The following is a 60,948-nucleotide window of genomic DNA, read 5'->3' on the forward strand; positions in this document are numbered from 1 at the left end:
ATATCAGGTGTGAACAGAGAACACCAGTGTGCTCACCTCCATCTGTAACGGATGTCTTTCCTAAAACGCTGGCAGCACATTAAGAGGAATATAAAGTAAACACACCTACATGTTTACTTGCAGTATGTGTCTAAACTGGGACATTCTATAGACTATATATTGTTTCTATATACATTAGTAGTTATAACCCGAACCTACACTCTTACCCTAACTTTTAGCATTTTTACCATAGAAAACGTTATTTACTTTTACAGTGTTTTGACAAATGTGGGCGTCCCCAAAGGAGGTTTTGCTCACTTTCCTCACCTTTGGGTACAAATTGGTGCTTGAATATGGTTAAGTAGACCACGCCCCCCACACGCACATTAGGTTTCTATACATTGTAGTGACTTTCCAAAGACACAATGACTTTTATACTGTAAACACTGTAAACCCTCACTCTCAGATATTTTTAAATAAGCATCATTTAGCATATTTAATAATCAGGTTTAACCCTAGGCGCTAAAAGAAAACGTTTGAACCGGTTTTCACACTATTTATTCAATTTTATAGTGTTTTTATTTACAATAATGTATATTCCCCAATGGGAGGTTTTGCTTGGTTTTGTCTTGTTTTGCTCACTTTTGGGTACAAACTTGTCCCCAAAATATAGTTAAGTGGGTACACACACGAGCACACGCACCATTTTGTTTCCCAACATCAAGACAACAACACCATACAAGAAATGATAACCAAAATAAAACTAAATTAAAACCGTTACATAAAATATGTACATTTATACATTAAATAAAACAATTGATAATTCAGTAGTAATAAAAAAAACTGATGGGTTACAGGACATTTATTGAATCCGATGATTGATAGATGAGGGTCTTTGAGTCTCTTTGCATTTTACCATGTTCATATTTGTTGCATAATGCCCAAAACATGACTATGGCGGCTATGCTGACTGTTTTTAACCGACAGTGCCTGGGGCAAGAAATTGTTCTTATTACAGGATGTCAAGTCAAACATATCATTTAATATGACTGTTACAAACATAGCTACAGTACACCAGTAGTCACCAGATTTGACCTATTTTTAAGTTTAACGGTGAGCAAGAAACAAAAACACTTACCACAGAATGTTTCATATATTTGTAGTTTTTTAACAATTTTGGATTGCTCTAGCATTCTGTATAAATATTAGATTACAAAACCACCAGTGAATTGACGAGAACAAGCTTCATTAGATTCATACCGCTTTGGAGGAATGATGTTACTGAAAAATGTGCAATACGTTTCTCCATCTTATTTAAATAACAGTACATGTTAAAACACACATTGTACACGGGACTGTATGTACAGTACACAAACTCTTTGGTTATTTTATTACCGTTCCCCCGCCTGCAGCACTACAGTTTGCTTTAGCACGTATCACGCAGGCCGAAAAGCCTACGGTACTGACATAGCTTACAATTAGCTTCATTTAAGATCCCAGAATGGGTCTCATCTCAAAACAGGGGGTAGCGATTTCCCCAGCAGCAATAATAGTACGGTCTAAAGCAGCATGCAGCAGCGAAGTGCAGCTGTCCCGTCTAATGAGATTTTAAAGTGTTCCCATAATGCCTCATAAATGCCCCCTACATGGGGAATTATATGCTGGAAACGTGGAATCTGATTGGTGTTCAAGGGGGTGGGGGCGTCTGTCATCTCGGTTCTGTGTTATCGTGCAACAATGAGCCGTGCGATAGAGCGTCACAGTTATTTGGGACGGCGGCCCCGCCAGGCGCTCGTGTTCACAATACATACAATCATGAATTAGTCTAGCACATGTATCGCTTACTGCCGTCCTGTTCTATGAGCCGCTCTGAATTGAAAAGGTCTTGTTTGTGCTGGCTGTAGGGGGCCAACAAAGCTGAACTTATATAACAGTACGAGTTTATCTGTAACCTCATGTTATACTTTTTACTACGGGAATACTAAAGAGTACAGACCGCTTCACATTAAGCAGTTTTATATTATTATAAAAAACATTATGATGACATTTTTAGGTAATAAACTCAATTATCCATGCATGTCTTATACAAATATAAAGTAGTGTGGCGGTACCGTGGTATAGTGAGGTTATTACAGAGTAAAGCATGGTACTAAATGATTGTCATGTTTTTACACTGTACGATTGTATTTGTAATGTACGACACAATATTTTAGTACTGCCTATCCAAACATCATGGTATTAGCATAGTATCATTATTTTTTAATAACAGTGTGTACTTCTATGATATAGTAAGGTACTAAATTGCCATATTCATTAAATTGTCATAATGATGTTATCATTTTGTATTACCACAATTTTACTGCAAATAAGTATGGCTACTATAGCGAGCGCATAGTAAATTTGCGGTTACAACGTTTTAACTACAAATAATAAAAATCGAAGGTTACTGTAGTAAAATCATAGTAAATTTTACCGTAGGCTACTATAGTTTTACTACAAATAAAAAATAAAATCAAAGGTCACTGTAGTGAAAACATGGTTAAAAAAAATCTAAGGTTGTCGGAGCCGATAGCCTCGTGGGCAGTGCTCCGACACATGGCGCAACTCTGCCTCCGGCGACCCGAGTTCGAGACCCGGCTGGAGGTCCTGTGCCGATCCCACACCCCTCACTCCACCCTATAAATTTCCTGTCAAAAAAACCTCTACTGTCCTGTTACTGTAGTAAAACCAGGGTACATTTGTGGTTACTATTGTTTTACTACAAATAAAAAAAAATAAGAAATAGGGTTACCATAGTAAAACCATTGTTCATTTTCTGGTGTTTGCCATGTTAACATGGTACTCTAGAGGAACACCACGGTACAAGTTGGGTAACATTTTTTATAGCTATAGTACAGTACCGCGCATATACTGTAAAAATACCATAGTGTAGTGTGTATACCTATCCACTATGGTAAACTAAGTATTTTACCATAGTATGGTATACTTACTGAAGTATACTATAGTATTTTGTTATATTAACTATAGTAAATTGATAAACGGTAGTAGATAACATATCATTGCGGTCCTTCTAAAACCTCTAAATTTCAGGAAATGGAAAAAAACACTGTCAAAGTTGACAAGCACTTTTTAATACTTTTTATTGGTTAGATATTTACAAAACCCAGTGACAAACGACTAATAAAAAATGATTTATGAAAAAAAAAGCATGAAAAATGGAGATAGGACAGCAGCGATACGCAGTAATATACGTATGTTCATTTTTACTATAATGAGGAGCGTACATGTACAAAAACACCACAGTAATATCCTTGTTAGTGACTGAATATACCACGTCACACACAATGTGCTTCGATACGTACATAATAAAACTGTAATCGATTAACTGTTGTTTTTCCGCACACAAGTTGCGTTAGTGAATTCCTCATTGTCGGGCCTGAAGCACTTGAGGCTGAAGATAAGGAACGAGAGACAGAGGGAGACGCGCAGAACGACCAGCTGTGAAAAGCAGCCCAAACAAAACATGACTGTATCAGGCCATTGAACACTGTGTGGGTTGTGTCCTGACTCAAGACGTCTTTTGTATGAGATATGTAGCCTCTTTGTGCGCCGAGAGACCTTGTTTGCATTAAAATACTCAGTCTGGGGTCGGGCTGTCTCGAACCGTCGCGCGTGCACGTTACTCAGAAGCCTATGAACGTACTCACAGCGAGCTCATTCATGCTGCCTTTCAATAAAAACAAAGTTATAATGCCTGCTCGGGTCGTTTCATTCAGCTGAGTATTAGAATATCAAATGAATCTACAAGTGCACACCATGCTGGCAAAGCCGGCGTGAAGATCCAGCGTCGTATGAACCCAGACCTGCTCATCATCTCCGCAGTCAGATGTCGGTATTGATGTTATGGATCTCCAGCTGTGGATGGAGGCGTCACCTGATGCCCGGCTGTCTCTGACTCTGTGTTATTGTCTCCGTGTCTCTTTAGTTACTGAAGCAGGACATTTCTGTTGGAGATGGAGGTTTGCCACATGTGTTAAGACATTTATAGTCATAGATCTGTCTGAAGGACATCAGTGAAATAAATGAATCTTGAATGTCCAAAAACACAATGTCCAGGGTTGGAGGAATTTCGTTGAAATCTATTGGAGTACAAAGCAAAAATGTTTTAATAAAAGAAATGAAAGTGGTAAATAAAGAATCAGACCCCGGTCAGAGTATATTGGCAAATCAGAAAGCTCGGAGATGCCTCTCTACCAATGGTGTGAATGTGGGGCGCGCTACCTGTTTGTCCAAACAATGGCAGATGAAGTGTTTGTAAATATAGTTTAATATTATGTCTCAAACATTTTGCATTTAATAATCTATTAAAAGATCTATTTTGTGCATTAAGTATTCAGGGAAACTTGAGTGGGTTGTGTTTCTTCTGAATCGGTAAAACAAAATAAAACAAAATGTACCACAAACAAACAAGAAAGAAATTAATGGGTTTACTAACATACTATAGAAAACTGTAAACATAAACAATCAATGTCCTACTTTTATAATAAATAATACAAAATAATAAAATGTCTTTGCGCAACATGATGTGTAAAATAAACAATTCTGTATATTTGGTAGTTTTACCCATTTTTTTTGTAACTTTTTACATTAAAAATGTGTCTGTGTTGTTTATTTGGCTGTCATGAATTCAATAAAAATATGTTACTCGGAGGAAAACATACTCTGGGAAAAGCAAAAATCATCTGCTAAATGCTTTAAATATAAATGCAAATGTCCCGTTCCCAAACTTCACACATTTGCATCTACTGCCACACAGATACGCAACATGCCCAACAGTCTGTTAACATGCATGAAGAGTAACGGCAGAAAACATCTGATCTGCTCTCAGTCGCTATATTTAGTATTGAGCTTGAAGTGTGCAATTAAAGATGAATCCTCTCCCTAAACAACACACACTCATTACAGCTTCATACATATAGTATATATAATATAACCTATTGAATATATAGAAGGCTTCAATCAAGTACATTCAGATACGCACGTTATATATTGCATGAAATATGATATGATAATCGTATGCATGGGTGGAGTTTCATGTGACAGCTGAATGCAAATCATGCTTCACAGATTTACTTATGATTTATTTAAGGGGGAAGTGTCTCTATGTGGCTCACCGTGAGGCCTGCTTGTGTTCACCATATTAAGGTGTCCTATATAATATGTGTCCTATATAATATATTCCCTTGTGTAGCTTTAACACGTAGTTACATGGTGAAAGGGTCAAAGATATAATGGGACAATTTTAAGGTTCATAGTGGCAGTGAATTGGTTTAATTTAGATGCATTACAGTATTTACAACACATTTTCAGAAATATGAAGATGAAAATGTTTGGTACTATATTTTTATATTTACTTAACATTTATTTGTAATGTTTCTTATATAAACATATGTATCATATAATGTAATGTTTCTTTTATAAACATATGTAGTATAATGCAATGTAAGTCGCTTTGGATAAAAGCGTCTGCCAAATGCATAAATGTAAATATTTTTACACACTATGTGTGTGCCCCATATTTGTTTAGATGCATTTTAAATTATTTTAAAAACACTCAGAATTGATAAGATATACTGTACCTATTCATCAATATATCTGATCAGTTCTGAGTGATAAGATATTAAAAACAAACATTAACATATGAATGATAATATACAAAATAATAAATATAAATATGTAGGTGAAATTTTAGATGTATTTTTAGCTAGCTAACAGTCTGCCATCACAATAATAAAAAAATATATATTCTATTACTTATTATACTTGCTTATATATGCATTGCACGCACACGTCTTTGTATTCACTTCTTAGCTAACATGCGCCATCTTGTGTTGTTAGCATGTATTACACTTTTATGTCTTTTTAGTTTTTATTTGAAGTTTCCACATCTGGATTGCGCACCTGGTGGGGACACAAATGGGTTAAATATGCCATAAGGAGGGTCTGACGCATTCCGCACAACTGCATACAGTATATACCGCAATATACCGACCTAGTTGATGCACCAATGATATACACTTCAAAAACAGCACGCTTAATTCTGCAAAAGTGATCGTGTAGCCGCAACACACCCCAAAGTTGTTTGTTACATCAATTCTTTTCGCTTTGTGGCAAATAAAAATGTAACCAAACGATGTTCAAGCCTCCTTTATTCCTTTTTAAGTTACATTAAAAATCTGCTTAAAATGAAAAATGCATTAAGATTTCACAATTCAGAAGAAAAGTGAAGCAGTTTGTTGACAGCCGTGTAGAGCAAAGATTTCTTTGTCCCTATTTTTCGTTTACAAAAAACACTCAATCCCATCCAATATTCTCATCATTTCAGACGTCATCGTTTAGATCTAAAAACAGCACGGTGCTTTCCAAAAATATCGAAAATATCTGTTTTAAGGTCTTATTTTACAATACATTCAAAAATGCAATCTGAAATGTGCCTAATAATAAACAGTATTGACAGATTTCATAAAAACACCATTATACAGAAATGTAAATCCACCCTGAGATATAAACTCTTAAAAAGCGATGTAGCCTTATGGAACCGTAAATATACAATAAAATTCAAACATAAAAAACGAAATAAAATGTTCATCTATTTTGATAGCCTTTTCTATTTTTATAGACAAGCTGGTGTCTCATCCTTAGACGCTTGGTGTCAAACTAGCAACGTTTGATCTCAAGTCATGCCGAAGAATGTCCACAATACTGACCATCACAATATGTTGTCACGAGGTTGTTTAAACGTCTACAGTGACAGCAGGCCCGTTGGTGCTGCCCGCAGTGGAGGTTTTCTCACTGGCTCCCTCTGCTGGTGATGGAGCAGCGCTGGTATTCTCTGTAACAGCGGCAGGAGTGGCTTCCTTCCCAGTGCTCTCTTTGGCATTGCTTTCCTCCTCCTTCTGGTCTGTGCTGGTACTGCTGGCGGGTTCAGAGAGGAGTGCTGTGGTTTCGTTGACGATTTGCACACTGTCGGAAGCCGGGGACTTTACACCACCGTTCTGCACAGAAAAGGCGCCCTCTATTGCCTCATAGAGGAACTGATACTCCTCCTGTGGGAAGCGTTTACAATGATTTTAACGTTCACAATCTTTTAAAATCTTCTTTTGCATGCCGAAGAACAAACAAGAGCACTTTAAAGATAGTTTTGGGGCAAACAAAAAGATTTTTTAGTGATTTAGTGTTTTTAGACAAACTGAGAACTCACATATGTCTGGATCATTCCCTGTCTCTCCCTGCGCACATTTTTGACCGCCTGTAAAACATCCACCAGCTTCTCCGTAGACGCGCTGTCCATGATATTCCACAATGCGCAGAAGATTCCAGTACGGGACGATCCATTTCTGGTTTGAGGTTGTTCATAAATAGGGTTAGAAGTCAATAAACGAGCCAATGGATGTTTGTATAGGCCTATGTATGTATCTGGACTCACTGGCAGTGCACTACGATGGGAATGTCCCGGTTCGTTTTGCTGTTATCATAACCACCGTTCTCTCTGATGTGCCTCATCATCTCCATCAAGTCCTGAGCGCTCTCTGGAAGCTCACTGTTTTTCCACCTGACGAACTGATACTGGTCCACTTCAAGCGCCTCTTTCTTCTGGTAAAATAAAAGATCAATTTTATGAAGAAATGAAATTTATAAAAGTAGGATAAACACCAAAAATGCCCAATTATTTAATCAATATTATGCCGTGTTGAAGAGAAAACATCACGGTTACCTTTGTGGACTGGATTTCCAAACGCCGTTTAACGTACGCTGGGAAACTTTCCGTCTTTTTCACCTCGATTTCCATCTCTTCGAACACTTTCTTTTCATCTCCCCAGTACTGAGAGCAATAATCCTGGAGAAATATAGAGTGGCCGTGAAACGTAACCCATTTCTGTCAATTTTCAATTTTTCCAGTATATTTTGGGAAGTTGTACCTTGTCATTTTCTTTGCAATCGGTAAGCATGACTAATGTTTTAGTTTGTTGTTGATACAGTATCCGCAGGAACTCTGCTCTTGTGTCGGGCAAAGGCCCCTGTGCTGCGATCAGACTCTTCGTACACCAGTAGCCCTGTTTAGATGGCAATAAAGAAAGAAGAAATTGAGTGTGATTTTGATCATTGATCAACATCTATTACACAAAAAAAACCTGATTGAAACAATCCAGCATAAGTATGTTGGTTAGCAGTATGTTACACCTCAACAACAAAAAATGATAAATAATTGCTGTACATTAATAAATGAAGCATTGATGTATTCATTTGATTCCTCCTCTTCCTCTGATGAAGAATACTCTTCCTCATCCTCTGGATCACTGGTCTGGTTGGGCTCCAACTCCAGTCTAAACAGAACTCGGTTATAATCATCTGCAATAGAAACATTCACATAATGTTTTTTAGTTATTTGCATTCCTGGTGCTAACTTGGATACAGTATTTAGCATTAGCCACATTTTTATATATAAAGAGTTAAAGGTGCAGTTTGTAAAAACCTCCGCTAGAGGGCGCACGATCAAAACAACAACAATGCCGTAGCTTGATGACGCTGTGAAGGAGCGTGGAATGATGGGATCTGTTGTCTTCAACTCCATAAACGGAGTTATCTGTTTTTGCAAATGAACTGTTTATATGAAGCTGAATGTGGTCACTCACATGGGACGACAGACGAGTTGCGATTTTTCTTCTTGTTCTCCTCGCTGGTTGCTGTTTTAACTGTTCTCCAGTTTTTAAACTTTGGGAGTTTCTTTAGAAAAGAAAAGGGAAGAAATGAAAAATCACAAATAGTCTGAATGTTGTGTGATGTTGTGGATATCATATTTTCCTCATCATCATCCAAATAGATGACAAACCTGGAACTCCAATTCTAGCAAGCTGGGGTCATTTCCATCTGTCTGTCTGAGACCCTTGAGCTGCGAGTGGAATTCAGACAGCGGGATTTCTGTTTCTCCAAACTGGTTATGTTCTATCAGAGCTTGGTGTATCAATATGTACTGGGCCTATATAAAATATGAACACACAAACACATCCACATGTACATAAACAACATGAAATATTCTGTCCCGTTTATAGGCTGCTGGATTGTGAAATAAAGGGTGATACACGAAATGGACCATTTTGTTATTTAGTAACAAAACAATTGTCCATATTGTCAGATTTTCCAAAATGTGAAATTTAGAATGTAATAAATATATAAAAATTTTACAATAACATGTAAATATAAAACCCATGATTTTAATATAAACAACAATTATTTTGCCAAATTTTAGGCAGCCGTTACACACCAAAAGGGGTCAAATTATTTCAGATTTAGCCACGAAACAATTGTACATATTGCTAGATTTTCCTAAATTTGTTTTTGAATATTTATAATGTAATAAATACGTATATTTCAATTTTACAAAAAATGTAAATATAAAACACAGAATTTTAATATAAGCAACAAATATTTTGCGAAATTGTAGGCTGCTGTGACACTAAATGGGTCAAATTTTTTTCAGATTTAGCAACAAAACTATTGTCCATATTGCTACATTTTCTATTTTACAAATGAAGAGTTTATTTGCAAAAATATATATGGACAAACTCAGTTTTTAAACATTCATTAATCATGTTTTTTATTGTTTTATTGTGTTAGCTGTATTTTTTAGTTATTATTACTTAATCAAAACAACCCAACTGCAGTTGAATTGATATTAATTGGAATGCACAATAAATAAACTGTTTTCTAAAGTTATCTATTTTTGCAAATGAACTCTTCAAGTAATACAAATGTTTATTCTCTAAATATAGCTAATAAGTTTAATTGATCATTTATTCATTAAAATATTTTTCTATCCATTTACATTTAAATCTAATAAAAAATAATAAACATTCATTATCTAATAAATCTGGAAAAAATTGAACATCATTTTGTTATTCTATCTGACAAAATTAAAATGCTTTTTGTGTTCCTGACTGTGTTTTGTGTAACCCCATACTCAATATAACAATTAATCAATATTGAGTTGAAGATCTGCTTTTCTTCATTGGTCTCACCTCCACTTGAACCATGAGGCAGCGCTGGCGACGTAGTTTGGCTACATATGCATAAATGTCCATTCTGCCCTCCGCCTCAAGACTTTCAATCATGGCATCGATGCAAATGTACGTTCCTGTGCGTCCGACCCCCGCGCTACAGAGAAAAACACCACATTAATATCAAGCTACATCATCTTGTGCATCACCTCATATTATTTACCATCTTTATAAAGTTGTTGGATATTTGCTGTGCGTTTACCTGCAGTGGATCACGATAGGACCACTGAAGAAGTTCTTAAAGGAGTTGACTCTTCTTCTGAGCTTCAGAAGCAGACTGGGGTCTCCAGGTACACCGTGATCCGGCCAGCTGATGAACTGAATCTGAGTGACTTCTCTTTCAGAGGCTTTCTCTCGTTTCTGTAAACACACACGTACCGTCAAAAAGTGTTTTAATGAAGTATTCATATACCGTACATAGAATAACTAAAGATCCTCCTACATTGGATAAGAGCAGGTGGCGAATGATGTAATCGGGGCAGTGTTCCTCTGATCTGATTTTCACCACAAAATCTTCGTATATTTCAGTTTCTCTGTCTAAATACGGCCAGTACTGAGCACATTTGCTCTGAAAGGCGAAAAAAAGCAACAGCGAGTTATAATAATTCACATTGTGGCTAATGTTAATTAGTCAGAAAAAGCTGAGACTTTAGGCTTACCTTATTTCCTTCCTCACAACGAGTAACCATGACGATGATGGATGACTTCTGCTCCCAGACCATTCTCCAGAAATCATCAATGGTCTCATCCTTGGGTCCTGGAAAATGATATTATCCCACTTATAAAAGTATAGGAACTTTCTGTTTTATAAGTATGAGTAAGAGTATATACTGTATATATACCTTGGGCTGCAATGTATTTCTTTGACTCTTTGTATCCCTGAATGGAGGAAAGATGAAAATTTGACAACTCATAAAACTGAAGTTATTCATAAAAATCATGCTAATATAAAAATCCACACCTCGATAAAGCTGGCGTTGATTTAGTCGTTGTCGGCATCACTCGAGAGCTCAACACGATTGTAATCATCTGCCAAAATGAGAACCAATACAGATATTTATAAACTGTTGTATAAATAAAAAATCAATATTAAAGTGATTCGTACATGGCAAAATGTCCACATAGCGATTCCTGGACTGGTTTCCCTGCTTCTTCGCCTCTTTAATGGTGTAATTTGAGAAAATTCGGGGAATGCTCTAAAAAGATAAGACAATAAAACTAGTGAATATATTTTGAGGCAAACACATTTTGTAACCCGACAGGAGCCGATACCACATATTGCAGCATATAAAAAGTGATTGAAAATCACCTGAAACTCATCCATGAAAAGACGTCCCTCATCAGCAATTTTCTTTTTATAGGCTTCCACTAAATTCTCTGCTAGGATGGGCTCGATGTTACGCAGCGGTTCTGGAGGAAAAGTAGGGAAAATACATCTCTAGTGTCTTTCAACAAACACTAAATTGACAATGTGAGACGCTGTCCGATCACTTACGTGTAAGAGGAATTACATCATCATCTCTATCATTCCTGTGGTGAGAAATCCCAGCAGAAAAGTTTATTAGGGTTTTTGTGAACTCTCAGATTAGTTATTTGTGTTATATGAAAGTGACACAGACCGCTTTCGCTTGAGGACGAAGATTTTGTACAGCACAAAAAGAAGCGCAATTGATGTCAAAATAATGAGGAAAGTCAGAAATCCAATAACAGCCTTATCGTTATCTGAAAAAAACAACAAGCACCTTCAAATCGTCGACAATGGTAAATTGTCAGGTTACGCTGATTAGCTGTTAAATGTAAATAGGATAAAAGTTGTTCCTACACTTAGTAGATGCAGTTGTATGTAACGGGTCAGATATATTTCCTTGGTTATTTGTGACTGTGACCTAAATTGAATAAATACATAGTCAATGCACATACAGAATAAAAACACAGCAGCTTTACTCAGTTTTCCTAAAAATAAATCATTCTGACACACGTGACCCTTTTGGCTTGAATGATTATTATTGAAAAACATTGATAAATAAGATGACATATAAATACCTCAATCTTATATTCGGTTAGGTAGTAAAGGTTTTTAAATGTGAATGAACATTCGACTTCAGTTAGGGTTTTTTCAGGATATCCCTGGAGTGTGGCTGTATAATTTCCTGGGTCTCCATTCCATTTCAATATGCCATTGCAATTTACTGCAATTGAATTATGGGATTGCCCAACTACTGCTTTAATTGTTTTTATTAAACTGGGTTCTGTTGAAAGAGGAGACAAACAACATATGAACCCTGTGTGTTCAGTAACAGGTAACGCATAAGGAATGCAGTTTTTGAGGAATATTTTGAATAATCCCATATATAAATAAATGTGCTTTATTATTCCTCGTCAAAAGCAAGATTCTTTAAACATGTCAGTTTCCTAATGGATCATAATTTTATTCATCTATAGAATAAAAAGTCACTTACTGTCAGCAAGTGTTTTTTGTGTTCCAGTAAAGATTGTGTAGTGACCTGTGTCACTTTGGTTGATGATGTTACTGGTGTTGACTTTGGCTCTAATTACACATGTATAATTAGTATATGGTTCCAAACTGTTAAAACTGCACTCTGTGCCACTTATTTTTTTCTTGTTTTGTGTATGGTCCATCCCTTAAATAAAAAACATACCTGTATATGACATACATCTACAGTACCACTATTAACAGAATGAAAGTCAGCGTTTTTTTATTATACAGCAATATGCAACAGTTGAGGCAAAATTAAAAAGAGAACAAACTTACCGTCGTCTTGTTTATGAGTGCAGCTGGCTTCATAATTGTACATTTCAATCACTGGGCAGTTCTTATTTTTCAGTGATTTCCATGACATGACAAAGGAGTTGCTTGCTAAACTCTGAAATATGCTGGACGTATTCGTTTGCCAATCTATAAGAGAGAAATTGTCAGTCACAAACACAACATAGATTCTCATTTTAAAGATATTCACAGTCCATGGAACATATATGGTGGCAAATGTTAAAATGTTGTTTTTATGCCATTTTCTTCAAGGTCATTGCATTGGCTTTATAAATCAGTTTTCCTCAAGTTTCTTACTACAGAGTAACCACGGGTTCATCACATTTAACCAGCATTAATGTTTGAGTTACATCTTTCTGTGTTCAGTTAGATTATAGTTACAGTATATTAATCCTTTGTCAACCATTTTAAATGTACTTGCTAATGAACAATGTTTAGTAAAAAAATTTGAAAACCCCTAAAATTGATTGTGACATACAGTAATACTACTTTGTATTAAAGTGATAAAACGTTAAATAAACACATTTTACAGTTAAAATGTTTGTTATATAAATCATTAAAACATTTGTAAATACACGTTCACAGTATCTAAATGAAGCCTAATAAAACTGAGTTGCAGTTTTCTTAGCAACTTACCACATGTTATGTTAACTGGAATCTCTTTACTCTTGATGTTTTTATCCTCATAAGTGTATTCTCCTGTGCATTTATACGTTTTGTTGGGTAAAAATGACACATTCTGATCTAAAGCAAAAGTACGACTCCAAGCTGAGAAAAAAACATTCATTATTAGCTCAGTCATCAAGGTAAATATGTATGTAAAGTACAACAGAATAATTATGAACCATTTACAGTGTGGAAACAAAACCCTTCTGGTACTCACAATCTCCGGTGCATTTGACTTGCATTTGTGTGTCGTCACAGTGCTGTGGTTTATTACTCCACATAAACTGAGTGGGGATTGTTTCATTATAGGTTATGCTAGGTTTGTCTGAAACAAAGTTGATCAAGTTGATTACAATACAGGAAAAAATGCCTAAATCAGATCATACACTCAAAACTGAGACAACATCATGATTGACAAAGGCCCTGGAAAAACCAAATGGGTCAGTTAAACATGGACTGAAACATCAAGTTTTATAGTATTGACCAGGATAAAAACACTTTAAGTCCCAGAATGCAACTGCATTTAGAAAATTCCCCTTCCTGTTATTCCAATTTAACATCCTGTAGGATGTACCAGTTAAATTTAAACTTCAACTCATAAATTAAAAGACTACAGTATTCACAAATTCCACTATACTGTATAATGACAAATATATATCAGTTGTGGGGAACATCTGTACTGTCTTGTCCCACACTTACAAGGTTGCTGTAAATGTGCCTCAAACTTTGTTTTGTGTTCCTCTGAATGACAAGGATGTGCAGAATAGTGAGAAACCGGCATCAATGTAAAAGAAAGTGAAAACCTCACCTAGACTAAATACTATATACTCGACAATCCTTCTATGTTTGACTTTATGTATTATATGCATAGCTGTGTTTGATCAGCAGTAAAATTGAAGTTAAATCTGTTTATTTAATGAAATACCAACCTGGGGGCAATATGGCCATCATTGTGTAGTTACATTTGTCAAGGGTTACGTTTAACGTCAGAGTTGTACATGCTTTTTGTTTTTTATTAACACACTCTTTCAAATTCCACTTTCTATCTTCATAGCAGAACGCTGTTTCATTCAGTTTTTTCACAGAAGTAGAGACTCCTATCTCATCTATAGAAGAGAATGAGAGACAATACATACAGTACATAATACAACACATTATAATCTTTATAGTATAAAAACTTTATATTCACAAGTTGACAAATGTCTTGACTTATCCTCAATTAACCTAATTCTCAATAACGGTTCACAATAAGGTTCAGGGTTAATTTGTGAATATACAATTAGTTAACATAACAGTAATTCATGTTTCTTCATAAAACATTACTAATATTTATTTAAATGAGATTAAATGTCATTTAAAAACCATTAATTTCAAGATTAATAAATGCTATAAAAGTGTCAACAAATTGGACTTTATTGTAAAGTGCCACAATTCTTCCATCTGTCTCAGAGTATTTCTTCTGTATGTACCATTTGACCTGGCTGTTAAATCAAGTTTGATATCATTCAAAACTGACAAAGCTTAAGTTCTATATGCAACGCAAGAAATTCAATGAATGTCAGGCCGTGCAGAAGAAACTCTAGTTATATTCTGTTCTGGTTTAAGCAGGTGACAATGATAAAACTTTCATTCATCCACCTCTGGCAAAACAAGATAAATTAAATCACTTACCATTAGGAGTGTTGAAAGTGTCATCTCCAGAGACTGTACAGTTATTTACTTCAACGGTGTATTTGGTGCATGGTTTTAACTGATGAAACTGTATTGTGAGGTTCTCCTTTATGCCTTCTGTTGTGGTCACATTCCTCGTAGTTTCTCTTATCTTGACAGTGTATGTCGCTTCAGCAGAGCCATTGAGAATCTTCACCTCTGCACCACTCGGAGTCATCGCAGCAGTGAACTTGCCTATACGGGAGACAAACATTATCAACATTTCTAAACTGCAGCATGTGCTTTTTTTGCAAGAATAATGGTTGAGGTATATGAACACGCTTCTCCCAGAGTTTTCTTTACACTCATGTTGGGATCATCACTGTTAGCTGACTTGAACTAAACAGGTGAAATATAAGGATACTCACATTTGGGTTCTGCACCAGGAGCTGAGGAAAGCACAAGTTTACAAGTTAATCCCAAGTCATGTGATTTTGATACAACAGATCATTTGTAAAGAAGGGTGAATATGCAGAGCATTCAGACTCGAGGCTGAGATGTTCCCCATGCCGGTGTGTTTGTTGAATGTGGGTATACCTGTGCTGGGGGTGATGGTGGATGGGGGTAAGACTGTGGTGGAGGTGGTGTTTGCAAGTGAGGCGGAGGTGGCATTCTCTACTAGGTGACAACAGAAATGATTACTTTACTACTTTACTGTATGCATTGCATTTACTGCAAAGTGTGTTATTACATTACATTACGGTCTGATGCGATTATTATTATAAGACAAAAAGAACAACAAACAAACAAAAATGAAAAAGTGTGTTTGATCATATGGCCGTATCAGTAGAAAGCTGTTACCTGCAAACCTAATGTTAAAGTTGACATTATAGCTAACTAAAGATATTTCTCTTTCCGGCCATTATATAATTTTCCTGTTTCTGTATCATCTGATACATCATTCTTTTTCAATATCTTTTGTGTCTTAAAATGACACAGTACAACAACCCTATTCCACACCTTTCTCTGGTTGGGAGGTCAGAGGTGAAGTGCGTGCGGGTGAGGGGCTTGTTACTATGGTAAAAGATACCTGATGATCATCTGATATTGTGTAACATTTTATATAATACTCAAACACACACATGACGTTACCTTCAGTAGTTGTGTTGGTATGTTGATGCAAGGGGGTGAGTGAGGGTGAGGATGTTTGGATTGTCTGATTTGTTTCTGTACTTTTAGTATCGCTTCCTACTGGTAAACAATAATGGTGATGCAATGAAATAAACAGTTTCTCTTTTTAGTAGAGCACACTTTTTCTCAAAGGCTCAAATTGTTTTTCTGTTGACTAAAAACATGCTTATGCTGTCTGCAGTCTTGAGCATTTATTTGTGCTAATAATATGTAGATTAAATTTGCTTTATTACACAGGAATGACAGGAAAAGCACATTAATTGCACAAAGTAGGACAGGGACATGCGTTAAATAAAGCTGTAAATAGCAGAACAAGGACGAGGCAAACCTTAGTAAATAAAACTACTCTCCTACAATAAAGTTTGCGTCTGAAGAGGAAACTCCTACAAATGCAAATGCAATAAAGCCAGTCGCAAAAACAGCCTTTCTAGCGCTAATTTTCACTGCGTGTCTTTGTACATACAGACAGTCGTTTTTGTGCCCAAAAAGGAAAGTACAGAAGCTGTTAGTAAACCTGGCCCAATGGCTTTGATTCTTGCTTAACATCATTTCCCCATCCATTGTAAATTGCGGCGCTGCGATCGTAGCAAAAGATTATGAGAAGATGAAGGTCTGAGTGTGGAGAGATGATGAGTGAGAGAAGAGAAATGCAGGAGTGTGAGGTTTATGAGATGATGATGATGATGATGTCAGGTTTACCTCCTGAGGTGTCTGCAGGTGGATCTGTTTTTTTGTTAGGTGTGGTGTTATCAGGGTCTATAATTATAGGTTTTTAACTCAGTTTGTACCACTAGACGATACTAAAGCACATCACATACACAAATATGTCCACATTGTCTAACTACACTACAGGAGCTGTTTAGAAACATCATCAGAAATGAAATAACATCAAATCTGTAAAACAATTATTAGTCAAACACTGAACACTAAACACTTATGGGAAATGTTTATATTATAAACATTATAATGCATTATATATAAACATTAAATAACAAGTAGAAGCTATAAAGAGACGTACCAGCGTTCCCATTACCTGTGGAAGGAAAGAGATACATTATTAATTCATTTTGAATGAAACCTTTTACTGTTTTACAAATGATAGTAAAATGACAATAAGGCACCAAACGTTAAGTTATTTCTATGATTTAACAGAAAAACAAGCTAACAGTTGTCATAGTATTATAATTCAGGTGTAAAAGTTGATTTTAAACTCTGTTCATTGCTTAAACCTATTTGTCAAAGCTCTACATTAGATAAAACACGATTAGGTCCTTATTTTAGAGCTCTATTGTTCTTTTTTTCATATTCAGCCCATATCATTTTATTCATTTTTCTAATTCTTGCATTATGTTTTTAAAGTTTTAGTTTCATGACATCCTCCATGAGGCATGAATAACACAATCCTAATTTGGACANTCACAGTCCTGTGGTTTATTACTCCACATAAACTGAGTGGGGATTGTTTCATTATAGGTTATGCTAGGTTTGTCTGAAACAAAGTTGATCAAGTTGATTAAAATACAGGAAAAAATGCCTAAATCAGATCATACACTCAAAACTGAGACAACATCATGATTGACAAAGGCCCTGGAAAAACCGAATGGGTGAGTTAAACATGGACTGAAACATCAAGTTTTATAGTATTGACCAGGATAAAAACACTTTAAGTCCCAGAATGCAACTGCATTTAGAAAATTCCCCTTCCTGTTATTCCAATTTAACATCCTGTAGGATGTACCAGTAAAATTTAAACTTCAACTCATAAATTAAAAGACTACAGTATTCACAAATTCCACTATACTGTATAATGACAAATATATATCAGTTGTGGGGAACATCTGTACTGTCTTGTCCCACACTTACAAGGTTGCTGTAAATGTGCCTCAAACTTTGTTTTGTGTTCCTCTGAATGACAAGGATGTGCAGAATAGTGAGAAACCGGCATCAATGTAAAAGAAAGTGAAAACCTCACCTAGACTAAATACTATATACTCGACAATCCTTCTATGTTTGACTTTATGTATTATATGCATAGCTGTGTTTGATCAGCAGTAAAATTGAAGTTAAATCTGTTTATTTAATGAAATACCAACCTGGGGGCAATATGGCCATCATTGTGTAGTTACATTTGTCAAGGGTTACGTTTAACGTCAGAGTTGTACATGCTTTTTGTTTTTTATTAACACACTCTTTCAAATTCCACTTTCTATCTTCATAGCAGAACGCTGTTTCATTCAGTTTTTTCACAGAAGTAGAGACTCCTATCTCATCTATAGAAGAGAATGAGAGACAATACATACAGTACATAATACAACACATTATAATCTTTATAGTATAAAAACTTTATATTCACAAGTTGACAAATGTCTTGACTTATCCTCAATTAACCTAATTCTCAATAACGGTTCACAATAAGGTTCAGGGTTAATTTGTGAATATACAATTAGTTAACATAACAGTAATTCATGTTTCTTCATAAAACATTACTAATATTTATTTAAATGAGATTAAATGTCATTTAAAAACCATTAATTTCAAGATTAATAAATGCTATAAAAGTGTCAACAAATTGGACTTTATTGTAAAGTGCCACAATTCTTCCATCTGTCTCAGAGTATTTCTTCTGTATGTACCATTTGACCTGGCTGTTAAATCAAGTTTGATATCATTCAAAACTGACAAAGCTTAAGTTCTATATGCAACGCAAGAAATTCAATGAATGTCAGGCCGTGCAGAAGAAACTCAGTTATATTCTGTTCTGGTTTAAGCAGGTGACAATGATAAAACTTTCATTCATCCACCTCTGGTAAAACAAGATAAATTAAATCACTTACCCGTAGGAGTGTTAAAAGTGTCATCTCCAGAGACTGTACAGTTATTTACTTCAACGGTGTATTTGGTGCATGGTTTTAACTGATGAAACTGTATTGTGAGGTTCTCCTTTATGCCTTCTGTTGTGGTCACATTCCTCGTAGTTTCTCTTATCTTGACAGTGTATGTCACTTCAGCAGAGCCATTGAGAATCTTCACCTCTGCACCACTCGGAGTCATCGCAGCAGTGAACTTGCCTATACGGGAGACAAACATTATCAACATTTCTAAACTGCAGCATGTGCTTTTTTTGCAAGAATAATGGTTGAGGTATATGAACACGCTTCTCCCAGAGTTTTCTTTACACTCATGTTGGGATCATCACTGTTAGCTGACTTGAACTAAACAGGTGAAATATAAGGATACTCACATTTGGGTTCTGCACCAGGAGCTGAGGAAAGCACAAGTTTACAAGTTAATCCCAAGTCATGTGATTTTGATACAACAGATCATTTGTAAAGAAGGGTGAATATGCAGAGCATTCAGACTCGAGGCTGAGATGTTCCCCATGCCGGTGTGTTTGTTGAATGTGGGTATACCTGTGCTGGGGGTGATGGTGGATGGGGGTAAGACTGTGGTGGAGGTGGTGTTTGCAAGTGAGGCGGAGGTGGCATTCTCTACTAGGTGACAACAGAAATGATTACTTTACTACTTTACTGTATGCATTGCATTTACTGCAAAGTGTGTTATTACATTACATTACGGTCTGATGCGATTATTATTATAAGACAAAAAGAACAACAAACAAACAAAAATGAAAAAGTGTGTTTGATCATATGGCCGTATCAGTAGAAAGCTGTTACCTGCAAACCTAATGTTAAAGTTGACATTATAGCTAACTAAAGATATTTCTCTTTCCGGCCATTATATAATTTTCCTGTTTCTGTATCATCTGATACATCATTCTTTTTCAATATCTTTTGTGTCTTAAAATGACACAGTACAACAACCCTATTCCACACCTTTCTCTGGTTGGGAGGTCAGAGGTGAAGTGCGTGCGGGTGAGGGGCTTGTTGTTACTATGGTAAAAGATACCTGATGATCATCTGATACTGTAAATCATTTTATATACTGTAATACTCAAATACACAGACACTGTTACCTTCAGCGGATGTGTTGTCATGTTGAAGTGAGGGGGTGAGTGAGGGTGAGGATGTTTGGATGGTCTGATCTGTTTCTATACTTTCAGTATCGCTTCCTACTGGTAAACAATAATGGTGATGCAATGAAATAAACAGTTTCTCTTTTTAGTAGAGCACACTTTTTCTCAAAGGCTCAAATTGTTTTTCTGTTGACTAAAAACATCCTTATGCTGTCTGCAGTCTTGAGCATTCATTTGTGCTAATAATATGTAGATTAAATTTGCTTTATTACACAGGAATGACAGGAAAAGCACATAAATTGCACAAAGTAGGACAGGGACATGCGTTAAATAAAGCCGCAAATAGCAGAACAAGGACGAGGCAAACCTTAGTAAATAAAACTACTCTCCTACAATAAAGTTTGCGTCTGAAGAGGAAACTCCTACAAATGCAAATGCAATAAAGCCAGTCGCAAAAACAGCCTTTCTAGCGCTAATTTTCACTGCGTGTCTTTGTACATACAGACAGTCGATTTTGTGCCCAAAAAGGAAAGTACAGAAGCAGTTAGTAAACCTGGCCCAATGGCTTTGATTCTTGCTTAACATCATTTCCCCATCCATAGTAAATTGAGGCGCTGCGATCGTAGCAAAAGATTATGAGAAGATGAAGGTCAGAGTGTGGAGAGATGATGAGTGAGAGAAGAGAAATGCAGGAGTGTGAGGTTTATGAGATGATGATGATGATGATGTCAGGTTTACCTCCTGAGGTGTCTGCAGGTGGATCTGTTGTTTTGGTAAGTGTGGTGTTATCGGAGTCTATAATTATAGGTTTTAAACTCAGTTGGTACCACTAGACGATACTAAAGCACATCACATACACAAATATGTCCACAGTGTCTAACTACACTACAGGAGCTGTTTAGAAACAACATCAGAAATGAAATAACATCAAATCTGTAAAACAATTATTAGTCAAACACTGAACACTAAACACTTATGGGAAATGTTTATATTATAAACATTATAATGCATTATATATAAACATTAAATAACAAGTAGAAGCTATAAAGAGACGTACCAGCGTTCACATTACCTGTGGAAGGAAAGAGATACATTATTAATTCATTTTTAATGAAACCTTTTACTGTTTTACAAATGATAGTAAAATGACAATAAACGTTAAGTTATTTCTATGATTTAACAGAAAAACAAGCTAACAGTTGTCATAGTATTATAATTCAGGTGTAAAAGTTGATTTTAAACTCTGTTCATTGCTTAAACCCATTTGTCAAAGCTCTACATTAGATAAAACACGATTAGGTCCTTATTTTAGAGCTCTATTGTTCCTTTTTTCATATTCAGCCCATATCATTTTATTCATTTTGCAAATTCTTGCATTATGTTTTTAAAGTTTTAGTTTCATGACATCCTCCATGAGGCATGAATAACACAATCCTAATTTGGACATTTCCAACATTATGGGATGGGACATACAGTAAAACGCATTCTCTATATGATACTTGAACAGAAATGATTACTTTACTACTTTACTGTATGCATTGCATTTACTGCAAAGTGTGTTATTACATTACATTACGGTCTGATGCGATTATTATTATAAGACAAAAAGAACAACAAACAAACAAAAATGAAAAAGTGTGTTTGATCATATGGCCGTATCAGTAGAAAGCTGTTACCTGCAAACCTAATGTTAAAGTTGACATTATAGCTAACTAAAGATATTTCTCTTTCCGGCCATTATATAATTTTCCTGTTTCTGTATCATCTGATACATCATTCTTTTTCAATATCTTTTGTGTCTTAAAATGACACAGTACAACAACCCTATTCCACACCTTTCTCTGGTTGGGAGGTCAGAGGTGAAGTGCGTGCGGGTGAGGGGCTTGTTGTTACTATGGTAAAAGATACCTGATGATCATCTGATACTGTAAATCATTTTATATACTGTAATACTCAAATACACAGACACTGTTACCTTCAGCGGATGTGTTGTCATGTTGAAGTGAGGGGGTGAGTGAGGGTGAGGATGTTTGGATGGTCTGATCTGTTTCTATACTTTCAGTATCGCTTCCTACTGGTAAACAATAATGGTGATGCAATGAAATAAACAGTTTCTCTTTTTAGTAGAGCACACTTTTTCTCAAAGGCTCAAATTGTTTTTCTGTTGACTAAAAACATTCTTATGCTGTCTGCAGTCTTGAGCATTTATTTGTGCTAATAATATGTAGATTAAATTTGCTTTATTACACAGGAATGACAGGAAAAGCACATAAATTGCACAAAGTAGGACAGGGACATGCGTTAAATAAAGCCGCAAATAGCAGAACAAGGACGAGGCAAACCTTAGTAAATAAAACTACTCTCCTACAATAAAGTTTGCGTCTGAAGAGGAAACTCCTACAAATGCAAATGCAATAAAGCCAGTCGCAAAAACAGCCTTTCTAGCGCTAATTTTCACTGCGTGTCTTTGTACATACAGACAGTCGATTTTGTGCCCAAAAAGGAAAGTACAGAAGCAGTTAGTAAACCTGGCCCAATGGCTTTGATTCTTGCTTAACATCATTTCCCCATCCATAGTAAATTGAGGCGCTGCGATCGTAGCAAAAGATTATGAGAAGATGAAGGTCAGAGTGTGGAGAGATGATGAGTGAGAGAAGAGAAATGCAGGAGTGTGAGGTTTATGAGATGATGATGATGATGATGTCAGGTTTACCTCCTGAGGTGTCTGCAGGTGGATCTGTTGTTTTGGTATGTGTGGTGTTATCGGAGTCTATAATTATAGGTTTTAAACTCAGTTTGTACCACTAGACGATACTAAAGCACATCTCATACACAAATATGTCCACAGTGTCTAACTACACTACAGGAGCTGTTTAGAAACATCATCAGAAATGAAATAACATCAAATCTGTAAAACAATTATTAGTCAAACACTGAACACTAAACACTTATGGGAAATGTTTATATTATAAACATTATAATGCATTATATATAAACATTAAATAACAAGTAGAAGCTATAAAGAGACGTACCAGCGTTCACATTACCTGTGGAAGGAAAGAGATACATTATTAATTCATTTTTAATGAAACCTTTTACTGTTTTACAAATGATAGTAAAATGACAATAAACGTTAAGTTATTTCTATGATTTAACAGAAAAACAAGCTAACAGTTGTCATAGTATTATAATTCAGGTGTAAAAGTTGATTTTAAACTCTGTTCATTGCTTAAACCCATTTGTCAAAGCTCTACATTAGATAAAACACGATTAGGTCCTTATTTTAGAGCTCTATTGTTCATTTTTTCATATTCAGCCCATATCATTTTATTCATTTAGCAAATTCTTGCATTATGTTTTTAAAGTTTTAGTTTCATGACATCCTCCATGAGGCATGAATAACACAATCCTAATTTGGACAGTTCCAACATTATGGGATGGGACATACAAACGCTCAGAGAATGTATTTGTTACTAATATACTGAATCATCTCTCTGTTTTACTAAATCCTTGTTACTAAATAAAGTATAACCCACAAAAAGTCACAATAACAATGGAGAGATAACACGAGAGCATTCAGTGTCCCTCAACTAAGAATCCAACCAGAAACATTTAGCTTGTCATGACTCATAAACTGACTTTACATCATTCTTAAATTGACTTGAATCATTTTATTTATACATTTTTCAGTTTTTTATATTTTATATTTACAGTAAGGACCAAAACCATACACGTTTGTACTTTTAACCGTTGATAAAGCCAGCCAACCTCAAATTATTATTTAGCATTAAATAAAAAACTACAAAACATTCATACATACTAGGCTACAACATTCACAAACCTCCAGTTTCACTGTAAAATTACATTTTTCAATCGGCTCAGTTTAAGACATCCCTTTTGGCAGTGATCTTTTCAACAGGAATTTGTGAAATTGACAAAAGTTGAACTGAGATAACTGAAGGATAACTGCAACAAGGTAAAAGAAAATATTAAGTTTGCGAGGACAATTTTTTTTTTACAGTACAATGTAAAACGAAAAGGATGTGATCAGTAAGTCATGGCAATACATGTTTTTTTTTTTTACATTTTACATCACACTAATTTAAAGGGCTCCCCAACTAGGAAGCCGTGTATACCTCAATACATTGTAATAGCCTTACACTACTAGCATTTGTTGTTAAAATCACATCAACTATTTACATTTCTTTAAAGAAACATAAAAGTAATACTCATTTTAACCTAAGGAGGCCGCCAAAACACACTAATGGGTTCTATACATGCGTGACTTCCGCGTTTCACAGGAAGAACCCTAGGCAGTTTCCGGTTGGGGAGACTTAAAGTCCCAGTAAAATTAAAAATGACAATTCTTATTTTTTCATGAAATATTGCAGCGTTTATAGTAAATAGCTTATCAATGTGGGTCATTTTCTTTTTAAAATTCATGTACCCTCATAATCTTCAGTTAAAGTCTGCCTAACGTTCTTCCTGTGAAACGCGGAAGTCACGCATGCATAGAGCCCATTAGTTCTTCTGTAGATACTGTAAGGCAGGGGCGGACTGGCCATCTGGCATACCGGGCGTTTTCCCGATGGGCCGCTAACGTATGGGGCCTTAATGGACACGTTTGCCACTAACGTATGGAGCCGGAACGGAGGCGGTGGCCGTTAACGAATGGGGCGGTAACGGAGGCGTTGGCTGCTTAGACGGACGTATTATAAATGCGAATGCACGCAACACGAATACAAAAGACACGTATGCATGCTATATTAATTTATATAATTAATGAACTACCTGAGTTGCGTGGACAATTTTACGATGTCTTTATGCACTTTCAGCGCTTTGCAGATTGGTTGCGTTGCAATCCAAGGAAGTTCCTAAACTACCTTAATTTGCTTTTTGGGAAAAAATGGAGGTCCTACAGATGTTAAACTACTTGAGGGTGAGTAATTAATGGCAGAATTTTCATTTTTGGCCGGAGTTCCCCTTTAACACTTTCCGCTCCGTGAGCGCTGCTTCTCCTGCCAAAGACGCGTCGCATGTAAAGACCTGCAGACACTAAATGGAGGTAAATAAATGGACACTTTTTCTGTAACGCTTAAGTAAACGAAAATGCAGCAGTAATAAAGTATTTTTAGCTGTCAGTCAGTTTACTATTTGCTGTATAGGTTTGTGACAGATTATAAAACATAACGTCTTGTATCTACATTTCTACATATCTGCTCCTGCTCATGTTATATTCATTTCAGTTGTTACATTTTGTTGTCAGTAGTTTTTAATAGGGATGTAACGATTCACCGTGAGCCGGTTGAAAATCGTTTATAATGTGTGACGATTCAAATCGGTTGAGGTGCGAACTGAATCGCAATACATTTTTTGAACAGCAGGGGCCGCCATGTTCACTGCAAACCTTAACGTGGACATGCTAATATTTCTTAAATGCAAAAAAATCCAAGAAAAGCACAGACAGTATTAGTTTGTTTATATTAAAGATACTTTTTTTATTATTAATTTGTTATAAAATTTCAGTTTAGTTTTGTTATTTGAAATAAAACATTATTTGATTATACAAAGAAACGTGAAGCATTTAAGAAATAATGCAAGGGAAGTTGTTCATTTCTAATTTGTTTCAACTCATTTTGTAAAAATAAATCGTGACTCGCATCGCATCGTGAGCTGAGTGAATCGTTACATCCCTAGTTTTTAAAATATTAAACTAGCCCACTCAGGACTTCGCTTCAGCTCCAGAGCCTACAACACATTTTCTCAGTTACCAGACACATGTTTCAGTGGCTATCAGAATATAAAATTAATGGCCTGATAAAACATTAGATTGATTTATTAAATATTATATATTAAAAAAAGTATTGTCCGGACCTCCGCCACAAAAAAATATAGGGACCGCAGCCCCCCCCCCAAAGCCATAAACCTATGGGAAACACTTTAATTGATGCTAATGTACATTTTTTCATTTTTTACAGGTTTTAATTACTTTCGAATTAAATCTATTATGCCAACGAATTTACAATGCATTTTCCACATTTGGTAGACAACCTATAACATTTACGAAATATATTTAGTCAATTATCTGGAAAATAAACCTTGGTTTTGCTTGCACTGTGCTTCGCTGTCTGAGCTATAGGAAGATGAAAACGTAACCTTTAAAACTAGCATTGACAACAAAAGCAACCTTCCACTTTTTAGCCAGTGCGGATGATATTAACGTATTCATTCATTTAGCAAGAAGTTTGAAAAGTCTGTAACAACTAAACAAAAATGTATCTTAAAAACAACTCTACTATCACCCTCTAAGGCAGTGCAGTAGTTCTCAAACTGGGGGCCGTGGCCCCTGGGGGGGCCCTGAGATGGATCCAGGGGGGTGGCATCTTATGAAATATAGAAATTGATCATAGATTTTATGCAATCAAACATCAGAAAAATAAGACCACCAGACAAAATAATTGATGTTTCAGCATTGTATAACCGAATATGTTTTTGTTTAAATAAAAATGTTAAATTTAAGATTATAAGTCTTTATTTGGGGGGCCGCAAAGCAATGCACTCTACACAAAGGGGGCCTTGCAACGAAAAAGTTTGAGAACCACTGCTCTAAGGAACTAAAGACACAATATTTACTGAATGATCAGCTTCTTGTCAAACCATCATCTCATATCAGAAAAGGGAAGAGAGTCACTAGCAGTGGTGTGTATGTAGTGCGACCTGGCTGCCATGGAAACGGAGCACAAACTATTTCAGTTTCTCAACCACAGCTTCCTGTAGCTTGACAAAACTCCTTCACCCTCCCCCAGACGAAGATACTTTGGTTTCTGTTCTGCTTGATATAATGTACTGTATGTACACTTGGTTTTTGCTAATATATGCTCATTTAACTCGTACACCAGTGTGTGCGCAAAACCAACTGTATCTGTGCGGGTGAGGTTGAAATTGCAAGACATGTATGGAAATGCAAATAACATCTAGCTGTACTGTCTATGAGAGTAACAAATAGTGTGAATAACACATGTGGTCAACCAAAAGAATGCAAACACGCACATTAAACAATGAATAGAAATGATGACTGTAACGCTCGATTTTCACGAACAGTCAAGTTAGAGTCTGGTATTTCACAAAGCTAAGAAGTACATTTTAATAATTGGGGTTTTTTACTCTACGAAGCGTCAGTGTGGCAGGACTTATTTCCCCGGATGTGGTTTGGTTTGACTCGGTTCACAGCTCGAGATGCATGCATTGTGCTGTGGCAGTTTTAGCAGGTCCACCCATTACGTGGAAAGCAATGGCAAAATGAGAATAATGACTAACTTGCCTTTCACATGCATCAGGTGAATGTCATTTGGCAATTTTAGGGCGTAGCTTTGTATTGATATTACACTGAGATGACTTTAAACACACAGTGTGCTTGACAACATGCATCATGCTTATCTTTTGATGATGTTGGTGCTTTAAACTACATCAAGTTTGACTCGATCTTAATGTACAGTCAGACCAAAATGTATTCTCACATTATGCTATGGTTCTGATTGAAGTGATCAGTTATTATTGGTTTTGGTCATCCTTCTTTATTTTTTGATTTTGGTTAGACTGTCTCACAAATGAATTAGGTTAAATAGCTGTTAGCTATATAGACAAAACCAATTCAGGTTAACCAATTACCAAGTAATGCTTAACTTAGTTCAGTCTGTGGTGTTAAAAGGTCAGATTAGCAATTAAAGAAAAATTAATTGTGTCTGAATAATTTGGTCCCAGTTTGATCCATTTTACTGGTAGTCCACTGTATGAAGATTTTTTGGGTGTGTCACAGTTTACTTTATTTTACTGTCTTCACTTGCATAAATGAACTACAGAGTCCTTCGCCCACTAGTAAGAAAATATCAAAAAATCATTTTTGGTTTGACTGTATTTTGCGACTGTTAGGAATAGGGATGTAACGCTCACAATGCGATGCGATTCATGATACTGATCTCACGCTACTATTTATTCAGATTTATTTTTAGAAAATGAGTCGAGACAAATTAGAAACGTCCTTTTATTATTTCTTAAATGCTGCACATTTCTTTGTCAAATAAAAACATCTTTTATGTTAAATACCAGAACTAAACTACAATTTTAAAACGGATTTCAAATCAAATAAAAAATGAATAATACAAAAGTCTCTTTAATAGAAACAAACTAAGACTTTGTCTGCTTTTCTTGAATTTTTTTACATTTAAGAAATATCAGCATATCCACGTTTACCGAGTTTGCAGGAAACACAGCGGCCACTGCTGTTCAAAACATTTTGCGATTCATATCACATCTCGACCGTCTTGAATCGTCACGTTAATAATAGATTTTCAACCGGCTCACGTTGAATCGTTACATCCCTAGTTAGGAACAATATCCACACATGTTGCATACGTTAAAGCAATAAGCCCCGCGAAGCAGTGGGTTACAGTGCATTTTATAACAGGGTGTTGTGGCACGACGCGAAGCGGAGTCATTAAAACGCCCTTAGCTGTTATAAAATGCACTGTAACCCACTGCTTCTCGTGGCTTATTGCTTTTATAATACGGTTATTACATATGCGTAGCAAGGTTTCATAAAATAAAGTAAATAAAGTGATATTTAGGCTATGTAGTGCGGTCAGCCTTTGTAAATCGGGGTATTTTATAACGGCTTAGAACTCGGCTCAGCCAATCAGAATCAAGGACCAGAACTGACCGTTTTATAAAATCTATTTAGTCATGAATATGACTTTAATTATGGCAATTATGAAAAAGAATTAACAATATTATATATTTTAGTAGTTTATAGTTTTACAGTTTGTTGCCGGGTGCATTTCATAGAAAATTCCTAAAAAAAACGTATTGTCGTTGTTATAGCAGATTTTGAATATAAAGTATAAACTTTTAATATAAAGTCTGCACAAAAATGCGATAATGCCAGCTGACACCACTATTTTACTCTTATCCATCAGTAAAACTTAATTTTTTAAGCTATTTTCACCCCAACCCAAAGACAAAATTGAGCACCTCAGTTTGGCTGTTTTAAGGTTAAAAACATATAGTATTTACAAACAAAACAATTTGCTGGAGTGCTTTTTCGTCAGCAAACTGGACTATTTAACAATGTACTAATTTAACATTTGTGACAAACACAGTTATGTTTTAAACATATTTGACATTTACTACACTTAACAATGATCTTCGCACTTTTTGTGTAATTATGAGGTGGTTAAACTGTGCTTCTCTTCTCACGTCAAAGCAACCACACACAGCCGAAAATAAAGCAAGTGGCACATATGGTCAATGCAATGTAACACGGATCTAGTTTTGTATTATATGTGGGATCCTTAATACACTTCTTGTATTAGTATTTTCTCATTACAACAGTTATTATTTTATGGAAGAGGAAATTCTAAACAATTATTTTATTGTTACCTGGTTTCACATATTAAACATGCATTTTTATAGGGCTTTACATAATATATGTCTGTGTACTGTGCATATTAATTTTGTATTTATAAACACATACTCACACATGTATACATATTCAGGAGATATTTACATGTCATCGTATTTATTTAGCAACAATTTAAAATATACATAAATGTTTATTCATTTTTATATTTTTCTTAAATATATACATCTACATGTATGTTTTTATAAATACAAAATAAATATGCACAGTACACAGACATATATTATGTAAATAAACCTTTATTTGGATGCCCGATTGCAAGAACATATTACTTCCAATGAGTGACGTATTTTGAGGGTAACAGGGTATTCAATGGGTTAAAAAAGTAAATGGGGGCGGGGCATGTTTTCATCCACTGGGATTTGATTGGATGTTTTATACCTGAATGTTAAAACAGTGAATATGTATTTAGCTAATACTACCACTAAGCAGTATCCAAAAACCCACAAGGCCTGAGAACTAGTTATTACAATGTTTTATCTGTTTAATGTACATTATAAAAGTAAATGAAGCTGATTATTAATGTAATGTTGACGTGAAGAAGTTATTTTTTTTATTTTGACCCCTAAAATTACTTTCGCTGACATATAATAATAATAATAATAATAATTGCTATTATTATTTGTCAGTTATTTAGGTCAGCAATAATAATAACTGACCTAAATGAGACCAGCTAACTAAATCAGGACACCAAAACCCAATTGAATACAAATGAAACACAAATCGCAAATCTCAGTTTTCCAAATTATTCCTTTAAAGTCTCAACTGTAAATGATCTAAATACAGAAAGTATAGTAATTTTGTGTAAATGTAGACTTTATCCACATAAATACTCAGAATTAATGATAGTTGTCATGGCTTAAAAGCAATGCCTCGTAGACCTGAATCTATGATGTAGGCCAATACATCATGTACCTTCTCTTTTTTGTGATTTGCATTTACAGTAAAGTCACAAGAATCATCATCCGTTCTGAACCCACAGCACTTTCAAATACACAGACAAATCTCTTTTTTAAGCCCCTTATCCTCTCACAGCATTAGGTATTCGGCAACTCTCGCGAGCATTGTTTTAGCCGGGAAATTTGCAAGGCAGGAACCAGCTCGAAATGGAACAAGGAAGTGGTCAAAGGCCTGTTTAGCAAGGCGTTATGTTTGAGAGCATCAAGTAAGAAGTGCTGTATTACGCCCCAAAAGAAGACTGATTATAAGAACGGATTAAAGTATTAATATTTATAGGATTTAAAAAATATGACTAGAATATAGTTTTACTTGAATAATAAGGTACAAGTATAAGATGCCAATTGTAACCAAGAAAGGTTTGTATGGCATGAGAGAACCATTAAAGTTTCAAGAACCAGAAACCAAAACTCAGATTGACGCAACATCAAGAACATTTTCATCTCCAGAGACCCACACAGCCAAACTAAGACCCACACACAACCAAAAAAGGTTTGCTGAACCTAAAATGCTTCAAAGACCGTTTGCTTGTAGGACATTGCCCATTTTCAAAAACAACAAATATGCTGTGATACAGCATCCGTCAAAATTTGTCAAAAGAAAGTGTTCTGAGCTCAGAAAGATTGACAGCTCAAGCTCCGAGCATCAGTCAGTCAAGAACAACTTCAAGAAGGTCTTGAGGGGACACGCCCAAACATCAACCATCTCTCTGACAGCCTTCAGAAGGTAACATTCAAAACTGATGTCCTTCATACCTCACAAGAGGAAAATTACACCCTAAACCTTTTATATAGCATTCTTTGATGATCTTTAAAAAGCATTGTCAACACCACAATGCAATGCTTTACAAAACTACAACTTCACACTTTCACCAAAGATTCATCTTTCCTCATCCATCAAATTGTATTTTTTGTAAGATAATAATATGTTCACGTCTTTTGATTTGTTATCAAAATATGTCTGTTTTGTATTTGTACACTTAGATATGATTATCATTGACGTCTATGTCATTCCATGATGCAGTTCAGTTTATCCATTCATTTGGATTCGGACAGAAATATGTACATTTTTACGTTGTAAAGAATTACAGTAAAATTTGAGATGTGACATACCAAACAATATATGAAATGTCAATTGACAACAACAATTAAACTAAAAGTAGTAATGAGAAACATTAAACGCATTAGTAACGATGTCCGCAACATTTGAAAGATATCGCGATAAACGGTGTTTTTTTCCTACTGTATATTGACAACATATTTACCGTGAATCATAAAACGTCAACCGTAAACCAATTTACCAGACAAAAAACTTGCTAGTAAGTATTCAAACTGATGTACTTACACAGAGACACGCATAGGACCAAAATCAAAGGACCTAGTCCGAAAAATCTCGCCATATCCAAGGGTTGAACGGCTCTAAGACACCATATGTCCTGTTTGAAACACACACAGATCTGAATTAACCACCAGAACGTTTCAACGTTTGGTCTCCTTCTCATTTCTTTTTAATCTTACTTGTTCTTAGTCGTCTAATCAGTCGGTCCAGTTGTTGGTGTGTTTCCACCTAATAAAACCTTCAATCCGATGTCTGCAGGTCTAGAGAGAGAGCGGAGTCAGAGAGACACTCTCCTCCTCGACTCGGCGATAAGGCCCTTTCTTAACAGGAAGTTGCATTTTCATCTACGCCACACATCTCTTGCCTCGCGCACTGTCATGGCCTTCAAATGGGGAAAATGATCTCACTTTTGCATTCACTGACAGCAAGAGTAGCAGTTTGGGAAAATGCATATTTTGAACCAGGTTTCAAGGCAATGTAGATGAAGCCCAACGGCACGGTAGCAGCAGACATTCTCACATAATTCCACAGATCAAAGCATCACCAAAAGCAAAATAATGTTCTTTACTCACAAAAAAACCTCACATTTGACTTTGATGCTGTGAATGGAGGACTTTTTCTGTTTTTATGAAAACATGTCTGAAATCTAAAAGTAGGCCTGTATGTGAAAATTATGCGATGTACTAAGATGGGAAATGAATCTGTTCAAATCCTTAGAATTCAAAAAGAATGAGTGAGAAATACCCGGATGATTGACTTTTAAGTATGCATCGGATGGATTTTTATCCCATGAGGCCAAGTCGCTAAATTCACAAAAAAATTAAAAATTACGGTAAAACTGTGCCGATTAACTCTTTTCAGGTGTAAGTGATATGGATAACAAGATTTTTTGTATTTCTGTGTGGTTAAATTGTACTTGTTGAAGTACGCCTGACTAAATTGTCTTCGTGGTTATTGTATGAAATACACTGTAGAAAATCCAGTAGAAAACCGTAATATTCCGGCAGCTGGGCGCCAGAACAAAAAAACTTAAAATAACAATTACGTTACATTTTTCATTTTACTTTACTCCAAACCTAAATTAGCAGTTTATATCTGTAACTAAACCACATTTGAAAAATACATGAAAATTCTGTAAAACAAAACCGTAAAATNACTGACAGCAAGAGTAGCAGTTTGGGAAAATGCATATTTTGAACCAGGTTTCAAGGCAATGTAGATGAAGCCCAACGGCACGGTAGCAGCAGACATTCTCACATAATTCCACAGATCAAAGCATCACCAAAAGCAAAATAATGTTCTTTACTCACAAAAAAACCTCACATTTGACTTTGATGCTGTGAATGGAGGACTTTTTCTGTTTTTATGAAAACATGTCTGAAATCTAAAAGTAGGCCTGTATGTGAAAATTATGCGATGTACTAAGATGGGAAATGAATCTGTTCAAATCCTTAGAATTCAAAAAGAATGAGTGAGAAATACCCGGATGATTGACTTTTAAGTATGCATCGGATGGATTTTTATCCCATGAGGCCAAGTCGCTAAATTCACAAAAAAATTAAAAATTACGGTAAAACTGTGCCGATTAACTCTTTTCAGGTGTAAGTGATATGGATAACAAGATTTTTTGTATTTCTGTGTGGTTAAATTGTACTTGTTGAAGTACGCCTGACTAAATTGTCTTCGTGGTTATTGTATGAAATACACTGTAGAAAATCCAGTAGAAAACCGTAATATTCCGGCAGCTGGGCGCCAGAACAAAAAAACTTAAAATAACAATTACGTTACATTTTTCATTTTACTTTACTCCAAACCTAAATTAGCAGTTTATATCTGTAACTAAACCACATTTGAAAAATACATGAAAATTCTGTAAAACAAAACCGTAAAATTCCATACAATTACAGTTTTTGTTACAGTGTAGGTACAAACAGTATGCGCGAATGTATAATTTGATCGGTAATGATGCGTACAGTATGTTACCCTCCTGCACCAATAGTTTGCAAATTGCTGACTAGCAGGTGGATAGACTAGTTTTATCAATAATATTTAGAGGAACATTTTTATTTTTAGTATATGTTGAAGAGGTTGCAACGCTCTAGCAATGCCTGGTAGTAGCATATGTAGGCTTTATGCTAAACGTCACATGCAAATCCCGGAAAAAAGGTCTCATCACATCCAGTTTAGGTCTTGACTTAAAATGCATTTAAATGAGCTACCAAAAATGATCAACATGGATGTCTCATATACAGATTTATATAAAGATACGTTTTTTTACTTTCTTTTTCTCGCTGACATTTGAATAATGCTAAACCAACTACCTATAGCTCAAGATTACCTTATAAATCTCTCTGTTAGTTTCCTACTGCTGTTAACACTTTCTCCATCCAGCAGATGTAATTAGGCCGGTTTTCGAGGTTCAGTCATGTGACGTTTGAATACAGCATTTGTTCATTTGCATGTGAGCACATCATAACACACATTATAGTGTAGTCTTCAAACAATTCATGGTTTAATCGCTGTCAAGCTTTCAGAATGCATCCCGGTTCATTTGTTTTTTATAACTTGGTAATGTTATCAATTATTCTAAAATCTGAATCAAATTTTAAGAAAGGGTAAATAATGTGTTAAATGTAGCCTACAGACCTAACTTTAAACATGTAAAGAATTCATCCATATAAACTGAAATGAGTAATGGGCTTGATAGTGTCATATTTTCATGTGAAGTTACACGTTAGTTGGCTGCTTGACTACATCTCACTTTCCAAGGCCTCTGTGTGTAGGCAATGCTGCAAGATACCACTTCCTTGCTTGCTCTTGTTCTCTCCTTTCTTTTTTTGGTTTCCCGCCTGCTTGAGGAAGTAGGACAGAGCGAAAGAGAGAAATAAAGAGGCGTGAGATTGAAAACTCCCTTTGATCTGTATGAACATATAGATATTGTAATATAGTTAAAATCAACTTTTAATATCAAAAGCTCTTTTGGAATAAGAATGAAAAGTGTGTGGTGTTTACCATAAAATCTACATTCAAAAATATAGTCGGTGCATCCAAAAAATTGTGAGAATTAAACGTACATTACGACATTATGTGTAAATTCCTCTTACTTAGATCTGGTTTATTTGGGTTTTTTTGGTGGGACTTTTAACTATTTCTCTTACATAATCATATGTTATCCAAGTGCATGTTTAACAACACTGGCAAACTAAAGGAACTTAATGTTGTTTTAAAGCCATAAATGTAACCTTAGACATTATTTAAAATAAAACAGTAGGTGGTGAGTCGCTGGCATTAACAAAGCCATCAACCACTTCCGTAAGCATCTTCACACAAACGCACACACTAAAGAACACTCTTGCAGATGAATGCACCATCAGACGCATTGACTCCGCCCACTTTAACACATTGTGAGTCTGATGACTAATTTTATAACTGTGGTAAGGAGTCATTTATCATTTAGCCATTGTGAACATGCACGTGTGCCTACTGAAATACTTGTGTGATTGTGTTAAACAATGCAATTGTGACACATTAGAGCAGCATTATGTCAAAGGGATAGTTCACCCGACAATGACAATTCTGTCATTGTTTACTCACCCTCATGTTATGTCAAACCTAAATGACTTTCTTCCTTCCGAAGAACACAAAAGAACAACGATACAGCTGTTGTTCAGTTACCAACATTCTTCAAAATACCTTCTTTTGTGTTCTGCAGAAGAAAGAAAGTCTTCTGTTTGTTTGCCAAAAATTGGGTTACTTTCAGTTTGAACTCATGATAATTTGATTATACTTCACAAGGTGCTTGTTCCTTATGAATTTGTATGACGCGAAATCAAAACATACAAATGTTACACAAATAAACACTGAAGACACCCCCCAAACCTTACTATCACTGGGATGAAAGTAGATCACTTAAAAAACACACAAAATCGGGTTATTGCAACCCATCGTTGGGTCAAAAATGGACAAACCCAACTGTTGGGTTAAATTTACCCAGAGAATGTTTATATTTGACCCAACAATGGGTTAAAACAACCCAGCATTCGAGTTGAAACCACCCAGCATATAGGTTAGTTTATAACCCAACGGTTAGGTTTGTCTATTTTTGACCCAATGCTGGAATAACCCAACATTTTTTATATAAAGCATACAAATGAGATGAATATCATACGAATGAAGTTAAGAATTGCCATGAGATGTGGTTACTTTATTTTCTTATCATTTCGTGGGTTAAAGTCAAATGAGGTTAACGAGATTTACAATCTGATACAACGGCTCAATTTAGTGCATAAATCATTATTAAAATCTACCCACAGTTTTAAACAATGAACAATATTTTTGATGCATTTACTTAACAACTGAGTTTTATTCATTTGTAAGCAACAAAAAAAAGTTGGCTAACTAGTATACTTGGCATATTTGATTAATGCCATAAACGATCTATTGTCTTTAGTAGGACATAACTACACATTGTACTGAATACGTCTCATAATTTTGATTCTTGTTTATCTTTGACCTTTCATCCTACATCACCAGCTACAGTATCAAGGGACCATTTCAGATTGATATGAAACCAGCCCCTCTGACCTCAAAGAAATGTGTTCCATACACATCCATATTGTTGTGTTTCATGGCTGTCTGGCACAGCTCCACGAGGTGGTGTACTGCTCGATTACTGAAGCATCTCAAGGGTCACTACACCATGTGCTAACCAGGACTGAATCTCAATTCGTGCACTGGTCATGACATACTGTATGTAGTGCGCATGAGAAAACAAAGGTGCTTTCATGGTGTGCTAGTGTACTTCCTAAACATGTTTTATTTGTAAAATGGGAAATATTTTACAAACTTTTAGGAAAAGATTCAATAATAATAAACAGGTTGTTGAAGAGGGGGAGCTGAATGACACTGTGACATCATCATAAACAAACGTTGTTTCAAAGACGGGGCAAACCATTACATTTTGTAGAAAGAGAACACACTTTCTTTGGAAAATGCGCAGCAATAAATCATTTGCAGAAGGACTACATGTTTACTTTACATTGGGAGGTAAACACTTTTTGGTTTAAAAAAAAAACATTTTATATAACTTAAACGTTTAAGTAATAAATGTTACTGCGTATTAGTGCATAGCAAAAGCAGCCAGTGCCTTGAATTGTTTCATTGATAAGTTCTTCAGAAGTCTAATAAACAATTGTACACTTGCTAGGTTAGTCCTGTCAGTCTAAACACTCTGATGTGTTATGGAGCTGATAAAACCTCTATTTTTAAACTTCTGAGCATTTAAGTATCTGTCTGAGAAGAGGCGTGGCCTAAGTCTGCTGCATCTGCAGTATGAATGGGAGGTGCGGGCTTGAGAAGCGATGCACCACAAAGTTACGCAAAACCAAACCTGTATCTGCGATATGCATGTTTGATTTGAATTGAAACACTGTTCAAAACGTTGTATTTCTTAAACAGCTATTTCTGTACATAATCTGAAATACTTTCAGTGGAACCATGTATAGCGAAAGGATGACATTATCAAAGATATGTTTGCCCTCATAAAATCATTTAATTTAGAGTTTACCATACGAATCACATCTTACAGATTGCTTTTAAATTCTATTGGCTACATTCAAATAGATCTGCATTGCCAACTTTTTCTAGCTTTTATTTTATGTGAAACATAATGTGTAAGATGCAAAAGACAGCTGTATGCAACACAGGTGCCTTTAGTACAGTATGAGGTCAATGTGTATGTGAAGAATGGAGGTCACATCTGCGAGACGTAAAACGTTCAGAACACACAAACCCGAACACCACAAAACCAGAAGAGCATACATGACAATGTCAACTTTGTGGTACACAAACATACCAATGCCAAATCTCAAAAGCAAACGTACACTTTTTATCATAATAAATCTATACGCTTGCAGCAGCCATTAAAATGATCTGTGGATTTTACATTCGACATCAAAAACAAGAAGCAAGGGCCTTCCAGAGACATTTGCAGAAGCAGTCATCAGTGCAGAGGGTTGAGGAAATAGATGCAAGTGAGATAAGACGTGCAAAGTTTCTTTCGCTTTTTAGCCCAGTTTCTAGGTTATGAACGTTCTACACTAAGACGTTTTTTTTAAAGCTATGAGGTAGTGCTCAAGTCTGGCTCCTTTTTACTAGAACACGGGCAGTGATGTTGGACAGAACGTGTAGTTTCACTTCCTTTCAAGACTTGTTTAGTAAGAACAAAGGTTCCTGCATGTGGATAGTTGATTTTAATATTAGTCTATATATGTTACGGTGTTTTAAATCTGGCGATCCGACTGCAAGTGGACAACACGAAATACAGCTGTGTAAATCGATTCGAAATGTTTTGTGATTGGATAACTCAATGATACAACACGTATGGAAGTATTTTATACTTCTCACAAGGATTACATCTGTAACTACAACAACAAGCATTACACTGAAAATGTCACATGTGGTGAGATTAAAATATGGCCAGTGATGTGGATGTTCAAACAAGGCCTAACACTTCAGAAGTTTTAATCTCCACCACTGGGTGGCAGTGTTCATCCATTTACAGTTCTACAGACTAACTGAAGCTAAGAGTGACCTGTGATCTGAATGAACCTTTGACCCCCTATTAAAAGAGATTTTCCCCAGTCTTCTGATATATTACTACAGTATAGCTAATACTATGTAAAATACATGTTTTGGTGAACTAACTATTATATATTTATGGTGCACAGGATGTGTAAAACACTTTTTATATGAATATTTATTTTGTTTGAATAACTATGAGGTTTAATGTGTCAGTGTAGTGCAGTTAGATTGTACCGCCACCAGATAAACACCTGAATCTGTTTTCCAAAATCAAAATGTACGTACTGTAGACTTTATGTTAGGGACGAAGTGGAGCCAGTTGAATGAATACAAATAAACAATAACAAATAGGAGTGGATTTGGAGGTTGAAATTAAATTCCATAAAGAGCTGAAGATTATCACCTGTATGAGAGACCTGTGTCATTTTCTTCTTCAGCAAACAAAAAAATCCTGGCCACTATTTTCCATGTAACTAAAGTGGCGACGGGGGTCCTTATGGGCTCCTGAAGTCTAAACTGATTAAAAAAAGCACAATACAAGATTTGAAGTACAGTTCGCTTTTTGCCATTTTTTCTGAAGCTTTAGGTTAAAAACTATATAATATGGACAAAACAGAGAAAAGTTTGAATTATGAGAAGATTGTTGTAAACACAGCATTGTTTAAAGTTGGACTGAACATTATTGACTGCACAACTGGGTTACCATACAGCTTTGGACTATAGGGGTAAAAGATGACAAAACTCATATTTTAATGGTAAACTACTACTGTAAAAGGGAAATGGTAAATTTGATTGTGTACAATAGTGCAAAAATGTACATAGACAATTCACACTTTCAAACAAACATTAAATATTTAAAACACCAATTAGTATACACTGTAAAAAAATACTGTGAGTTTCTCCAGATTTTCCATATATTGTTGAAATTATTATTGCAAATTTACAATAAACATTAATGACTTTATTTTACGTAAAAACATTTTTTACAGTATTCGTCTAGCTGCCAGATATTTTTTGTTTTTTTACTGGGTTATTTTTACAGTCAAATACGGTAAAAAAAGCGGTGAAATTACAGAAAAACATACAATTTTATTTGAAAAACTGCTATTTTATGGTATTTGCAACAAGTCCTTCAACTCATACGACCACATTGGTCATTTACAATGTTCCCCAAATACGACCCCGTGGAGCGTTTCCTAAAATATTGCTTCTACCAGCAGCAGGAGAAGCGTTTGTCTAGCGTAATTATAAAATGATATATTGCGCTATTATTTTGCAATGACGACACGTATTGGAGTGTGATTTTTCACTTTAAACTGTCAGGATGAACTGTATTTACATTACAAATCACACCATTCACGCATTTTGAGCAAGCAACGTAACCCATTTATTTATTGTATAACATAAAACACAGCATATAAAACAGTCACAATTGTTTTTCAAAACGGACAGTTTTTATGAGGGAAAGACGCTGAAATAAGCACCATCTGCAGTTAATCTTCACGTCCGAATTTACGGGTTATTTAAAATTACCGCCAGACGAAGTGATAGGTCAGCTGTGATTGTGAGAAAGCATTGGTTCTCGTGTATCTCGTGAAGTCTTATTGGCTCTCGATTGCGTCATGACGTCAGTCTGAACGAGCTCTGCCTACATGGATAATCTTCGTCTAAACTTATTTTTGGCTTCAATTCAGAAGATTTGCAACGCGATTTGTTTCGTAATATACTGTTTGTTTGTCAATTTATGCAATAAATACCTGTGACTGTACATTCATGTGTGTTGCGTTTTGTATGGTTGAGTAGTATTTCGGTTTAGGGTGGGAGGTGGGTTAGGGGTTAAAATAGCTTTAAAACTATAAATATTGATACTATAACAAATTGGAAGAATTAAATCCATATAAAGAGAACAAGCTAAAGCAATGGAATGACTGTACTTCATAATAAGCTGCTGGTGCTAGAGGGCGCTCATCCTTAATACGTAACTGTTGGTCGTAATAAGGTGCTTGTACAAACGGGAGGACAGTCTGGGTATTTTTTTACATATTCTCAGTCGTCCAGTGGTTGATGTGTTTCTACTCGGAGACAGAGCGGAGTCTCCTCCTCCTCGCACTTTGTCATGGTTTTCAGGGTTTACATTTTTTCATTCAATAACAACAAGAGTGAACAAGAACGTTTCAGAAAATGCAGCTTTTGAACCAGAGTCCTATTCGAGACAATGTAGATAAAGGGAAATGGCACCAGCAGACATCCACACACAATCCCGCAGACCGTTTTACATCACGTTAGTATGCAGGACATTTCTCTTTTAAGAAAAATATGACCCTACATCTAAAATAGACTACTAATATATTTTATTATTAGTTTAATATATTAGTATATTATGCAAGATCAGTATGTGTCGGATGTACACTCCTATCCAAATAGATGCTATATTAAAAAAAATACTGAAAAAAAGTGACGTGGCGGATATTTTTAAGTTTAGGTGATATACTTGAAATGTAGTAGGCTAATATTTTCCTTGTGGTTAAATGTTACTTGTTTAAGAGTAAATGATGCTTGCACTCCAACTTTTATCTGGTGAAAAGAAAAACTGCGTAGTTTATATGAAGGACTAATATCTTCTGTTTTTTCTCGTTGTGAGTTTATGTGGGTAACGCCAAAGAAAATCACATCGTCTCGAAAAAAATTGGCCTTTAAAACGATTTCCAGGCTCTTGCGATGCGCCCTGTGCCCTAATACATGTGGTGGTGAGGGTGAAACTATCTCGTCTGGTTTTTACTTAAACAGTTTCCTACTGATAAATGAATGAATAAACTGTTATGTTAGGGTTAAGAATTGAATCTTTATCTCATGATTAGAGAAGATTTTTTGTTTATTTTTATGGAGATTTAAATGGTTTCAGCAACCAGGTTCCGGTATGACCTCTTGCCCATTTTTGATTATTTAAGATAGCCGAGAAGGCTGGCTGCAGTATAGGCCTTCCCGATGTAAACCAATGGACAAGAGCCAAATCAAAAAATCCAATTTCACTTTAAAAGAAATCACGCTGATGTGTGCGCAACTGTTCATTTTTCTAAAAACTTTGGTTTTAGTTATAAGGTGCTATAAAAAGGGGAATATGGGCGTGGCCTTGATACTGCGGCTCCACTTCGCTCTGGCTCCAAATGATGTCATCGGGGAAATATGGCAGTGGCCATAACTTGGACATTTTGACTTGAATGGGGGCACGTTGCCCATCTTTTTCTCAATATATGATCCACACTCACAGGTGTAAATGTGACATTGCAAAAGAACTAAAAAATGCTTCATTAACTCTTTAACGGCATTACAAAGCTAAGAATGGGTTCAGGAGAAGTCAAAAACACCCATGGAGGCATTAGGGAGAGTATATTATAAGTTTATTTATATAGTTTATTTAAACATTTTTGTTAACTAACCAACTAAGAATTAGGCATTGGATGCCTGTCAAAAATCCCAATGTATGTACTGTATTCCCTTTGCATTTTACAGTCAATCACACTAGTACATGAAACTAAACACAAACAGCTGATAATAACAGCAAATGTTTAATGTCAGTTCTATACGAACTAAACCGGTAGCAAAATCCTGACAGTTCAGTGCCTTGACATTTGCAATGTTATAACAAATATTCCACGGTAATACCAAAATTCAGAATCACAAGTCAAATATTTGGTGTGTGTTCATTTTAGCACATGACAGCCTCATTCACTTTCATCATATCGAGGAGTAGCTGGAATATTGAAAAAAACTACTACTACTGTAAAGGTTGGTCAAAAGGAATTTAAAATAGCTAATTTTATTCTGTACAATAACGCAAAAATGTACATACTTCAAACTTTTAGACAAACATGTGAAAACCAGGCTAAATATATCAAAGTTTGATTTCAATTTTACTCTGTCAATAGACAGACAGTCAATAGAAAATCAAGATTTTTTTTCGCCCAATGTTCTTTACATTATGTAGAATGATTTTATGCAAAGAACAGCGAATAAAAGAAGACTTTTAAAAAAGCAATAAGCATACTGTAAACTTAATGTGTATCTTAAATGATCAACATGTGATCAAATGTGCAAATAAACCATCCAAAAAAAGATTAAAGTTGCCCTTCGTTCAACGCCCAAGCAGGTTAGAGGAGAGCAAATAGTCTGATGTCCAATTCAGGTGGGCTTTACGCAGATACTGGATACAGGTGTCACTGGTGTAAGGCACATGTAAAGTGTTCTTCAGTAATAGTTGACACATAAGGAATTCATTTTTAATCGCAAGTTTAATCTCATTTGGAAAAGAATATACCTTATAATTAATTTATAATGTCAAGATTGTGCAAACATGACAGTTTGGTGCCTAAATTCATTAAAAAGGTCAGATTTTAGAAGAAAAAAATATAAGACACTCACCGGACCGATTAGTTTGTTTCTTTCCAGTAGTGATTGTGTAGTGACCGGTGTCACTTTGGTCGCTGGTGATACTGGTGTTGACTTTGGCTCTAATTACACATGTATAATTAGTATATGGTTCCAAATCGTCAAAACTGCATTCTATGCCACTGTTCTTGGTTTGTGTACAGTTTTTCCCTTAAATAAAAAAACATATTTATAGCGCATACATCCTCTGCTTCTAACAGAATTAAAGTCAGCACAGTATTTATACAGCTGAGGTAAAACTTACTATGTACATGTCTACCAGTGCACATGGCTTCATAATTGTACAGTTCAATCCCTGGACAGTTCTTATCATTCAGTGATTTCCATGACATGACAAAGGAACTGCTTTCAATTCGCTGAAATAGGTGGTCTGTATTCTTTTGCCAATCTGTAAGAGAAAAAAAACATAATTTGCTAACAGCACAAATAGTTTCTAATACAACCACAGTGAACCACTCTGAATAATACTGTCAGTCGTTCAACATTTCTATCATTAAACAGTTGTCAAATATTGAATGTTTAGCAACTCTTTCACCATGAAACGTCCTACTGAAGACGTGAACCGTAACTCCTTCCGCCTTTCAATCGATTGGCCACATAAATTATATTTACATTGAGGAGCGCTGTTGCGTTGTAAACTTTATGCAGACTTTGAGGCAAATATTGTATTTTATTACAGACCACGTAAAATATGTTGAATACGGCCCTGCGTGAGAAAATGGATGTGTGACGTGAGAATAGAGTCAAATGGGTGCGAGTCTCACGGCGAATGTGTGACAGTTGGCAGCCCTGTAGCAGAGTAACCACAAGTTACTCACATTAACTAAAGGAACTTATGTTTGAGTACTAAGTTGTTTTCAAACTTGGGTCTAAAATTAAAAACTGCCTACAGCATTTGTCTATTGTTTCAAATCTAATACATTTCTTTTGGTGAAATGTTGTTTAAAAAGTGGTGCGTTTTATCACACACACAAAAAAGAAAACAGCTACCTTTAAACTTGAAGTAAAATCTAAATAATGCCCAGGTTAAAACTTGCTGTGTTCAGTTACATTAAACTTACTTTTTTACCCACTATAAATGTAACCACTGAAAATGGAGTTTAAACTCTGAAAACCTATCGAATTGATTGTAACAGTAGTCAGAATTAAAAGAAAGAAAATTTTTAAAAGCCCATTTCAAGGGATAGTTCACCCAAAAATGAAAATTCTGTCATCATTTACTCATCATTTTAAACCGGTATGACTTTCTTTCTTCCACAGAACACAAAAGAAGATATTTTAAAGAATGTTGTTAACTGGCCCCCATCAACTTGCATTGGTTTTGTGTCCATACAATAGAAGTGAAAAGGGGCCAGTGCTGTTCAGTTACCAACTTTCTTCAAAATATCTTCTTTTGTGTTCTGCTGAAGAAAGAAAGTCATACAGATGACAGAATTTTCAATTTTGGGTGAACTGGTTTAATATTCTCTTGAATCATCCAAACATTTGTAAATATACTTTCACTGTATCTAAATGGAGCTGATTAAAACAAAGAATGACTAATACAATTCTAATATTTGCAGATGTGTTGGAGGTAATTTGGATGCTTCATTTTTCTTAGCAACTTACCACATGTTATGTTAACTGGAATCTCTTTACTCTTGATGGTTTTATCCTCATAAGAGTATTCTCCTGTGCATTTATATGTTTTGCCGGGTAAAAATGACACATTCTGATCTAAAGCAAAAGTACGACTCCAAGCTGAGAAAAAAAACATTCATTATTAGCTCAGTCATCAAGGTAAATATGTATGTAAAGTACAACAGAATAATTATGAACCATTTACAGTGTGGAAACAAAACCCTTCTGGTACTCACAATCTCTGGTGCATTTGACTTGCATTTGTGTGTCGTCACAGTCCTGTGGTTTATTACTCCACATAAACTGAGTGGGGATTGTTTCATTATAGGTTATGCTAGGTTTGTCTGAAACAAAGTTGATCAAGTTGATTAAAATACAGGAAAAAATGCCTAAATCAGATCATACACTCAAAACTGAGACAACATCATGATTGACAAAGGCCCTGGAAAAACTGAATGGGTGAGTTAAACATGGACTGAAACATCAAGTTTTATAGTATTGACCAGGATAAAAACACTTCAAGTCCCAGAATGCAACTGCATTTAGAAAATTCCCCTTCCTGTTATTCCAATTTAACATCCTGTAGGATGTACCAGTAAAATTTAAACTTCAACTCATAAATTAAAAGACTACAGTATTCACAAATTCCACTATACTGTATAATGACAAATATATATCAGTTGTGGGGAACATCTGTACTGTCTTGTCCCACACTTACAAGGTTGCTGTAAATGTGCCTCAAACTTTGTTTTGTGTTCCTCTGAATGACAAGGATGTGCAGAATAGTGAGAAACCGGCATCAATGTAAAAGAAAGTGAAAACCTCACCTAGACTAAATACTATATACTCGACAATCCTTCTATGTTTGACTTTATGTATTATATGCATAGCTGTGTTTGATCAGCAGTAAAATTGAAGTTAAATCTGTTTATTTAATGAAATACCAACCTGGGGGCAACATGGCCATCATTGTGTAGTTACATTACATTTGTTCAAGGGTTACGTTAACGGCATTGAGTTCTGCATCTTTTTGTTTTTTATTAACACACTTTTCAAATTCCACTTTCCATCTTTCATAAGCAGAACGCGTGTATCAGTCAGGTTTCTACACGAAGAAGGGACTCCTATCTCATCCTATAAAGAGAATGAGAGACAATACCATACAGTACATAAATACAACACATTATAATCTTTATAGGTATTAAAACTTTATATTTCACAAGTTGACAAATGTCTTGACTTATCCTGAATTAACTACTAATTCTCAATAACGGTTCACAATAAGGTCAGGGTTAATAATATACAATTAGTTAACTTAACAGTAATTCATGTTTCTCATAAACATACTTATTATTTAAATGAGGATTAATGTTCATTATAAAAACCATATAATTTCAAGATTAATAAAATGCTATAAAAAAGTGTCAACAAAATTGGACTTTATTGTAAAAGTGCCACAAATTCTTCCATCTGTCTCAGAGGTATTTCTGCTTGTATGTACCATTTGACCTGGCTGTTTAAATCAAGTTTTGATATCATTCAAAACTGACAAAGCTTAAGTTCTAGTGCAACGCAAAGAATTACAATGGAATGTCAGGTCCGTGCAGAGAGAAACTCAGTTATTTCTGTTCTGGTTTAAGCAGGGTGACAATGATAAAACTTTCATCATCCACACTCTGGTAAACAAGATAAAGATAAAATAAATCACCTTACCCGTAAGGAGTGTTGAAATGTTCATCTCCAGAGACTGTACAGTTATTTAACTTCAACGGTGTATTTGAGTGCATGGTTTTAACTGATTGAAACCTGATATTGTGATGTTCTCCTTTATGCCTTTTTGTTGTGGTCACATATCCTCTGTAGTTTCTCTTATCTTGACAGTGTATGTACACTTCAGCAGACGCCATTGAGAATCTTTCACCTCTGCAACCACTCGGAGTCATCGCAGCAGTGAACTTGCCTATACGGGGAGACAAAACATTATCAACATTTCTAAACTGCAGCATGTGCTTTTTTTGCAAGAATAATGGTTGAGGTATATGAACACGCTTCTCCCAGAGTTTTCTTTACACTCATGTTGGGATCATCACTGTTAGCTGACTTGAACTAAACAGGTGAAATATAAGGATACTCACATTTGGGTTCTGCACCAGGAGCTGAGGAAAGCACAAGTTTACAAGTTAATCCCAAGTCATGTGATTTTGATACAACAGATCATTTGTAAAGAAGGGTGAATATGCAGAGCATTCAGACTCGAGGCTGAGATGTTCCCCATGCCGGTGTGTTTGTTGAATGTGGGTATACCTGTGCTGGGGGTGATGGTGGATGGGGGTAAGACTGTGGTGGAGGTGGTGTTTGCAAGTGAGGCGGAGGTGGCATTCTCTACTAGGTGACAACAGAAATGATTACTTTACTACTTTACTGTATGCATTGCATTTACTGCAAAGTGTGTTATTACATTACATTACGGTCTGATGCGATTATTATTATAAGACAAAAAGAACAACAAACAAACAAAAATGAAAAAGTGTGTTTGATCATATGGCCGTATCAGTAGAAAGCTGTTACCTGCAAACCTAATGTTAAAGTTGACATTATAGCTAACTAAAGATATTTCTCTTTCCGGCCATTATATAATTTTCCTGTTTCTGTATCATCTGATACATCATTCTTTTTCAATATCTTTTGTGTCTTAAAATGACACAGTACAACAACCCTATTCCACACCTTTCTCTGGTTGGGAGGTCAGAGGTGAAGTGCGTGCGGGTGAGGGGCTTGTTGTTACTATGGTAAAAGATACCTGATGATCATCTGATACTGTAAATCATTTTATATACTGTAATACTCAAATACACAGACACTGTTACCTTCAGCGGATGTGTTGTCATGTTGAAGTGAGGGGGTGAGTGAGGGTGAGGATGTTTGGATGGTCTGATCTGTTTCTATACTTTCAGTATCGCTTCCTACTGGTAAACAATAATGGTGATGCAATGAAATAAACAGTTTCTCTTTTTAGTAGAGCACACTTTTTCTCAAAGGCTCAAATTGTTTTTCTGTTGACTAAAAACATCCTTATGCTGTCTGCAGTCTTGAGCATTCATTTGTGCTAATAATATGTAGATTAAATTTGCTTTATTACACAGGAATGACAGGAAAAGCACATAAATTGCACAAAGTAGGACAGGGACATGCGTTAAATAAAGCCGCAAATAGCAGAACAAGGACGAGGCAAACCTTAGTAAATAAAACTACTCTCCTACAATAAAGTTTGCGTCTGAAGAGGAAACTCCTACAAATGCAAATGCAATAAAGCCAGTCGCAAAAACAGCCTTTCTAGCGCTAATTTTCACTGCGTGTCTTTGTACATACAGACAGTCGATTTTGTGCCCAAAANTTCAGTAGTTGTGTGTCAGGCTCGTACTTTCTGCATGTTAGATAATAATGGATATACTGTATGAGCAAATTAAATGTTTCTCTTTCAAAGAAGTTTAGATTTGGATATCGAATTATCTGGTGTGATTATTGCTCGAATAGTTTTTTTGTTTCAAATGTTCATAAACAGGCTACACTCATCTCATTTTGAATGTAATGTGACATATTTCTGAGGATTTTCAGAATATTCTGTGAGAAATAAATAGGGAGGGACTTCATCTATCAAGAGTTGATGGGGTCAGACCTGACTGTGTTAACAAAATGCTGCTTTACAACATCGTAAAACTATACAAAACAGATCATGTATTTTATTCCTTTCCCACCCATTCTAAAATGTGGCACTGTGATTATAGCAATGCATTATGGGAAGATGAAGGTCAGAGTATAGAGAGATGATGAGTGAGAGAATAGAAATGCAGGAGTGTGAGGTTTATGAAATGATGATGTAAAATAAAAGGTGCTAAGCCGCACTATATAAAATAAAGTTTATTATTATTATTATTATGATATTAGGATTACCTCGGGTGGTGCGTGGGTCTGGTGAATTGGTCATATAGTTCCACCCCCAGTAGTCTATAACAGTGTTTCCCAACCCTGGTCCTCCGCACACCTTCCAGAATGTTTTAGTTCTCTCCCTATATAAAACACCTGAATCAACTCATCAATCAGGTGTTTTATATAGGGAGAGAACTCAAACATTCTGGAAGGTGTGCCCCGAGGACCAGGGTTGGGAAACACTGGTCTATAATCATAGTTACATATGCCGTCTGAATTGTAGGGCTGAACGATTAATCGAATCGCGATGTGAGACGTTGCGATTTGCTAATCGCAAGAGGCTGCAATGTGAAAAATAGGAAACGCGTCTGTTCCAAGCCCGCTTTGAGTGGCATTCTTGCTAACCAACTGAGTGAGCACACCTCCGTTATGCCCAATCAGCACTGCCCTAGAAACGCCCGTCATTAAAAAAACAAACATACAGAAGGCAGGAGAGAGAGAGTGTGTGTTATTATGGCATCTGCAGAGTCAGATCGATCATATTAGGCAAATAAATACTAAAGAACCGTCCAATTCAGAAGACCGCACACACAGCCTGCGTCATACTCGCGCGACTCTTCCCCGCGTTGCGCGTCTCGCGGACGAGCCGTTTAAACTTGACGCGCATACACAGCCTGTTTCGTAATGACGTTTATAGTACTTGAGTCCGGCTCGGGCATCTGGCATTATGGACGAGGCTTGACGATTTCAATTTTAGAGTTTCAAGACATCCTCATTGAGGCATAAATAACACAATCTGAATCGACAAGGAACCCTCCGAGATGGGCATTAAACTGTGAGGCACTGCGTTTCAAGGCTGTCTGGCATTTCATTCAGCGTATTTATAAGAAAATATGATCAAAATAGAGAGAACGTTATCTATCAAAAGTTCATTAGGGCCACAACGGACTGTGTTTTAACATCACGCTACATTTCAATGCATAAAACAGTATTTTACTATTTTTAAATATGATTTAACCATAAACCATGTTAAGTCAACCATAAACCAAACACTATAAAAACGCTACTCAAAATGCAAAAAAGATGTACTTACACAGAGCCATGCATAGGAAACAAATCAAGGGTCCTTGACTGAAAAATCTCGCCATATCCAAGGGTTGAAATGGCTCTTCTAAGACACTGTATGTCCTGTTTGAAACACACAGATCGGAATTAACCATCAGAAACCATTTTTGGTCCTCTTCTCATTATTCATCTTACGTTGTCTGTTCAGTCGGTCCAGTTGTCGGTGTGTTTCCACCTAATAAAACCTTCGATTTGGTGAAGCCTCATCTCTGCTCTGACCTTTTATACCCTTTTTAACAGGAAGCTACGTTTTCATCTATGCCACACGTCTCGTTTCGCACATTGAAAAAACCAACCTGTTTGTGGTGATAAAAATGTATTTAATTGCAACTTTAAGTATACAGTACTTAAACGCACAAGTGTGTGAAATATGGGTTCAAGTGTACTTCAAGTGGTACCTAAATACATTTGTTAATACAGAGAATACAAAGTTAAAAGCACATTTTAGTTCATATTCATGCCGTTTTAAAATAGCACAGTTAAGAAGATTATCTTAAAAAGTACTAAATAATGATTTTTGTTTTTTAAGCACAAAAATAGTACACGAAAATAGAGCAATTAAAGAACATAATGAAAGTGCACTTTTTTTCACCTGGGAGTGAATAATGAAAATGAATAGAAATACTGTAAGTGTGTGGTGTAGGACCTTCCTGATATGAAACGGATGTTTTAAATAACAACAGTAGGTGGTGAGTCGCTGGCATTAACAACACCATCAACCACTTCCATAAGCGTCTTCATACTAATGCACTCACTCAAGAACACTTGCAGATCTGTACTAGTGAAGCACAATCAGACGCATTGTGTGTCTGCTAAAATACTTTATTTGTTAAAATAATTGTGTCAAACAATGAAACCCATTACAATAGTACATTTAAAGGTCCAGTGTATGAACTTTAGCGGCGTCTAGTGTTGAGGTTGCGAAATTACAACCAATGGCTCACTCCACCGCTCACCCCTCCCTTTCGAAGCACTACGGTGGCTGACACAGTACTAAGATGTCGTCACGTTTTCGCTTCTTTTGCTTCGCTGTAGAGCAGTTTGTCCGTTTAGGGCTACTGTAGAAACAACATGGTGAATTCCATGTGAGGAGACCCGCGGTGTATGTAGATAGAAACAGCTTATTAATAAAAACATAACGCTTCATTATGTAAGGTCTTTATACACCTCTGATCACATAGTTATGAATATTATATTGCATTTCTGTTAATAGATCCTCCAAAAAATTACACACTGGACCTTTAAGCCCCTGGATTGTATGTTTGCCTTTCCATATTTGAATGATGTCATAGTCATGCTTGCAGAAAATAACACATTGTACTGAATACTTCTCATAATTTTGATTCTTGTTTATCTTTGACCTTTCATCCTACATCACCAGCTACAGTATCAAGGGACCATTTCAGATTGATATGAAACCAGCCCCTCTGACCTCAAAGAAATGTGTTCCATACACATCCATATTGTTGTGTTTCATGGCTGTCTGGCACAGCTCCACTAGGTGGTGTACTGCTCGATTACTGAAGCATCTCAAGGGTCACGACACCATGTGCTAACCAGGACTGAATCTCAATTCACGCATACACTGTAAAAATGCAGTGACATTTTTTATTTCAACCCATTTTTGGGTCAGAAAGGGACAAACCCAACCACTGAGTTAAGGTGACGGTTCACCGAAAAAATGATTCTTCTGCCACCATTTACTCACCCTCTTGTCATTTCAAACCTGTATGACTTTCTTTCTTCTGATGTCACAGTTGCGAGATGTAAAATGTTCATAGCACACAAACCTGAACACCGTCAAAGCAGAAGAGTATGCATGTATGACAATCTTAACTTCTTGGTACACAAAAGTACCAGTTAATATCCTCAAAACCAAACATACTTCCATAAAATACAAACATGTTGCAAACATATATCCATAAAAAACAATCACTTCAGCAGCCATTAAAATCTTCTTTTTGATGCTACATTGCACATATTTAAAAAAACATTGCACATATTTAAACAAAAACTGAAAGTTAAAAAACAGAAGTCAATGGTTGAGGAAATATATGTGTGAGAAATACAACGTGTCTGTCAAGTTTGGGTGGCGCTTAAATGGATAGTTCACCCAAAAAACATCATTATTTACTCACCCTCTTGTCATTCCTCCGCAGAACACAAAAGTAGATATTTTGAAAAATGTTGTTAACCGTCACCCATTCACTTGCATTGGTTTTGTGTCCATACAATAGGGGTGAATGAGTGCCGGTGCTGTTCAGTTAACAACTCTCTTCAAAATATCTTCTTTTGTGTTCTGCAGAAGAAAGAAAGTCATGCAGGTTTGAAATGACACGCGATCTGTCTCACCTCAACACAAGAGAATGAATCTCCTCATATTTTCATACATGTAGGCAAGGCCTAAAATCGAAGTTTCAACCTCCACCACTGGATGGCAGTGTTCATCCATGACCGTTTCTACAAACTAACTCCTACACATCTGCTTGAACATTCAACCCTTTGACCATAAAAAGAGGCTTCTGGTCATTAGTACGGCATAAATATTAATATAACTACTGTATAGTTACTGTGTTTTTTTCTTCCCATAGGTGTGGGGTTTTTTATTTTCATGGACAGATTTGTAATGAGAGCATACAGTGGCATCTTCACGGGAAACACCCAAATCCTGTCCCATGATGCACCACAGGACAGAGGAGCGATGTATGATTTTGTCCTGTTCATGTTAGTCATCATGGAGAATAATGCATTCAATTTGAACACCTTTCCTGTCCTCTCATTGGCCTCTTCATTTTCTTTATTTTTTTGTGCTAAACACCAGGAGCCGATGATACCAAATATATTCATTGTTGACAGGATGGGGAAACAGCATGGGTCTTTGTATTTCTGGGAGTGTATGTATCCTGCATACCTAGGAAGCTGAATTGAATGATCAGTTTAGAGGATTTTGTTTGAAATGGTGAAACAAGGGTTATGTCTTTCAATTAATGGTCGAAAAATGCAAATGTACATCTATAATAGTACAACAAATATAACATATATCCAAGTCCACACTGGAGCAAGTTGTTTTCTTCCGTGAGCATCTTGGGTAACCACAAATTATTGTCTGGTCACGCAAGTACTGTATGGTAAGATTTGAGAGAACGGTTTCAAGGTCTTGTCTTAATAACATGTTTTAATAAAACCCTACAACAATGGCATGAATGTGCCATTTTAAAATAATCATGTAATATTAGCCTAAATATAATGCAAAAATTATGAAACTTACAGCAACTTAAATTAGTTAAATTACAACATAAAATACTTATTTTACTACTATTATTTGCAAACGTAAACACAGCCGAAACGAAGCAATTTGTGACATTGACCGAACAGCTGTGTATTAAACCTGAAATCTTTTTTAAACAATTTAAACAAAATTCGTCTCTGTGCGTGCAAAACATGTACTGTATATGACTCTTTCCTCTGTGGAACACAAAAGAAGATATTTTGAGAAATGTCTCGGTGGTTTTTGTTCATACAATGGAAGTCAACATAGGGGTCAATGTTGTTTGGTTACCATCGTTCTTCAAAATATCTTCTTTTTTGGTTTGGAACGACATAAGGGTAAATAAAAGACAAACAAATGTTCAGTTTTGGGTAAACTTTCCCTTTTTGAAGAATGATCCAAAACTAGCCTCTTTGCAATTGCTTTTAAATTCACATTTTTCCTATTGTGTAACTCTTGAGTGAGAATCTGATCGGCGCACACTTTTAAGCTCTGTATATTTCTAACACAGAGATGGACTTTCAAAGGAGGTTGCCATGGCGCGGTTGAGGGCTGAGAAATGTCCAATCATCATCGAGTTGTACACCACATCGCTCGGCACCGAATTAACACAGTGCAAAGAGCCAGGTAACAAGCACCACAGAGATGAATAGAAGATAGCTGACCATCTGAACACAGAAACCAAGAGGACCCTCTGGACTAAACAACAACGACAGTCATTAAAATTCCAGATCAAAGGATACATTCATGCCGACTAATGGCAATCAAGATGCTCCACTACACCAAAGCAAAGAAACCTCAATTTATAGTTCTTCATAAAAGGACCGAAGACGTAAAGAATGATTGAATGAGAAAGAGAAAGAGAATTGAAGACTATGCCACAAGGAATTCCAAACATATCGAATGCGCTTTGATGTATACATCTATTTTACAATGGATACATAGTTGTTGTTGCTGTGCTGTATTATTCCTAAACAAACAGCAGGTATGGTACTGGACTCTCTGGAGATGTTTACCTGCTATACGGCATCTTCTGACAAGGCAGCTCTACCTGTTCGATTTGTAAATGCAGAATCTGTCGGTCAAAAAGCACTGTTCATTTCAACCAATACGTTATTTGGGTTTAGCGAGTGCACCTTAACTTCAAAACAGAAAGGTGTCAGATAAGAATATGCATAGGAAAACAGATCACAAATGAGATCTTTTTAGTAAGACACATACGAGATCATATACTCGTATAAAATGTTGGGTTATTTTCAACCCAGTGTTGGGTCAAGAAGGGATAAACCCAAGCATTGGGTTGACAATTAACCTACCGGGGACGGGGGACGGGTTGGGGCAGGGCGGATGGGTTTCAATCTTATTTCTACCATATTTAAAAAACATTAAGATTGCTATTCAGCACAGGACAGGACATAAGCTAACAAAATAAGGTGGTTAGAGAAAATAATGCAAGATAGTGGAAGGACCTTACCAGGCTGCCTATGGGGATTTGATAATAGAATGCTCCTGACTGCATGACATATCGGAGATAAAACAGTGACACCGGCCTAATGAGGAGCTATAGCCAAGGCCATTCCAAAGGCCAGCGTGAGCTAACGTATTTGCTCTTTGTCATGGCTTTGCTGGTTTAGGATGGTTTTAACTGGTTTATTCCCAGTGTGCCCAATGAAGAAAAATCTGAAACCAGACTGGGAGACCAGTGAATTAGCTTAGGGTGGTTTAATTTGTTTTTCATCACAACCAGAAGACTACAGCGATGTTATTAAATCCTTTATGTGCCCAAGAAGATACTTAGAGAAACGTCTCTGTGGTTTTGTGACTATACAATGGAAGTTAATGGGGGTCAATGTTGTTTGGTTACCATTCTTCAAAATATCTTCTTTTTTGTTCTGCAGAAGAAAGAAAGTCATACAGGTGACTTTCACAAAAAAAATATATTTTGGGGTGAACTGTAAAAAAAATCCCGGAAATTTTATTATATTATATTTTAAAATAAACTGTCAAATAAAAATGTTTCCCTGTAAAATTAAGTTTTCTCCATTTTTCTTGTAAATCTTTTCTGTAATTTTACGTTTTGACCATATTTTTATAAATAATTATTCTGTAAAATGTCCTTTTTTTACAGTGTATCCCTTTAAATACATCATTACAATAATGAGAATCAAAAGGAAGAATGAAACTTAGAATGGCAAACTACATATTCCCTTGAGAAGTCTCTTTTTGTACAGATACATTGGTAGCACCCTAGAGATTTGGCTGTGAAGGCTAGCCACACACAGCAGGCTGCCTTTGTTCCACTGAAAGCGTTTGTCTTGGGTGTAGTGAAAAGAAGAGGGGTTAAAATCCAATTCAATCAATATCACTGGAGATGTACAGATACAAACAGAGGCTAAGGACTCCTCCCTTCTCAAGCTGAAAGTTATAATGGAATAAAATGTTGAAACGGCTTTGAAGTTTCGATGCTAATCCCCGAGCATGTCAATACACGCCGTATTGTTACAGACATCCACAAAAAAGATCTAGGAGATGATGTGAGTGTTGTCTACTTGTCTGTATTTCAAAATACAACTCAAAAATATTTTATATGAAAAATTGTGTTCGCTCAATGCAAGTTAAGGCTCGTGTGAACGTCTCCTGAATCCCAGGTCCAAGAGGTGCACGATAACACATCCCATAATAAACTGTCCCACCATCATTGCCAAATACCCCCGTTCACCTTCCATTCCCCCACCATCCAGGTTAACCCTGCGTGTCCCAGCTAATGAGGAGTTTCCGTGGCCCGCTGAGCGCCCGGGTTGGGCTGGAGCTTACCCCCGGCGTGGGACCGGGGGAGCGGGACGGTAGAGCAACGGTGTCAGCCGCCGCTTCGCTGCACATACATCATGCCGGTCATTAGCGGAGGATCAGGCTGGACCTTTGGCCAGCGCGCCACTGGCGGCAGGGAGAGGATGGTCATAAAAAACCCTGGCTCTGTCACTCATTGTCACTTAAAGCGAGAATTTATCAGGGCCTCTGCCTGCGCGCCGATGAATAATGAATGAGGTTCTGGAGCTTTGCCTTGACGCTCCGGTGCTAATGGGGCCGGAAAGCTGCGGCAGGACCATCCTTTGTGCCGTGAGGTTGCGCTGTCGGGGTACCGACCGGCCTCTATTGGTGGGGAAGCCGGACCATAATATCACACATTCACAGTGAGGTCTGACCTCTCCTCTTCTCTTGATGTATATGCCTGGAGCTGCATATCTAGACCCTGGGTAGTCCATTCTGTAACACAAAAAGTGAAGGAAATTTAACACCGGTGCTTCTTCATAGCCGGTTTAAGAGCCCTCGCAAATTCTCTTTTCTCTCAAAAATGTTCTGCGTGTTGACATTCCCTTGCGTTATTTAGGTACAAGAGCAAATTTTCATTTTTGTTTTGACATAAGGCTGCTTAACGCGGCCTTAGAGGAGTTGAAAAATTATCCCCGACTATAAATATGAAAGTAGTTTTGCCTTCAAGATTTGGATTCGGGGAAGAGAAGGTTATCTCTGGCGGGCACTTTAGCATGGATTCATAAAGGCCAGGATGTTGCATCAGTACCCTATACAGCCAGAAGGATACTACAAGTGCGGTAGGGCAAAGACTTTCTTCAGAGCCAAAAGGCAACGATAGGAAAGCTTGTTTTATTGGACTCCTTAATCCTCGCAGTTCAGGAGATGAAGATGTCTGACAGCTTGGGAACTTCTTTTAATCATGGAAGGATGTAGATACTTTATAATCTGTAAATGATAAATCTATGCTGTTATTCACACATTCACAGTACATTACGAGCAAAGCCCAACACCACAGAGAACTTGCATCCGTCGCTGTCTGAGGATGACTAAAGGCGAACCCTCTTGTCATTTCAAACCTGTATGACTTTCTTTCTTCTGCAAAATACAAAAGAAGATATTTTAAACCCATTCACTTCTATTGGGTACGGACACAAAACCAATGCAAGTCAATGGGTATCGCTGTTGGCTGTTGTTTGGTTACCTACATTTTTAAAAAGCTTGCTTTTGTGTAAATTGACTGTGCAAAGCATGATCCTGCACGGCGTGTTGAACGTAGAATGCCGGAAATACTGTCACAATCAAAAGTCTACCGTGGAAAACTTTTTTGTGAGGAAAGTTTGTCGTTGTGTTTTCTGGACTGAAGGAGGACTTCAATTGCACACTTTTGATACGGCACCTAACCATAAGACTCCACGGCCTGATGAAACAGAGTTTAAACTCAGTCTCAAAGTCTCCGAGCGAAAGACTTTTTGATTTATTCAGAGAAAGATTTTGGGGGAAAATGAAACAAACAAGCGAGGCATTCTCCACACTTTCTTCCCGTCGAGTCTCTGAGAACTTTCCGCTAATTACGAGCAAAGCCCAACACCACAGAGAACTTGCATCCGTCGCTGTCTGAGGATGACAAAAGGCTTAGAGGGGGCAAGAAACAAACAAGACCCAGAATAAGAAAAAAGCTTCCCAGCTAGCTGCATGAGCGACAGAAACGTCTAATCAGTCGTTTTGGGGTTTTTTTGCCTTCAGCGTCTTATTGAAGCAGCAGTTCCTCTGATCAGTGAGCGAAGGGACCGTCCCACTAAGCCGTTCTCTCGTCCTATGAAGCACGGGTCAGTCCTTGGCAAGTATCCTTGCGCCTCCACTGACTTCCACATTGGTGTATCTGGTGTTCATTACCATGCAGAGACGCATGCCGGGGGTAACGGCACCCCAGGACTGCCTGGAGGGGCCACGCTGTATCCAGCCTCCATCGGGAACTGTTGCACGGCTGGTTGCCGTCGAAATGGGAGCGCGGGATGGAAACACGAGTGCATTATGTGACTCCCTGCCTCAGGGTCAAAGAGGAGGCGACGTGGCATCTCCGCTATGCGCTCGTAAACAAGCAGAGGATGTTAGATCTCTTGATCGTATTCAGAGGCTTTATTATGCTGATTTTTGAGCAAACTAAACTAATCAAGGCAACTTTTCCCCTTCTCGCGTACACACAGGGGAAATCGTCAGAAAGGTTAGGCGCCGAGAGTCGATCCGGATGCCTCGCCTCCAAACTTCGCACTCTCTGGATCGTTTCAAACAAACACGCGGGGAAAGTCCGAAAGCTCTGGTGTGGTATAAAGCGATTTCGTGCGGAATACTTAATTGGAAGCGGAGGCTTGATGGACCATTGCGAGAATTATTCACATTCGGTGTGCTCGATGGGACCGAAGTTGTAAATAGTTAATTATGACTGTGTATGCAAATGTTGGCCTTTAAATGAATTCAAGGAATAATTTCCATGTTGGGGTATTTGCATAAATGCATATTACATGCATTTCACACTCAACACCTCAAAATGTCATAAAGAGTGATAAAATGTTTTAATTGAATTCTAGTTTTGCTAAACCTCATCATCAAGTTCAAGAAATGGACTACTGGCTTTTATTTAAAAAAAAAGATTGATGCGTGTTTAAAAACACCTCACGAACATATCAGTTCTGTTTGATTCATTAAAAAAATGTACATCTTTATGCATATTTTCACATCATAAAATAATTTTATATTAGTATTATTACTTGGTAAAATAAAAAAATGGTTAAATATAATACAAAATATAAAAAACTGTATATATATATATATATATTTATAGATACAGATGTAAATACTAATATGTTAAAAAAGTGTATTATGTTCAGATATATTTAATATCTGATATATTTACATATTTTACATTGTTAAAAATACCATAAAAACGGTAATATTTCTGCAGCTCGGGTGGCAGACAAAAACATAAAATAACATGTTTTGTCAAGTAAAATGACATGTCTTTCACAGCATTTGACACCAAGTTTGTGAATTACAGTTTTATTGCATTTCAAAAATTTGTAAACGACTTTTTTCTATTTGTCTACATTACACGTTTCATAGTAGAAAAAAAAGTTCATCACGACATTTGTATTTTTACAGTTTTAACAGTCATTTGGCAAATGCGTTTAGCCACTTGTATGTGTGTGTCCCCTCTGAATGAACCGATGATCTTTGCACTGTTACAGAAATCTTCTGTTGCACAATTGATATTTGCATGTTGCATGTCTTTTTTACTTCAAAAATGCACTTCCATAAGTGTCCCTTTTCAAACTCCTCAGTTAACACCAACCGCATTGAAGAACTGACATTACCGTTATCCGTATTCCTGGTGGGCTGGTCTTACCACAAAGCCTGAGCTCTGACTGTCAAGAACAGGTAAACGGAACGCTTTGGAGACAAGGGGGGGAAGGAGAAGGGGAGCGTTAGTTTGACTGTGTTAATTGGACTTTACAGTAACAGTGTGACAGGTGTTGTTTAAGAAAAAAACTCTGTAAACACGCCGAGCGGTTTGTCAGGAAAATGCAGCTCCATCCTACTGCACCCGTTTCCCTTGCCGATTTCCATCACGCAACCTCGAAATTAATGTTGTCTGGTTGTGTATCGCTTTATTGGAGACGTGTGAGAAAACGGTGGAGAAAAAGGCGGGGCTTCGTGTCCTCATCATACACCCTCTCCGATAGAAGCTTGGGATAGCTGCTTCAACAATAGTCCGACGGTGCCCCCCCACCCTCATGCCAAGACGCTGTTAGCTAGGCATGCCATACTTCTCATTTAAAACCGAAAAACAATGTATTTTCACAGCCCCGGCAGGTCATGCCACTTTGTTGTTTCGTTCCTGTCAGAGCAAACAACTTTTAAAACACGGGACGTCTTCTCTTGCGTTAAAAGCTGTCAACAAATAGTCGACAACAGCTCCCAGCGTTCTCCGCGGGCAAAGGATTTGTCCAAAACAGATGTTTCACCTCTAAATATAAACATATCGTGTATTGCACTTGCTTGTAAAGGAGTAAAACAAAGTCATTTTGTTTTTCGGAAACGTCGGCCTGTTGTCGGTACAAAAGTCAGCCGTGTCCAGCTGCGATGCTGTCAACTCCAAACGGCTTTGAGTGTGATGCGCTTGTGTTCAAAATGCGATTTCAAAGCTGTTTTTCACTCAGCCAAGGACAAACAAGGTCATCGGCCGCTGAATAATGCGTATTGCATATCTCTGCACTGAACCTGCAGACCATTTTCCTGCGTCGCGCAGCCTGCCTTCCTATAACGACCTCCGCCCGCAGAGCAAAGCGTGGGAACGCGCAGTCAGACGCAGCCTTTCGCTCCAGCGTGCAGCGAGGCCACAGGTTTATGCAGGAATGTCTGTGGTCGCACGCTCACCGCGTAAATCAAGGCCTCAAAACAGAGCGCATTTCATTCAGTGAGGTTGAAGAGCAAAGCTCGGAGGACGTCTGCATCTGGTAGCGTTTTTGATTTACTAGGGACCTGCACAACATTACGGCACTGGAAAACGGTGGGAGCCCGAGTCCAAAGGGTTTCAATGCGTAGGCGTACAGTCTGAGGGATTTGGTCGTGGCGGTTGGCATCCAGAAGGGCTCTGCCATTCCAGAGGATATGAGAAATGGCGGTTTATGCACGAGACTGCTTTCATAACATATATAATGTATAATGTCAGGGGGTAATACATTGAAAATGAGTATACCACAGTAACACATCTGACATGTTTATGACATTGCAAAACAATCAAAGTGACTTTATGCGTAAATTGTCACATTGTAATCTAATAGCTTAACATTTTCATATGTATTGATATATTGATACAAAAAAAGCATCATATACATACATAATACATGCAAAATATTTCGTTTTAATGATTGTGAAACAAATGTGCATGATTATTTGGGGACATATTATGAACACTGCCTTGACTAAATATGTGAAAATATACCTGAAATGCTAAAAATCACCTTTAAAAATCTAATC

General features: G+C 36.5%; 2 protein-coding genes across 2 annotated transcripts; both read right to left on the reverse strand.

The window, feature by feature from the left end:
- Positions 1-6,171: 6,171 nt before the first annotated feature.
- LOC130548470 (receptor-type tyrosine-protein phosphatase C-like) lies at positions 6,172-49,825 on the reverse strand. The gene is given in 33 exon segments (XM_057325259.1): positions 6,172-7,085; positions 7,241-7,376; positions 7,466-7,632; positions 7,754-7,876; positions 7,959-8,093; positions 8,255-8,388; positions 8,673-8,763; positions 8,870-9,016; positions 10,056-10,191; positions 10,297-10,454; positions 10,537-10,662; positions 10,754-10,851; positions 10,937-10,973; positions 11,056-11,123; positions 11,200-11,290; positions 11,404-11,504; positions 11,590-11,624; positions 11,714-11,816; positions 11,917-11,980; positions 12,138-12,343; positions 12,554-12,736; positions 12,868-13,011; positions 13,519-13,650; positions 13,766-13,873; positions 14,478-14,654; positions 15,220-15,453; positions 15,627-15,647; positions 15,796-15,876; positions 17,089-17,145; positions 17,408-17,422; positions 21,101-21,157; positions 23,395-23,409; positions 49,801-49,825. Coding segments are annotated over 33 exon segments (3,702 nt in total). The 5' UTR covers positions 49,811-49,825; the 3' UTR covers positions 6,172-6,773.
- On the reverse strand, positions 42,112-45,771 carry LOC130548471 (receptor-type tyrosine-protein phosphatase C-like). The gene is made up of 6 exons (XM_057325260.1): positions 45,729-45,771; positions 45,017-45,124; positions 44,769-44,900; positions 43,405-43,548; positions 43,134-43,310; positions 42,112-42,931 (listed from the first exon to the last, which is right to left on the reverse strand). Exons 1-6 carry the CDS (start codon positions 45,748-45,750, stop codon positions 42,894-42,896), a joined length of 621 nt encoding a protein of 206 aa, XP_057181243.1. The 5' UTR covers positions 45,751-45,771; the 3' UTR covers positions 42,112-42,893.
- Positions 49,826-60,948: the final 11,123 nt, after the last annotated feature.

This window comes from Triplophysa rosa, linkage group LG25 (assembly GCF_024868665.1).
Source record: "Triplophysa rosa linkage group LG25, Trosa_1v2, whole genome shotgun sequence".
NCBI classification, from domain to species: Eukaryota; Metazoa; Chordata; class Actinopteri; order Cypriniformes; family Nemacheilidae; genus Triplophysa; species Triplophysa rosa.

What these genes read in the sequence shown, in the direction of transcription:
- LOC130548471 (XM_057325260.1), bottom strand. Translation starts at nt 45,750, where the DNA reads ATGATGGCCATGTTGCCCCCAG. An exon ending in AGTCAAATGCACCAGAGATT is followed by an intron (nt 44,901 to 45,016) that starts GTGAGTACCAGA and finishes TTTTTTTCTCAG; the next exon opens with CTTGGAGTCGTACTTTTGCT. An exon ending in GAAACAAACTAATCGGTCCG is followed by an intron (nt 42,932 to 43,133) that starts GTGAGTGTCTTA and finishes GCCTTACACCAG; the next exon opens with TGACACCTGTATCCAGTATC.